The sequence below is a fragment of the Electrona antarctica genome (assembly GCF_951216825.1).
Source record: "Electrona antarctica genome assembly, chromosome: 13".
Taxonomy (NCBI): Eukaryota; Metazoa; Chordata; class Actinopteri; order Myctophiformes; family Myctophidae; genus Electrona; species Electrona antarctica.
Genome location: NC_136794.1, coordinates 24,057,526 through 24,129,614, shown reverse-complemented (window position 1 = coordinate 24,129,614; position 72,089 = coordinate 24,057,526). Strand labels below are relative to the sequence as shown.

Here is a 72,089-nt window from a genome sequence, read left to right as displayed (position 1 = left end):
TTTTCATTTAAGTACAGTCTTTTCCCCACAGCCCGCACATATTTGACTGTGCCACTGCCTTTAGAAAACCCTCTGCTACAGAAAGGTGCAATGCAGAGGCACAGTTGGCTCTGCGTCTCTCAGTCGCAGCAAAGACCCCTGACGCATCAAAAATAGATCTGACTGACTGGCAATTCCTATATTTGGCTGGTGCCCCACAGAGCAGGTGTTGCCACACACATACACTGTAATACTCCCCAGTGTTAATCTAACTCTCAAGTGCGTACAAATGAAACAAATGGACCCTCAACAGTCAAATGGGTAAATTAACCCAGAATTTCACTGCGTAAAACCTACTTTTGCAGCACTTGGGTTGGGGGTAGAAACTTTTTTTCAGATTGGGCTTGGTTGCGAGCATGAAACCCTAGGGCCTAGGCTGACTTTTGTAGATTTGCAGCTAATCAAATTGATATTTGGGTGTGTTAGAGATTTAGGTCTGCCCAGAGCCAATGTGCAAGCAATAGCAAAGATTTTTAATATATGAAGATGGTCGATCCTGGTTGGAGCTACTAGAGGCGAAAAAATGTTCTCCTGAGTGGGCGTGGTTTGCTTCTCCCCGACAGATTTTTTATTCTTATTACAGCCTACTGTATATTATAATATATAGAATCTCATCTTAAATGTGGGGCCAGAGGCCCAGAGCCCTCTGTGTCATCCATCAGACTGCAGATGGACAGAGAGTCTTCAGATATCTTCCCAAATCTCGCAAGAGTGTGTTGCTGAGATAGAGATAACAAAGTTGATTTTCTCCTGATTTGTCTTACTAAAAAAACATTTTAGTATGAACATCTTGGAGATATTGTTTGCCTTGTGACGATCGGGTCCAATATTTAGTTCAGTGACCATGGAGCCAAAGAATGGTTCAGAAGCTGTGTTCACGTTCATTCTCCCATTGGAAATGAATAGACTCCAACCTGCTTCCCGTCTCAAGGTGTGTGTCGACGTCACGCAGATACGGGAAGTAAACCGGAGATCGCGACTCTTGCTATTTCCCTCTTGGGTCGTTGTCAACAGTTTTGAAAATGCACGCCTAAATCTAACACACCCATTACCATTTGATTGATTACGGTAGCTGAAGTTATGTTGCTTACATCATAGTGTACATGGGGCCTTAGGGCCCATGTTCCAGTGGTGGAAAAAGTACTCAAATGTTTTACTTAAGTAATAGTATCTTCTGCAATATAGAAATACTCTGTTACAAGTAAAAGTCTGGAATTTCAAATTTATTTGAGTCATTGTGCAGAAGGTCCCATTTCAAGTTTTCAAATTTATGAAAATATTGTGAGCATTGTGAGCTTGTTGATAGGCTATTTTCAAATAAATGTGGGTAATGTTTTGTCATAATAACCCAAATGTGCCAAGTAACTAGCAACTAAGTTTTCAAATAAATGTAGTGGAGTAAAAGTACAACATTTGTCTCTGAGATGTAGTGGAGTAGAAGTAAAAGTATTGGAAATACTCAAAGTACAAATACAAATTGTAAAGTACAGTACTTAGTACAGTGTGTTCACACAAAGCATTTTTTGAGCATTTTAGATAGCTCTGGTCCATAGCTCTAATGCGTTGCATTTAGAGCGACTTCCGCCGCTCGCATGAATGCAGACCAGCCTCTCGTCTTTAGTGTAAATAAAAAGAACTTTTTTGCTACTCACCAAAACAAAGTCGGGGTGTGTCATTAGAAAGCCTACTTTCCTTAGTGGAAGCACTCTGAGCCCCCCACCACACGTATAAACGGTACTTTTTGGCCAGATAGGGATTTTTTTTCACCGGAGGAAAAATATTCTCTGAGGCAATTCTCTGGGCAATATTGGGTGCATACGGGCAATATCGGTAGAAGGCGCAGTGGAGTAACAAAGTATTTTTTTTCCGGTGGAAACAAAATCCCCTTTTGGCCAAAAAGTACCGTTTATACGTGTGGTGGGGGGCTCCAAGTGCTCCCACTAAGGAAAGTAGGCTTTCTAATGACACAACCCGCCTTTGTTTTGGTGAGTAGCATAAACGTTTTTTTTATTTACGCTAAAGACGAGAGGCTGGCCGCTGGTCTGCATTCATGCGAGCGGTGGCAGTCGAGAGTAACATAGCTCTAAATGCAACGCATTAGAGGTATGGATCAGAGCTAGACTTTTGAGTACTTTGGGTATCATTTCCAGAGTGTGTACTTACTAAGTGTAAGTACACAGAGCATTCAAGTCAGGTCGTAAATGACCATGTTGTCACAGTCAGGTACAGCCAGGAGGATCAAACGTGACATTGATGAGTGGTGCTCCGCTCCAAAAGTTGGAACTAAGTTCTACTAATTAACCCAAGGTTAAGAGATTTGGTCATGGACCCTCATCTGAAAATGTTTTATGGCAGGGAGTCAGGGACCCACAGAAGACAAGATTTGTTTAAAGAAATGCCAAAATGAAACTATTTAAAAATGAATAAAGACATTTTCTAAAATAGCACATGTACAAGCTCGCATTGTACTTTGTGTTTAATAACTTGTCAGCTCAACAAGGAGGAGTGAAGTGTGCGCTAAAGATGCCTAAAGGAGTTTAGGCGTGTCTCAAGATTGCCGATTATTCTACCGTCAGTTCTGTTTGAGTCAAGAGGAGGCATGCAGGTCTGTAGGGCAGGAATGTAAACTGGTTTTCTGTGTATATTTCAATATATTTTGACTACTCACACCGTTGCACATTGATGCTGGTAGCTAGGCTGGGTAATATATTGATATCAGAATCAAACTTTGTTATCACATAACATGGGTAACTAGAAAAAGTGCCCTTCTGGGCACAGGTCTCCACCAGGAGGATAGGACTGTGTGAGATGTTTGGCAAAATGTTTAGGAGTAATATAAGTTTTGTTTGCCTTTGATGGCAATTGGATGATTTGAGGCATTTTGTTCCAAAAATGTGTTTTGCAAAAATCAACCTGTTGGTGGCGCTATAACAGGCCAATGTGAAAAGGGTGGGATATATTCCTCAGCCTAGTAAGAAAAATGTGTGAAAGATTTCACGTAAATTGCATGCTGCGTTCATGATTTGAGGCTTTTGTTCAAAACGGGGCAATCTTGCAAACTGTGAAAGCCAATTATAGCCAATTAGGATGGAATATGAAATATCGGACAGATCCGACTTGAGCACATGACCATAGAGATACTGTGTAACGATTTGTGAGATTTTTGGACAGAATCTGGAGGAGTAATATCAAAAAATGTGTTTTACAAAAGTCGGCCTCCTGGTGGCGCTATAAAAGGCAGATGCGGAAAATGCAGGTCAAAGGTTTGTCCTTGGCCTCTAGGGAGTGTGCATGCAACGTTTCACGCAGATCGGTGCAGTTTTAGGTAAAAAATGTGAAAAGCTGCCTCATGGTGGCGCTATAACAGGCCGTTCTGGAAAATGTGGGGCAGAGGTTCATCGTTGGCATCCAGGGAGTGTGTGTGCAAAGTTTGGCATCGACCGGGTTAACGGTGCCGGAGATTAGCTGGTAACAGACGGACGGAAGGACACACACACACACACACACACACACACGGACACACACACACACACGGACGGAGTGCAAAACATACTCTCTCCCCATGCCTTCGGCCTGGTGGAGACAACAAAATGAAAAAATGAAATGAAATTCTTAATTGTGCAGGCCCATGCATTGATGGTAGAGAATGGAAGCAGAATAAAGTACATTAGAAAAAAGTGGCTAAATGTGCATAAGTCATGAATGTATGTAATGGGTCATTAAAACACATATGATTCAGTGGCCACAGGCTTAGCTCTTATTCAGCAGTCTAATAGCAGCAGTGTAATACCTAAAGCAGGGGTGCCCACACTTTTTTGACCTGAGAGCTACTTTCAAAATGACCAGCATAACAAGATTTACCCACCAAAAAAAATATCCCATTGCTGAAAATAGTTTAAAGATGTACCTGAGGGGTTTTTGGAATAGTATTGCATTGGGGGTTTGAGAGCTGACATGCCCTTTTTTATATTTAAATTATATATTTTTTAGGGGTGATCTACCTGAACCAGGTCAGGCACCCCTGACCTAAAGAATAGAGTAAAATGGACCATTACTGCATCAAAGGTAATCAACAAACTGGTCATTGGTCAAATTGTCCAAAAACATAAAGCTATTTTAGCAATGTGTGGAACCGAATCAAACAAAATATATACTTCTACAATTCCAAGACCCTTTCAGGGTGGGGAGGTACCCACTTCCAATATGATTATTTGACCTATAGAGCAGAACCACTGCTCTATAGGTCAGTGAAAAAAAAAAAAAATCAGCACTTGGAAAGTTGTGCACAGGACCTGGGTTTGAATAGCATGATATGAACGTTAACAGGGCGCAGCTTCAATTCCTACCTATTCTAGGCTACATCACTTTCTGAAACATAACTCTTCAGAGGAGATTAAAAGTTTTGTCTGAATGAGGTCATTGAAGGATTAAAAATATTTCACCAGATCCTCAAAAGAATGTTATGTTGCATTGAAATTCAGTCTGATGGAAATGCATCACTCCTGTCTAAGGGCTTGGTCAATTTACATAAAATCAGTGTAGCCTAAACACTTCACTTGTAAACTAGTCCGAGATCAGCTGTCGTAACATTAGGTCAAGTACGTGAGGGAAAAAGGCCAGCCATGATCTCAATTAGAGCCTTTGACCTCATTGTGTTGTATTACAAGACTGCTTGTCAATCATAGTGGTAGAAGGTACTGTAACCTGCGGGTATTAAATGTTATGTCTACTGTATATCGGTTACTTTGTCTGATATATCGGACATTATTTGACATTTGTGAATACAGATTTGTATCAAAAACTGTGCAGTCCATGTGTCCCAATTTTCAACCTGATGTCCCTATTTTGGGCATGACATCATAGACAAAATATTTTTAGGACCTTTTTAAAACATAATTTCAAAAATCGATCTATATAATGAGTTCTGTTATAAGCTTGTTAAGCTATTTTTAATTTTAAAAAATCACTATTTAATCAAATGAAAGTCTGTCAAAACGATTGACGAAATATCGGTCAAAACATCGATAATCTTTGGACTGCATCGGCCATCGAGTGCAGTATCCCACTAGATTATTATCCAGTAAGAGATGCATGCAGCCGGACTGTAATCTCAAGTCAGTGTGGTTGCAGTCTGGAGACACACCCTTCCTCCTTTTCCCTTTGCTTAACAGACACACCCTAACTGTTTTTAGCACTCACTGTTTACTATGTCATCCAGTTGAGTCAGGATGACATCAACACTATAACCTGTGGGGTTATAGTGTTGATGAGTCAGTCAGTGCTGCAAATTGTTTTCAGAACTTATGCAGCAGAAATGACTCCATAAGCTTTTCTAAATAAGGGAGTTATACTGTAGTCACATCATTATGTAGGATTTTTAGGGCACGGCCCATGATATTTTGATATCATATTCTCGTCATGAGACTAGTTATCGTCTGGTATTTTGATTTGTAAATTATATTGTGATGTGGAATTAGCTTTGTCTTTTCCTGGTTTAAAATCACTTAAGCTCTAATTTATACTTTATTTTCTTATTTAACTTTTTCATGAATTGATATTGTTAGAATTTGTCACTATCAACATTGAGGTATTTGGTCAAAAATAAAGTGATTTTGTCCATTTCACCCAGTCCTAGGATTGTAAATCTTCATTCATCTGAATGCACTCTGGATACATTTTCTATTACACAATACAATTGACACTGTACAGTGTGCATACAGTAAATTAAACATTAACCTGCCAAGGACTACTCTTGCCTTTTGTAGAATGCCAGTCACTCTTTACCGCCACATCTCTGGGTGTCAGGTTAGCATGGACTTTCCCACAAATAGTTAGTAGCCGAAAACTCAACCATTTTCTTGAATGGCACTTTCCTTAACCACATTAAGGCGTCCCTATTTTGGGCATGTCATACTCATTCCGACATCCTTATTTTTCTTTTTTTTCCTCCATAGCAAAAATAGTCAATCTGCAAGCTCAGAATTGTGATTTGTGATCATATGACAAAGTCTATAGGGCTTAAGTGGTTTACAGTGGATTTCAGGGGGTTAATCCCCCCCCCCACCAAAGCTAAGGCCTAAAAGAAAAACAAATCATGGAGCCTCACCAGAGTCCGGGCCATAACGTTACTTTGGCTTCTGACCCCCACAATGTAGGAAATGTATGGGCTAGGACTAGAAGACCCCCACAATGTAGGAAATGTATGGGCGAGGACTAGAAGACCCCCACAATGTAGGAAATGTATGGGCTAGGACTAGGGGCGGCGGTGGTTCAGGGGTAGAGTGCCTGGATGGTAACCGCAAGGTTGCCAGTTCAAACCCAGGCTCCCCAGAGTTACTGTCAAAGTGTCCTTGAGCAAGACACTGAACCCCTAATTGCTCCCGATGTGCTAGTTGGTGCCTTGCATGGTTTCCGCTGCCATCGGTGTATGAATGTGTGTGTGAATGTAATGCACACTCTCTGTAAAGCGCCTTGGATAAAGGCGCTATATAAATGCACCATTTACCATTTAGAAGATTGCCTCCTTTACTAAACATACCCTGCAACCAGAGTCTACTGACACATTGTCAGACAGCTTGAACATCCTCCTGATGACATCAACTGAGGGAAGCTATATCAAGGGTTCTCAACGTTTTTGGCCGGGGACCCCCGGAAATGCTTTGGCAATGTCTCGGGACCCCCGCCCCGCCCCCTCCGGACCCCCAATATAAATTGACTGCTACAATAACCTTAATAATAGAGACAATACACCATAAATAAATACTGAAACCAGATATAATCATTAGGGAAGGTGTATGCATGTACTATGTGTACTATTATGTAAACTCTTCATTTCCATTTTCCAGCCATTCAGTTGCAAAAAAAAGATTTTTTGTCTTTCTTTTTTTTTCTATATTTGGGGACCCCCCAAAATAATCTGGTGACCCCCCGAGGGGTCGCGACCCACGGGTTGAGAACCCCTGAGCTATATAATACCCCCCGTGCAAGAATATCCATTCTGTCATGTACGGTATGAAAACGTTTACAGTTGAATGCAGCACCGAATAGGCTGTGTGAAACCTTAAAGACTTGTCCTACTCTTTTCTACTACCATGAATCTCCCAGCATAATGGGTCAGGAAAAACCACGCCATATGCCTCCCTGCAGCGTAATACCGTAAAAAGGTGTTGATGGCTTAAAAACAATTTGAGCTGCAACAGCTGAAGTTAGGAGGCCTGAATGAGCTGGTAGCTGTCCTAGATAGCTGTCCTCCAGGACAAGCATACACAGAAATATACTTCCAGAACTGTGTGCACGCGCACACACACACACACATGCACATAAAGGAGTGTCAAGGAGTGCAGAACTAGGCTACATCAGAAATGACCTTGTCTCAGTGGTATGCAGAGAATGAGGCAGTCTTCAGGTTGCCCCAGTGTCTTGTGACTGCACAAAAATAACAGCTTGTTAACCATGTAATTTTTCTAATATATATCCTATAAGCCAAAGTCTTAAGATGCAAGTATAATTCTGTCCACAACAACACTGATGCAAAGCTTTGTATAGCCTTTATTTATATAGTACGTAAATATATTATAATAATAATTTTAGCCCAATCAAAAGTTTGGCTGATACTGTATATCAGCCATAATTGACCTTATGGTCATTGTATCAGCCGATGTGTCGGGGGAGGGGGGGGGGGGGGTGGAGGCAGATCAACAAGCTCACTGCTGACTTTTTAAATCTTTGACTAGGGATTAGGTGGTTTAAATTAAACAAACTTCAGATTGTGTATTTGTTTATGCAGTTTGCATGTTATTTTCATATATTGATGTTAGATAATAAGAAACTTTAACGTTTCTTGTAAAGCAATAGTAAGTTGGGAGACACTGGGTTACTTTTTGGGTCAAAGAGAGTGTAAAAGCAAGCAAATTCTAAATGTTGTATGTATACACAGGTTTCTCCAAACCTGTTTGCTCGCATACTGTATCAGTCAAGTCACGTCAGACAAATATATCTGCTTGTGTAGAGGGAGAGGTTAAAACCAACATTAATAGGAATCTCATACTGTAGGCAAGGCACGTTTATTTTTATAGCTCACTTTAACAACAAGGCAAAGTGCTTTAAACAAAACATTAAGCATTAAGATGGAGCATTAATAGGCATTTTAAAGGACATTTGAATAAAATAATGGAACAACTTACAGTAAAAGGCAGCTGCATGTAGAAAGGTCTTTAGCTTTGACCTTACAACTTAAACCCTATACTTAATTGACCAGCATATAAATATGCATATAGACATTTTATCAGAATGGAGTTAATTATTTCATTGTATCTTTTACCAGTCCATAGTAGCAGCCATGTGTACTTTTTGTCATAGTGTTCTTCTATGGTGCAACACTATTGTCTATGGTGTAACTAGCTATAGTTAGTAGTACATACTGTTCATTCATTCATTTAAAGCGCCTCTGTTTTACATTTTGAAGTTGAATTAAATGCATACAAGATAATTGTTTTTGTGCAGGGGGAGCTATAATTTAAAAGCTTTATCACGAAAAGTCTGTTATGCATGCCACCTTTTCCATTATGCTCTATCTATGCGTTTGAATTTCTAAGAGAAGCTGCCGCAGCTCTTTCAACATATTTGACCATGTTGTGAATGCACAACATGACTTTCTGACCTCTCCATCCAGCCCTCATAGCACACTTGTCAAATAAGAACAATGCAGTAAAGCTGCAGCCTTTGACTTCTCTCACACTGGAGATATCTCTTCTAAACTCTCTGCCTCCGCCCAGTGGTAGACTTCGGTGTTAACACTTAACTGTTGCACCTAGGCCTGTCACAATTATTAATCGTCTAATTGCAATAATTTGAGATAATCGCAATTATTTTGTCATCGTAATGTTGATGTTGAAAGATCAAGATCAAAAGTCACAAAGTGATTCGTAAGCTTGTAGATCTGCTATTTCCCCTAAAATAATGAATGTCAGTAATTTCTTTGTATATTTCAGTTATTTGTCATATCTGCCCTTACCATTTTCTGATTAACATGCAGGCAAACAGAAATGTATTCTTTATTCATATGTTCCAATGTTCAACACCAAAAACACCCATTCAACACACATTGTGAATCGCAATTATTTGTGAGACAATTAATCGTCAACTTAAATGTGTAATCGTGACAGCCCTAGTTGCACCCATAAAAGCAGAAGTCAGCAGCAATGGCAGCCAACATGTCTTTCCCCCCCCGCTCCGCTCACTGAACTAAACCTCCCTCCCCCCGTCACTCACTCCCTTCTCTCTCCTCCTCTTGGACAGCGTGAGTGCATCTCTGTACACGTGGGCCAGGCTGGCGTGCAGATGGGCAACACCTGCTGGGAACTGTACTGTCTGGAGCACGGCATCCTACCCGACGGCACGATGCCCAACAAACAGGCCCCCGGAGGTCACGACGACTCCTTCACCACCTTCTTCAGTGCGACCGGAACCGGGAAATACGTCCCCAGGGCCATCTTTGTGGACCTTGAACCCACCGTCATTGGTCAGTTACTTTTCCCCCGATTGTCCATACTGTGTTGTATTCTGTACATTGTTGTGATTGTTTGTAATGAGCTCAAACGTTTGAGGAAATTGCACATTATTAGACTGCAAAAGGAAGAATAAGTCTGCACACCGTTTTGAAAGCTCCCCAAAAACTTTATTTACCAAGGCTGGGTAGACAACGTTTCGGCCTCTGTGGCTTTCGTCACATTATTAGCCTAACTCATCTTATCTTATTCATGATGTACGCATAATGAACTTATCGTTATTAGGCATGTCGTTATATAGACGGATCACACCTGTGATGCGTTGCAAGCTTATAGATCGGCTATTTCATATTTTCACAGGTATGAAATCGGGCATCGCTGTATGAAGAAACGTATAAAGATGAAATCTTCCAGACAGCAACGATATACACAAGTATAAATATTAGGCCACAACCTACCTTCCTTGAGCAGTTCTAACCGTACATCTATATGGTGTGGCGATCAGTGTTTGAATATCACTGTGTAATAGAGAGCTCCGGGAATTAACCCATTGATTGCAGATGAGTTTTTCTCAACATTTACCGTCCTTTATTTATTTTATTTTCATTTTTCCAGATGAGGTGCGTACCGGAATATACCGCCAGCTGTTCCACCCTGAGCAGCTGATCTCGGGAAAGGAAGATGCGGCCAACAACTACGCCCGCGGACACTACACCATTGGCAAGGAGATCATCGACTCTGTCCTGGACAGAATCCGCAAACTGGTGAGCATTGGATAGTGGAATGCGCCACCCTGACCCAATTCTATCATGATTCATGGGGCATGACCTCATGACCCATGAATTGGGGCATGTATATTAGTTTTGTAGTGACCAATGGACCACAGACAAAAATTAAGAAAGATATCAATCTATTTATTGATCTTTCCTCATGTGTCCTAAGGCGGATCAGTGCACCGGTCTCCAAGGCTTTCTGGTTTTCCATTCTTTTGGCGGCGGCACTGGCTCAGGTTTCACTTCCCTGCTGATGGAACGCCTGTCGGTTGACTTTGGCAAGAAGTCCAAGCTGGAGTTTGCCATCTACCCAGCTCCCCAGGTGTCCACGGCTGTAGTGGAGCCATACAACTCCATCCTGACCACCCACACCACCCTGGAGCACTCAGACTGTGCCTTCATGGTGGACAACGAGGCCATCTACGACATCTGCCGCAGGAACCTGGACATTGAGCGTCCGTCTTACACTAATCTTAATCGCCTCATCAGCCAAATAGTCTCATCGATCACTGCCTCCCTTCGCTTTGACGGAGCCCTGAATGTCGACCTGACAGAGTTCCAGACCAACTTGGTGCCATACCCTCGTATCCACTTTCCCCTGGCCACCTACGCCCCAGTCATCTCTGCAGAGAAGGCCTATCATGAGCAGCTGTCAGTTGCTGAGATCACCAACGCCTGCTTTGAGCCAGCTAATCAGATGGTAAAGTGTGATCCTCGTCATGGTAAATACATGGCCTGTTGTCTGCTGTATCGTGGAGATGTGGTGCCCAAAGATGTCAATGTGGCCATTGGCGCGATCAAGACCAAACGCAGCATCCAGTTTGTAGACTGGTGCCCCACAGGCTTCAAGGTGGGCATCAACTACCAGCCTCCCACCGCGGTTCCCGGAGGAGACCTGGCCAAAGTCCAGAGGGCTGTGTGCATGCTGAGCAACACCACAGCCATCGCTGAGGCCTGGGCTCGTCTTGACCACAAGTTTGACCTCATGTATGCCAAGAGAGCCTTCGTCCACTGGTATGTTGGAGAGGGCATGGAGGAGGGAGAGTTCTCTGAGGCCAGAGAAGACATGGCTGCCCTGGAGAAGGATTATGAAGAGGTGGGCATTGACTCTTTCGAGGAGGACGAAGAAGGAGAGGAGTATTAGAATATTAGACTCACATTTGTTTGAGTTATTGTTTGGTTTGATGTTGCATTAAGTTTTTATGTTTCTTTTAATAACAAAACCAAACTCGATAAGGTTTGAAACTGTACCAATGAGACTGATCCATTGCATAAGCCTTTTGACATTTATTTTATTCACCTTGTTTCATCCAAAGGCTTAACTGTTGTACAGTAATCATTTTTTATGACTTTGAGCTCTGTGTTGTTGCTCAATAAATTTTCCTTTAAAATGTTTTTCATTCTATAGTCTTTTTTTTTTCTCTCTCTACCACCTGAAAATGCATCTTTCACTTTTCATTATTTTTAAAAGAAACGCAACTACCAGATCATATAACAACTTTCCCAAACTCAGATCTACTTTTTTCAACCAAATACTGTGTTAAGCCAGTGATTTTCAACCCTTTTCATATCCAGGTCAATTTTTTTATTCAGCATTTGAGCCATGGACCACCATTTGATGAGATTTAGCCTCTCAAACCCAAAACAAAATATTGTGTTAAATAAGTCCACAATTCCATGCTGTATTGATGTTGGTACCATAGGAGAGATAACAGTCAAACGTTGATCAAAATAACAAAATTCTTCTACATTCTCTCATTGTGTAGACTTTAACTCTTGACAACATACAATGAAACCAAATGGACCTGTAATGGACCACCTGGAACCTCAATGACCACTGGTTGAGATTGAGAACCACTGTGTTAAAGGAGCATTCAGTGATTTGGGTGATTTGGAAAACCACCCAGTCCGCCCCGGTAACAAAATGTGCACATGCACGCTCTACAGTGGGGGGAAGTGCAACAGGCCAACAGCATGTGCACCAAGGCCCGCCCCCACTCGATCATGATTGGAGGAAGGCCCCACTCATCCTGATTGGATGAAGGTTTTGCCACCCGCCACCAAAACTGAAACTAGGGTTTTTTGACCCCAGGGGCTCACTGGGGACAGGGAGGAACTCCTTATATGGCCAGCACACTCTATAGTAGGGAGGATTATCCAGAAAAAAAGAAAAAATAAGTGATATTTGAATTAAGTCAAATCACTGAATATACCTTTAAGCTATTCCTTTATCATGGCCTAGCTCAGTGGTTCCCAAACCTTTTAGCTGGAGACCCAAAAGAGACATTAGACATTTGACTGGGACCCAAACTAGTGAAAATAGCAGATCTACAAACAACACGTCGCTTTGCGAGCTTGTAGATCGGCTATTTTCACTATACTTATTAAACATTTGTTTAAGAACAAAATAAAGGGACCCATAAAAATGTGTCCGTGACCCAAATTGATCCTGATCCAGTGTTTGGGAACCACTGGCCTAGCTAGTCCAACATTAAAGTACACTCACTGACTGCTAGTCTGTTTTAGAAGTGCTTGTGGGCTCTACGGTTGGCAATGTTGTACTGTCTATGCATCTGTTAACACTTTGGCCCCAGAGCGCACTTCAGGCAGGTTTGCCATGGAATTTCTGTGCACTTTACTGCTCCCCGGAGGATAAACCCTGCTGATTCTGTTGACCCCATGGCCTTTCCTCTAGCACCACCCTTAGGCCAGAATTTCCACCTATACACGGATATCTCAAAATCTAATGGGTGTGGATCGCCATAAAACTGGCAGAGTACATTCATGCTCCCTGGAGGATGATCTCGTAACCGCTTGAGTGGCCCCATGACCTAACGCGTCTGTTGGAAGGGCTCTCCAACCACTCCACCTTCATTGGCAAAAGTCCTAATGGTACCTTTGTTTCTTACTTTCAAGTGTTTGTTTACAATGTATGTTATGCCTTCAGTGATTATACATTATATAACCCTTCCCCAAATCTGACACAATACGTTTTTGTTTGTACAATCTTGGGACCCCATTTGGTAAAAGGAAAAAGAAAAACAATCATTTGAATCTGTCTTGAGAGATTAGTTCCAATTTAAGTAATCCATTGCAACCTATCGAGTGTCTGTAGTTAAATGGCACAGCCACCAGAGGACAGTCAAAGCAAGCTTACCGTATGCATGGGGTCAATCAATGCTAATTTAGTGTTTGGCTACATGGGCCTTTCACTTGATAAAAATTACATACTTTCAAGTGTTGTAGACACTTTCTACTTTCTTTGGATTGTTGCTCTGTTCCAAATAAAGACATTGTGACTGTCTCTCCCTGTCACCTGTTTCTCTGTAAATATTATTCAATTGTTTGCTTTAATATGATTACTGTATCATGCTCAGTGAGTGACCTTTAGTACTCATGGAAATGAGTCACAATTAAATGTGTCATGTCTGCTGTTCATTTTTGTTTTATTAACATAACATGCGTTCCCCATGGAAACTTCCTCTGTGTCTACTACACGCTATGTAAAGAAATATTAGTTCCTTGACATTCAAACAATCCACTGTGGACATTTTTATTCCTTATCCAAGGAAATGATGGACACACAATGTCATCTAGCACTTTGTGAAAAGGCAATTAGCCATACAGATATATTAACAGTATGGTAGGTGATATTCCTTTGTTCAAGTGTTTAATAACTACAGTATCCTGAGAGTATACTCATTGCGTTCATAGTGTTTGTTCAGTAACAGGGGTCTCTCCACTCGTTGATAAACAGGTTGGGATATCAATTTTATCCAACCAGGAGAGATATCTCACACAGGCTACAGGATAAACAAGTAAGATTGGAAGTGATGACATGGAAATTATGAATGATCAGACAAAATGGCAACTGTAACACTATAAAATTGAAGCTGATAAATGGGTTTCCAGTCCTGATTGGTTGAAAATTTGCAACCCACCTGAAAATGTACTTTCTCTTTAGAAGACCGGGAGACCCCGAACAAACACTATATATCTAGGCCTACCTATATCAGAATATAGAGCTTTAACATTTCTTCTTTTTTTTCTTTTGCCAAAAACAGTTTTGTTTTGACCAAAGCTATCACTTGCCCTACCTTTAATACAAATTTAATAAAATATTAAATGCCAGCCTGTTGGAGAAAACCAACCAAAACTCCATCAGCCAGGATGTGAAGAAGAGAAAGTGGGGGTGGATTGGACATACCCATAACCTACTGACAACATCACTAGGCAAGCACTGGACTGGAATCCACACGGTAAAAGAAAATTGGGGAGGCCAAAACGGACCTGGAGAAGATCAGTGGCGAGTGAGACAAAGACGACCGGACTATCGTAGGCCCAGTTGAAGAAAACTGCTCAAAACAGAGTCCGATGGCGGGGTGTGATTGCGGCCCTATGCTCCACCTAGGAGCCTACAGGAATACCTTTAATACACCCATCTCTATTTTTGTACAAAAGCTGTATTGTTATAACCAGGTCTACAATGATGACTATGTATGACACTGGCATTTAACGCTGCTGATTGATTAAAACCTCTAGTGTTTGTTTTAGGAGCAACTTCTGTCATTGACCACCATTCATTATTGTAAACTGCAATAGGGTTTTAACATCAAAGAGTGAAAAGGGTGAAAAGGCCACAAAAATGAGCTTTTCACAAAGTAGTAGGTAATAAGCTACACAGCAGTACCTGTTTAAATCCAGCTCTTATGCCTGATTTATACTTTGTCGTAAGATGGTGTATAAGTTGAGCATTAGTTGATTGTATTGGCTGTATTGAGCCGTCACAGCATTAAGGCTGATTTTGTTATTGAGGTGAGGGGTTCAGGATGTGCATGTGTGTGTGTCAACACATTGGCCACCGTTGTAATGATTTACTTCTGCATAAATCTATGTAGTGATTTAAATAAAAGCACACCTTCAGACCGTGATATGCACATCTATCATTTAAGGGAAACTAATTTATTTTGTTCAACTTATAGGATTCAGTAGAGGTGAATGTTTCATTTTGGAGGTCATTCTGCCCTCAGACTATACTGCCTGCACAATCTGCAAGGGGTGGGGTGGGGGCGTTAGGCTATATTTCTTTACCTTTGTGAAATGATCCTTTATTTTGGTGAAAAATATACATACATTTTGCCTGTCATTAACTCTTAACTAAACAATGTCACTTGATATAATGTTTATAGTTGTACGTTAATTAGTTGGATAATTGTCTTATTTATTTATTGAGGGGCGCTATAGCCCCTCCAACGTCTGGCTTCCACTTCCACACATGACGTCATGTGGCAGCCAAGTCTATGGACTTTTAATGTTTGTTTTATTCATTCTCCCCCAAACATCAGCAATCCCCCGTTATTTCAGACAAGTGTGATTTTTTTAAATTTACTTAGAGATGAGTGCTTCATTTTAGATGAATCCTTCCACAGACACTGAGTATATTTCTAAATGCCCAGAAAGAGATATGCATAATATTATGCATAGGCTAAGCATATTTATTCTTAGGGTTGTCTGGAAAAATACATCAGAATCACCTTTTGCCTGCATTCTCAGTTGCTGAATGCCCATGTAACTTAGTTTTGACTAAGACTTATCCAACCCTGGATAAGTCCATTTCTTCTCTTACTTAACCACATTCACGCTGGTATCCCTATTTTGCACATGTCATCAGAAGCACCAATTGCCAACAATGATCAAAAATAGTGGAAATAAGAAATCTAGAAGCTTGTAGAATGTCGTACGACAAAGAATAGGGCTTAAGTAATAAAAGTAATTACTTGGCAAGTGTATTGTGAACAGGGACAATGCATGGGTGTGGCGGTCACAACCCTAGAGACAGAGACAGAGAGGCTCATGGGCAGAGAGAAATAGAGCTGCAGAAGTCCAGACAGGGAGAGAGGAGAGTACGGTATGAAGTTATCTCCCCTGGCAGCGTTTCAGGCAGTCTATAGGGAATGATAGGGACATGCACGCCTCTGATTAATGACCGTTTCTGGGTGGCGGGGAGTTTGTGTCCCCTCTCACCCTCATGTCACCAGCACACTCAATGGCTTCATCACTTTGTAGCTATTATCACGTCAATAGGCAAGAATGGAGGGGAGTGGAGTGGAGAGAGAGAGGGAGAGAGAGAGAGAGAGAGAGAGAGAGAGAGAGAGAGAGAAACGTCTGCTGCACCATCTGTGGATAGCTGTGACCACATAACACAAGGTTACTTATACATCCCATACACATAAATATAAAAGTATTTTAATTGACAGGTTATTCATTTTCCTTTCATTCATGTAACAACTTGTCCATGTATCAACTTCTCTCTTGTTGTGCCAGTGTTATTTATTATTTTAGTTTGTGCACACTGCATAGTACAGTCATGCAGGACTGGTATGCATTGATCTGTCTGTATTTGTGCATGTGTGAATAGATGCAGCTGTGAGGCTAGATATGGATAAGCAAATAGCTGCACACACATCATTTGGTACTCATTTACTGGCTTTATAGTGTAGCTGTACAAGCAACTTAACCGGAACCCCAGTGTCCCTATGCTGGGACAAACATTCAGGGAAAATAGCAGATCTACAAGCTCATAACATGTTGTGATGCGTGGTGAGCATGGTCACAGTCTATATCAGTGAAGAGATTTGGTGTAGAGGATTAAAAAAAAAGACAAAAATAATTAATTGTACCTACAGTTGGAGGCCATCGATATTGTCCTTTTCTTTTTGCTGAGGTTTGCGTGATCTGCGCAAAAGGACAGTTAACCCATTTTGGGCGGGAACCCCTTTTGGTGTTTTAAACATTATGTTATAATTAAGCTATTGAAAAATAGCAGATCTACAAGCTCATAGCGCGCCACCGAGTGGCGTGCTACGAGCTTGTAGGTCTGCTATTTTTGAAAAATCGTGAAAATATTTATTTCAGAAAACTGGAGGATTTAGAAGGATTTTTTTAAATTTTGAGGTCAGGCCTAAATGGGTCAAATGATAAGGGACAATATCGGTGGCACCCAACTGTACCATATATAGAATCCTGGGGGACACCAGCCACGATTCATGTGGTTAATACTGTAAATGAATAGACGTGTTAGATGTGTTTTTATGTGCACACTTGTGTGTGTTCACATTTCATCTATACTTCTATCCAACGACCTATTTTACAATAGCTCTACTCCCTGTTCCTCCCCTTCCTAAAACAGTTATCTGGGGCCAGCCAAATGTGTAAAATGTCCTTTTTTGTACCGAAAGTACCAAGACATTCCCATTATGAGATGGATTCAAGTATTTTATACTGATGTAACCAATTAATTTGATATCACTGCCACTAAATAAATGACATGTGAAGGGTTCATACCCAGTAAAATCTATACAGTGTTAATTTAATTGAGAGTGTACAAATGGACCCACAGGTCCATTTGCTTCCATTTGTGCACTCTCAGAATTAAATTACCACTATGGATTTTAGGAGAAGGAGAGGGAGGCAGGCTGAACAGAGATGATGGCAGAAGGTGAAGTAAAAGATGGAGGAGAAAGAGAAGTAGAGGAGGAGGGAGATTCTAATTAGGGAAATGAAACCTTGTGCTTGGCACGGCACCACAAATAAATCAACCAATGACAGACCCTCCTCTCAGCCTGTCAGCCCCTCTCCTGTCAAAACGACCAATTAAACCAAAGCTAATTTCCCTGTTAACCCCGAGAAAGACACTCTAAACTAAAGCTTTATCTCTCCTGTATGTGCAAGCACAGACACACACGAATGCACATGCACACACTCACACTGACACATTGGGCATAAAACGTTTTTTTCTTTTTTCTTTTACATATCAGCATAACCACTTCAACCCGATATACTTCGTTCATCCCAGGGGCCTATACTTTTCCCCCTCTACACCAAAAATATATCCGATCAGAGCTCACAAGGCATTAGGTTGAGGCGTGTTGTGAGATTGTAGATTGCCCGTTTTAGCCAAATGTTCACATATTACAAGAAGCCCAGAATAGTGATAGTGGTTCAAATAAAAAATGCTCTTACGACAATGACATCCAAAATGCATCACAGTTAACTTCACATATAATTGTACCGCTCTCTTTCCAGCCTGTTCCTCCTGATTATACCTACAAAAATTAAAGTAAAAAGTGAAAACAAAAATCAAGCAAGTTGCCCATGTTGTCCATACTGTTTATGTAACCTCTGTTACATCATTGATGTAAAACATTCAGATTGTCTTGAGCCTCCTGGCTTGGTCAGAAAATGTGAAAGAAAGTGGAATGTTTTATTTCAGTGGCCCCCAACCAAGAGCTAGATATAAAACAAAATGAAACAAACAAATAAATATGTTTAAACGCAGCCTTGTTAGACACCGGAGTGATACAAGGGCATGCACGAGGTGGAGAGGTAGAGAAGGGTCAGGTGAGGTGCATAATATAGAATTATGCATCTCCCTTCACCCTCCCCATACACATGCATACACGCACACACACATGCGTGTGCACGCGCACGCATACTTCTGATTAAACACAGCAAACAAGAATGGTGGGAGTGTCAGCGAACCACGAGGCTAATTGAACTGTCACATTTTATGTGTTTTTCTCTACCTCCACTGTGGAGGGATACAGACAGAATGATGAGGCCCAGATGAAAAAATGCAGGCCTGATGGTCAGAGAAAGATGGGATGAAGAGGAGAGGAGAGAGGAGGCGAGGCAGACGAGTTGATTAGGAAGAGGTGTTGTTATCACTCAAGTGTCTGTCTGTCCTCAATCATAGCTTTATGTTTCATGGCTGCTTAAAAACACAGAGGGGGGGGGAAACGGAAACAAAATAAATCAGATTATATTCAGGTAGTTATACCTGTCCATGCTGCATACAAATACATCTCATTTGTTTTAAGAGCCCTGTGGAGCCCTGTATAGCTGCAATATTTCAATATTGTTTTTAAGATTTCAATGTATCGCTGCTGACAGGTGGAGAATGTGTAACTCCTCTATACTTATACTTATTAAGCTTTACCTTAATGGATTGAGACTTGATAGCTTAATGAAGCCCATTACAAGTATACGAATGTCTGGGGTGTGGGGATAAGGCTATTTTAGTAACTTTCATCCCTGACAATATTGAAATCTATAAAGATTGTCTTAATATGGGTTACTTACTGGACAAATGCTGGTTTCAGATTCTTGAAGCTTTAACCCAGCTGAAACTGTTTGCCTGATACCTTTCCTGATCTGGTAATCCTTTTCACTTTTGCCTTACAGTAAAATTATCTGTATAAATGTGTGTACAAACATAAATTGGACCTATTCAGGTCCACTTGGTTACATTTTTAAGAGTTAAAGGGTTTTAAATTGATACATTATCATTGAGAAGAATAACTGACTAGACTTCACCTGGCTGCCCCCGCCCCCATCACAGGCTGTCTTGTCTTGTTTTGTACTGTAAAATGGTAATATTTCACAGTATGCAGAATGGGTACATTACAGACGAAAGCACAAGTCAATACAAAAACTGTTACCGTGGACGACACCATGATTAAACAAATATTCACTTCTATAATAAACACAAAACAAGCCTGGGTCTCAATGCATGCAATCTCAAACGTTCATCCCTCCCCCAATAAATTACTACTACTCTACACAAAATCTTAGAGAGTTATGATTTTCAAACACCACATTCATAACAATGCATTTCAAGTAAAAAGTATTACTCATTTTAGCTCCACTTGCAGCAGGTCTGTCCATATGTCCACCACATTGGTCCCAAAAAACATATCTAAAAAACTATTGGCTGGATTAACATGGAATTTGCTGTGCACTTTTATGCTCCCCGAAGGATGAACTTTAACAGATTGTGGTGATCCTGTGCACTTTATCCCAATAGATCTTAGCCAAACATCTCTAGTAGCACACAATATATTGCAAAATCTAATGGCTGGATTGCCATTTAACTTGGACACATTTATGCTCCCTGAAGGATGTACACTAACATTTTGCCCTTCCTTCCTTGTGCCACGCTCTGGCCAAACTTTCCAGGAGGGTTTAAGGAGTAGCATGGCCTCCAGGGACTGCTAATAGGGCTTTTAAGCGTAGTCTTGTTAAGGGGAACGCCACAAGAGCACAGACTAGATCTCCCACGGAGCAACAGATGTGTGACTCTCCTCTCCCACCACCATTATCCACTCTGTCCCCCGTCACTGCCCACATCTTTGTGTCCCCACCAGCCATACGTGTGTCTGTACCCTCCTCTCATTCACAGAACAGTGCTCAGGACTAATTACTGAGGTGCTCCTTCCCCTTTGCCTCATCGCTCCTTTTCTCCCCTCCTGTCCTCCACTCCCCCCCTATCTCATTGTGCTGTCATCTATCTGTTTTACTGTGCTAAGTAGTAATCACCCAATCTCCAGAACCCTCCTCCCACCTCCCCACCTCTCCCAACCGCCTCTCCTCTCTTCCTCTCCTCCACATTATGTTGATGTCTCACTTGGGACAGCCATCATTAATCACATCATTTTGAACGAGTTTGAACTTTGCAACCCTGAATGGCCACCCCTGCTCAACCAGGAAGTATTCTATTCCCCTGCGGTCCATCAGGCCAATCAAGGGAAGACTGAGGCATGACAATAAATAGTATGGCTAATGACCGATGACAGATACGAGAGTAGAGAACAGACAGGAGAACAACAGGCTTTGTTATTCATATTATCTGTTGGGGCTTTGGGGGAGGTTGTTTTTCCATGAAAGTTATGCTTCATCAAATATTCAAACATTGTTATTCTCCTTGTCAGTTTATCTCAGCCTGGGAAGGGCAAATAATATTCCCCTTGGCAAAATATTAACAACATCATTTATAAATAATTGCTTTTGTAAAAAATCCATTTGCCTATCCAAAATCATTGTCTCTTGCAATCACTCCTACTGTAAGAGTGATCATGTCTTTTAATAATATTGTACTGGCATGCATGCTTGTCACTGAGTGAATGACTGCACGACTCTGCAACAGACAAAACCAATTGGATTACCTTACAGTGAACACACACACCAAGATTCTAGGAACTGTGAGAGGATAGTTCACAAGTGATGTGTACACAAGTGATGCCTCTACAAATCGCAAGTTACAACTTAGCACGGTACTTATTCAATTACACTCCCAATATTGTGTGGGGACTGCTGGTATGGTGTAACCCCTGTGTCTGTTTACAAAAGGTCAGCCAGATTCACCCACAGGGTTAACCTTTGTACCACATTTGTGTATGAATAGAAGCAGGGTTGAATGGTGACTTTACGGCTGAGGAGAGGAGAGACGTCATTTCTGTGATATAGCCTGTGTGTGTGTGTGTGTGTGTGTGTGTGTGTGTGTGTGTGTGTGTGTGTGTGTGTGTGTGTGTGTGTGTGTGTGTGCGTGTGTGCGTGCGTGCGTGCGTGCGTGCGTGCGTGCGTGCGTGCATGCAAGGCAAGAGCATCTGTGTCTCTCCTCTATAGCTGCTCCCCAGAAGAAGCACTTCTCCTGGCTCCTTCACAGGAGATCATCTCGTTGTGTGGAGAAGAGTACTCTGGAAGAGGGCCTATTTTATTTGCACAATGACAAAACAAACAACTAAGGGGAAAGGGGAAGCTATAGCCTACTAATTGAAGTGTGTGCCAATAGAGGGTATGCGCATGCTTAAAGTGAATGGCACATCGAGTGGCAAATCGAGTGGCAAAGCAACAGGCAAAGTGAGTTTAACATGGTTTAATGTTGTTTAATGCAATCAGATATGACTTTTCTGTGTGGATGTATGGGCTGTCAAGGCCAGAAAGTAGTTTTTTGCCACTCAGTAGGCGTTCCTGCATGACTTCCTGGTTTGATGATGATGTCACACGCATACTCTCTAATAAAGAGTATGCGTGTCAAGTATTGCACTGCATTCTGCGTCTGCAGAAGAGCTTCTTGAGAGAGAGACAAAAAGAGCTTTGAGGCCAGCGAGAATAAAAGGTGGTGAATGGTATCTACAATTCTACATACTACGGTTGATCTTAATTAACTGGAGAAAAATGTTAATGTGTCAATTTGAAACTCTGAGAGCAAAGGATTTGAATGTACAAATGTACATTTGTACACTCTCATAATTAAACCAGTGACCTTGCATGCACACATCCGCCTGGGTGATGGCAGACTGCTGGGCGAGCGTTGGCACTTTGGCATGGGGGTCAGATCAACATATGGAATGAATTCTGTACTGGCCATATATGGAGCGTGTCTTGAGTGTACAGGGTTTGATGAGGTCAGATCAACATATGGAATGTTAGAACAGGAAGGATGGGTGGGAGAGGATCAACATATGGCATGTCAGAACAGGTCAGCTCCATATATGGAGATCTAAGGGTTTGAGGTTTGAGGTCAGATGTAGAGTTGCTGGCCGGTCCATATTTGCATATCTAGGTGATGATCCAGAGATCTTCACCTTTTTGTCTCCACCAGGCCGAAGGCATGGGGAGAGAGTATGTTTTGCACTCCGTCCGTCCGTGTGTGTGTCCGTCCGTCCGTCCGTCCGTCCTTCCGTCTGTGAACAGCTAATCTCCGGCACCGTTAACCCGGTCGATGCCACATTTTGCACACACACTCCCTGCCAACGATGAACCTCTGCCCCAAATTTCCAGAACGGCCTGTTATAGCGCCACCAGGAGGCTGCTTTGTGCAATACAAGTTTTTAGACAGTACACCTACAGATTTTGTCCAAACATCACGCAAATTGGTACACAGTCTCTCTAGACTGAGCCATTCAACGAAACGGGTCTTTCAGATTTCTCAGACTCCATCCTGATTGGCTAAGATTGGCTTCCAAAGTTCGCAGGAGTGCTCAGTTTCAAACAAAATGCTGCAAATCATGAACACATCGTGTGATTTCCGTGAAATTGTGCACGCACATTCCCACTAGGCCGAGGAAGAAATGCCACATGAACATTTTCAACTCAGCCTCATGGTGGCGCTATAACTGGCCAAAAAGTGTTTTTACCTCTAACTGCACGGATCTGTGGATAACTTTGTATGCCAACTCCCTAAAGGCCAAGGAAAAACCTTTGCCTGGAATTTTTCACATCTGCTCTTTATAGCGCCACCAGGAGGCCGACATATGTAAAACACATTTTCTAATATTACTCCTTCAGATTTTATCCAAATTTCACGCAAATCAGTACACATGCTCTTCATAGTCACGTGATCAAGACGGGTTTGTTTGATTTCTCATAATCCACCCTCATTGGCTACGATTGGCTTCTAAACTTTTCAGGAGTAGCCCGCTTTGTACCCGTTTTGTACAAATCGCCACAACTACTCAACGCAGCGTCCGATTGTGGTGAAACTGTGCATGCATATTCCCACTAGGCTTTGGAAGAAATGCCACTTGACAGTTTTCAAATCAGCCTCATGGTGGCGCTACAACAGGCCAAGCCGCGTCACTCACACACACACACACACACACACACACACACACACACACACACACACACACACACACACACACACACACACACACACACACACACGTTTATATTGCTCCTAAACATTTTGCCAAACATCACACACACACTCCTATCCTCCTGGTGGAGAGTGGAGACCTGTGCCCAGAAGGGCACTTTTTCTAGTTTCCATTGGTGTGCTTCTGTGCTGGACCTGAACGTATTAATTTGGCTTTTGCAATTAAGCCCATTGCGCGGAAGGGAGACAATGTTTCCACCTGTATAGATGTGATTCTCCCTGTGCTCTCTTCAAGGTATATAATTAACTGTACAAAGTGTCGAGATATGAATCCTATCTTTTTATGGGTAGATAACCTGTCTGCAAGCTGCCACTTCATACGTGCCAATAATGTTATAGCAGTGCAATTAAACACAAAGCCTTCTTTGTAAAGGATTATTAAGGTGGCGGCCAAGTCACCATAAAACACAATATATGACTATGTTACCAAACGTCCTATCACTTTAGTCACGCTAAATTTGTTCATTAATAATCTCTACAACATAAACTGCTGATAAATGAGTTCTTAATCTCTACGGTGACTTTCATGTAATAATCTTCTTTGATGTAATGATCTGTTGTACCTTTATTAAATTGTGTGATGTCCGCCCGGGCCCCTCCCATGCATCAGATCAGAGAGTGTTAATCATTTTACAGCCAGCCATCAACCCAAAGCCATTATAACAGTTCTATTGTAATACTTTACACATCAGAGGCCTGGCTAAAGTGGCTATGCATCAATGACAAGGGAATGGAGCTTGAGACCTAATTACAGCGAGGGAAAAAACAGGAAGGACATAAACTACTATGTTTAAACAATGGAAATTGTTTTATTTTGTGATTGTGTTGAGCTAGAGTTTACCTTGCAGTTTAATTGCTGCCTGCTGTCGAGAAAGTACTGAAGGAACAGAACAATAGGCTGCAGAACAGTGATTCTCAACTTGTGGGCCATGCAGGGATCAAGTAAAGTGTGCCCACACTGCCCACTAATAATTGGCAAAACACTAAAGATTTTAATGATAATATAGAATTAATATAAAACATAATTATATGTAAAACAAAACTAGTTTTCATTGTGATACCAAAAAAATAGGAATACTCCACTTATGAATAGAATGGAATAGTATACATCAGTTGCATCACTGTTGGGGATCGGTGCCCCAACACCAACCAGTTAAGTTGCCAGTAATAGAGGGTACAGTATATGCGCATGTATAAAGTGAGTGGCATATGGCGTGGCAAAGTGAGTTTAACGTTGTTTAATGCAATCAGATAGGACTTTTCTGTTTGGATGTATGGGCTGTCAAGGTTCCTGGTATGATGATGACATCACGCGCATAATTCTCAGAAAACAGAAAGGGCTAGAATTAAGCTTAAAAAACAAATTGTATATTATATTCAAAATATTCAAAGAGAGGGTTTTTGTGTCACTCAAGTATATGTGCAGTGAATTGTTGGTATGGCATTCTCTGCAGAAAAACATATAACAACCAGATTTAACTACAGGGTATAATACGTATGATTTCAAATTATTAGAAATAAATGTACCTTTTATATCAAACAAACAAATTCAAATTAATGAAAACTAATGAAATAGCAGATAAACTAAATAGGGTTTAAGTGGTTAAGTCTTCTAATTTAGTATGTTTGTTATACTCATTTTGTATCTCTGCTCTTTTTTTGTACCAGGGCCAACTGTGGTGCTGCTATGACACCTGAATTACCCTCAGGATCAATAAACATGCACATGCACACACACACACACACACACACACACACACACACACACACACACACACACACACACACACACACACACACACGTCTACACGCATGCACACATGCACAATTGCACACACACACACACACACACACACACACACACACACACACACACACACACACACACACACACACACACACACACACACACACACACACACAGGTGCGTGTAGACGGGACAGTTTATGTGTTGGGTAGCTCAGCAGGTGTTGATGTTTGTCTTTGAGGTGAGAGCAGATCTTTCCCAGGCCTCCTGGTCTCTTATCAGCCCTGCTGCAGCACATTTCCAGGTAATCAACACTTGTTAGACCACAGCCAGACACAGAAAGAGTTTAGTTTGGCCACTGAAAGTGTCTACCTTCAAGAATGAATACCGTAGTTATACTATATGAACTATATGATTGCATGCCAACACGGTTTGGGGCTGCCTCTGTATTTGTGTGTATTTTTGCTTATTTGCATGGTTGCAGGTACTGAGTCTTTGATATTGCTGTTTTGTTACTTGACAATTTCCTTTTCTTATGATTGTCTTTTGAAACTGCAATTGGTTTGTACTTTGTATGGAAATGAATTTCAGCAACTCTTTCTCACCTGCACACTTGTGATGTGACAATAAACTAAAGTTGAAGAAGAGGAATCTGAAATTGAGTCACTAACCACACAGTCACTAACCACACAGTTCTAAGCAAACTACCTGTTGCTCATTTTGAAGCAAAACAACAATAACTACAATATAAAACCCACAGCTTCAAGTTAACAGGGCATTGACATGCCAGCCAGACATTGTAATGATAACCTGGTAACATCATCGCGACATCACCAGAAGCAACTAATAGGTAACTAATAGGTAGGCAACATAATGGTGCTCAATATAGACCCTCCTCAGTGTTCATTTAAACCAAATAATCAAATGTATAACCAAATCTTACATTTGTCCACTTTCAGTTAAATTAGCATTGCCTTTGCCTATAACTGTGTCGCTTCCCGTTTTTGGGTGGCTTTGGTTTGCATTGGCTCGGTTTTACTGCCTGCTTATCTGCTCCATGGTGTGGTGATGACCTGTAATGATGTCAGTAATTGATGATAAAGACAGGTGAGTTACTGTCAACCTCAACGGGCAATAAAGTTTAATGAATATTTAGTTATAAAATGATGGTGACGATCATCAGTCATAAATTATATATTTTTTAGTCAGTTCTCTAAAGTGAGATTAATTAACAATAGGCCTAATTGCTTGAACATGTACTGTGTGTTTTGGAGAGAGAGGGAGAGAGAGAGAGAGAGTGAGAGAGAGAGTGGGAGAGGGGTTGCTATATTAAATAATAGATAAACAAACAGGCAGAGAAGCGTTGCAAGTGTGATAGATATATAGATAGATAGATAGATAGATAGATAGATAGATAGATAGATAGATAGATAGATAGATAGATAGATAGATAGATAGATAGATAGATAGATAGATAGATAGATAGATAGATAGATAGATAGATTCTTTCTTTCTTTCTTTCTTTCTTTCTTTCTTTCTTTCTTTCTTTCTTTCTTTCGATAGAAGTGACGCTGGCGGCTGGCGAGGGGTGGATCATGAAGTGGTTATTTTAGGTCTAATTAGCTAATTAGAAAGCTGTCCGTGTGTAAACTGACCTTGCGCTGCCGAGTTTCAGCCAATCAGGGTCCTTCTTGAGGAGAGTGGGGCGCAGTTCACTCTCAGGGAAGCTGCATTTGGCGACGCAGTTTTTACGCACATGTACCTACGGCAGAGGAGACGAAATTACAGTAGCCTACACAAGACCGAGCCCCGAGGTAAAATAGTCAGTGGTTAAGAAAGTTTTAGCATAATGTTTTATAATATGTTTTGATTAGATAGGCTAAATTACTTTCCAGGAGTTTTTTTGACAACCCTGCTTGCTGAGATTTTTCGTTTTATCCGGCATATAGGAGGACAAACATTGCCATTTTTAACAAGACACATCGAATCTGCTTAACCTTCTCGAGGTGGAAAACGGCCTTATTTATTGAAGAATTTCGTGGCAATGTCCACCACCACCATGGAGAAATCTAAGAACTTTCGCATCGATGCGCTCTTGGCACACGGCGTCACTCACCGGACCGACAGAGATGACAACACGTCGCCGGGATCGCACAACATCAGCCCGGCTGCCAGTCCCGCGTCGTGCCCCGGCTCAGACACCCCGTCCCCTCGGCGGACTCCGAACAGCACGACTCAGTTCCAGACAGGACCATTCTTCCCCAAATCTTCGTTCCTCAATTTCTCCCCGCCAGGTTTGACCACGCTGCCTCAAGCAGGAGCTTTCCCGGGAATGTATGCGAGCCCCATGTACCCTCTGGCAGCCTTGGGAGGCCAACATCCCGCGTTCCTATACCCCGGCTATGCGCAGCTGGCCCAGACGTACCCAGAGCACCTGAAGGCGGCTGCATTATCGGGTTCCTTCCATCTGGAGCCCTGGATCAGAGCCGGCATGGGCATGATGATGCCCAGACTCGGGGACTATGGTGGTGAGCGGTCTTTAAAATATATATATATATTATTATTATTATACTGTCAAAACTAAGTGTCCTCAGAGTATAGCTCTCTGCTTATCAGCACACATTTAATCTGTCAAACGGATAGGCTATTAAACGAACCGATGAAAGTTATAGCGCAAACAATAGCCTATATTTCTCAAAACGCATATTTTAGCCTAATTAATGGGCTTTCTAATTCAACTTTGGTAATTGGTTTCCACTCAGAACTTTAACCCCGTTCCATATTGAATCTATCGGGCTTAGGCCTATAGGCCAGGAAAAAAAATGCCTTATTTTGGGTGACGTTCGTCGTTGCCTGTTCGATTTGGACAAAATGTATAAGCCTATACATTTTGATTAGGCAACAGACATTTTATTTCCATTTCGATTACTAAATAAATAATTTAACATAGGCTAAATGCAAATATTAATTTCGTAGCCTACATCTATCATTATAAAATGCATCGTCAATTTAGTAGGCATATTAACGTATTAACTTAGACGCATATTTTTGTAAAGGTATTTTTGATAGAACTAGGCTGTATTTAACCTAGGATATTCTAAGGCCATTTGATTAGTGCAAAACAGATTTCACTAGGCCTTTATGTTTTTATAATATAAATTAGGTTATTATTGAGATTAGTTTATGCAGTAAAGTAATTCATGTCTTTATTTTATTAACTTAGCTTTTGACAGTTTCCTATAAATCGTATAAAACTGCTAATAACGCAAGATGACAGATATATCCAATAAAGTTAAATGCCAACATGGAAAAGGCAACACCTGGAATAGATGGGCCACTTCTTCATCGATAAAATCAATGGCCAGCATTCATAGCGTTTTCATTAAGGTAATGGATTGTAAGGGTTTTATAGCCCCATTGAAAGCAATATCATAGCACCATGTCCCCACATAAACCATTCACTTGCAATAAACCTGATGTCGGTCAGTCAGACAGAACGAGATGTGGGGGCAAAAGTTGGCATAGGGGAGTCCGTCAATGCAGCTGGCAGATGTATGGTGCCCAGTTGTTCCAGTTTTATGGCATCTAAACAAAACATCAATCTTAATGTTGATAGAGGCAAGGTTGTGTCAAGCACACTGGTGTTAAATTGAAAGGCACTACAACAAATTTGCACTTTAACAAAAAATAAACAGACATTCTCAACAGACATAGATACACTGTAACAATCCTCATGTAGGCTAAAATGTATCCATTTGGTGTGCAAATGTAGATGGATCCTCAAGGGTCGGTTGGTTGTCCTCCTCTCAGAGTCAAATGAAAGGAAACCTCGGATTTTCAGCCTAAATTGTGTGGGTAGAAAAAAAATGGTGTGACGTGTATAGCTATTTTTCACATCCTTTATATTCCCTTATCCCTTCTATATAATTGCTCTTTGCTATTGATTTTTTTATACATTTTAGCCTACATGAGGATTGTTACAGTGTATCTATGTCTGTTGAGATGTCTGTTTATTTTGTGTTAAAGTGCAATTTGTTGTAGTGCCTTTCAATTACAGTCGCTCTGGATTAAGAGCGTCTGCTAAATGCCTAAATTGTAAATTGTATTGTTGTTTCTATGCTCTTTGCTATTGTTTTTTATTGTCTTAATGTTGAGTGTTTTGCTTGCTTTATTGCTACATTACATTTGTGTTTTTATCTCCTTTTGCCCTGGAAAGCACTTTGCGCTGCATTTTATGACATGAAAGGTGCTATATAAATCATGTTTATTATTATTATTATTATTCGATATTTCTATACGAAATGTTGGCAAAATGTTAATGTGGCAAAATGATGACATCAGATGTGCCATTTATCAGGTGTATAGGATGTTAGTGTGTATCCTCATATAATCCTTCTATCTCTCCATGCATCCCTTCCTCAGTGGCTCAGCAAGGTCTGTTGGGAAAGTGTCGAAGGCCCAGGACAGCCTTCACCAGCCAGCAGCTGATGGAGTTAGAAAACCACTTCAAAGTCAACAAGTACCTGTCCAGACCCAAACGCTTCGAGGTGTCCACCTCCCTCATGCTGACGGAAACTCAGGTAAGAGATGTTTTTTTTATGCTATTTGCTTTCATAATTATTGCCAGGATCTATCTGCTATATATAGATTCTAGAATTATATACGATCAAATGTCTATTATTGAGGCATCATATATAATACGCTATGATACTGGACCAGTATGTATAGGTTATAAATACACTTAATTTTATAATTTGCATACAGATGTGTACATTTTGATGTCCTCTTATATCCTCAGTTGACTTATGCTTTGTTTTCCCTAAAACACACGCACACGCACGCACACATGCGCGCTCACACACACACGCACACAGGTCAAGATCTGGTTTCAGAACAGACGGATGAAGTGGAAGAGAAGCCGCAAAGTCAAGGAGCAGGCTGCGTCCACCTCCCCAAAGGCCAACACAGAGAGCCCGGGAGCGGGGGCGCATGCGGGTGGCAAGTCTGGGGCGGACGACGCTCACAGCTCCAGCGCTGACGAGGAGGAGGAGGAGGAGGAGGAGGAAGAGCTTGAAGGAGAGGACATGGAGGAAGAGGAGGGGGTAGAGGTGTTGCGGGTGGCAGGGTCTTTAGGCTCTGTAGGGTTTCTGAGGCACATGGCAGGAAGAGCAGGGAACTACGGCTCCTGACTCTGAAAAGGAATGGGCTCTATGGACACACGACATTTTGGACAGAACTTGGGCCCCTTCCCTACTTCCTTCACAGGTGTTACCACTGATACTAATGACGGCTCTGTTCCATTCTGGTCAAACAGAGTCAGGGTGCTACTATTGTGCATGTTGGCTCACTGGGAAACAGTGAACAGTCCTTGAGGGAGTTTCCAAATGGCCTGTACGGGTTAACTCTGAGAGTGTACAAATATAATCATTTGGTGGTTCCATTTGTACATTCTCAGAGTTATGGGGGTCCTTGAAATTAACTCACTCTGCACCGAGATTGCCTTTTGACACCTCCCGGTCCAAACGCCCTCTGCGCCGAGTTTGCCTTTTGACGCCTTTTTTAATATAAATTGATTATTGTTCACAACTATGTTCTGTATGCGCTCATAACACTCCGGTTGCGGACGCACTTTTTAGATTCTTCTTTTTGGCTCAAAACAAGCTTGATTTGCTCATTTCTCAAAACAATATGATCCCCGGTTACAAATGTGTTTTGGGTGAATTAAATAACAATTTCAAACAAATAACAACCCATTACATAATAATTACAAATAATTCACTTCCTGGGTCTCGGTTTCCGAGTGAAATGGCTTTCAAACTAAGTCTCGCCCGTATAAATTAATGGGCTGCGGTCCATTAATTAGTGGTACCACTACCATTTTCAGCTACCAGATGGGGTGTCGGTGGTAAATTAGTTAAAAAGTTTGAGAACCATGGTAAATGGAACAGAGCCTTAATTAGTATCATCGGTAACACAGGTAAGTATAGGGAAGCACCCCGGAAGTGTTATTCTGTGTGTATATAGCCCATTGGGAAAGGGAGCTCCAGGAAAGAGGATGTGTTTGTAAAGCCTGATTTAACAGCCTATCTACAAGCACACACAACGCCGATGGCATGTCTGGGGGGGTGGTATAACACGTGCCACCCCTGGAATCATTGGCCACCCAAAGTGCCACCCATTATCCTATAAGTTTGTTCAGTCAGAGACAAGTAAGCCGAACTTTCATTTATAGGCACAATTAAACCAGAGAGTAATATTGAGGCTTTATAGTATAAAGCATCATGCATCATACAAGCATCATACAAATGTATAGTAAGTTTATACATTTGTATGATGCCACTCTGTTGTGTTGTGATAGGTTTATTTACCTTTTAAATTAAACTTTAAACAGGGTACAGGCTTTAGTTCACACAGTCAAAGACGTCCGGAAACGCCACTGCCACGTTGTGTGCTTGCAGATTGCCTATTGACGTTGGGGCGCACACCAGCACGTCATGAAATAGACTTGTGTGACTTCAGAACAGACTTCAGAACATGGAAAATAGTAAATATAGAAAATAGTAAATACATCTTAGTTCAGTGACCATACCAATTGTGTAAAGAAATGAGACTGTCTCTCTTGCTAAGAATGGAATGTTCCTGTAAAAGATATTTGCTCTGTCCTTTTCATCTGGATTGAACACATTTGCAATTTACAATTTAGGCATTTAGCAGACGCTCTTAATCCAGAGCGATTTACAGTAAGCAAGAACAACACATGTTAATACATCAAATACATAGAAATAGTCATCAATGGTAAGCTAAGAACCTTACATCTGTCTAACAGTAGAATATCCGTACAATATTCTATTTATTTGATCATAGGTTGTAGCCTACTACACTGCATGGGCAAGACCACTTCTTAGGCACTGTTTTGCTGTTAACAGGATCATATGGGCTGCTTTCCTGACATAATTAATAATAACATTATTTAATTATTTCAAGAACCTTTCCAAAATGTTTCACTTTATCTCAGGTGTGGGTGTGTGTGGCAAGACTGTGTCTTTGTTGCATTGTTACTAGTGCTTGCAAATCTTGTTACAATATACTTGAAACAATTTCCCACCTCTGATGTGGGTCTTTGGCATTATTTCCTTCCATGTAAAATAATAATAACAACAACAACAACAAACGTGTCTCCTAATATAGCAGGATTCAAAATAATTTATATACCACCAAGTGTTGTGAAATTACAATGTCATCATTATTTAGAAAATATACCGGTATATGACTTTCATAACATTTATTAGGCCTATTCATGTTGACCGAGGGACAAAACAGAGAATATTTAATTGTAGGGTATTTGAGTAGTTGGATATTTTTTTGTATTGTTCATTACATATTGGATGACATGAGCCAGAAATCTATTTATAGATTATTATTATTTTCCTCCTTTCCTTTTTTTTACTGCCAGTTATTGGGAACACAATATTGTTTTAGTTATAGGAATGGCTGCACTTATATTGTAATAGTATTTAAAACTTACTTTGATCATGATGTTTTCCCTGTATTGTGTACATTGCCTCCATCACGTGTATTGTTGTCAAATGTCAATGTTATTTAATTGAAAGAGTTTTAGATTAATATATTTCACACAACAGGCAATGGTTCTTTAGTGTTTCTCATGGGCTTGTTTGTGGAGAGAAAAGGGGTGAAAACAACAAATAAATGCATTCACAATTTGCTGACTTTTTAAGAATGTTCATTGCATGTTGGGGGTACTTTTTTAAAGCATTTCCTCGTCTAAGCCTTTTGTTCTTCTACGGCCACCGTCATTGCTATAGCAATACATTACAAACAACCGTGTCGCCCATTCTCACCATGGAAACCAGCAAGCGCGACATCCTCGATTCCTCATGCCTGAGCAAAGGCTGTACAACTGTTTCGACAAGTTAAATAATAAATAATGTTGATGATATTTGCACAACTTAAGCAGGTAAAGATTCATTTTAGAGCCTTTATTACAATAAGCGGAGAGAAGAACGGTCTGTTAAATCAGGTAGCCTACGTTTAATACGTTAAACCCTGTTAAAGTTGCACGTCAATGTGACATCACATAACATCGGTTAGGCCTACTTGAAAGAAAAAAGATGTTTGCGAATGCTAGCGCCCGGGGTGCTTAATTTGCACATGTCATGTGACTAAATTAGCTTGCCTTTCAGCGTTATTAGTGTACTACAAACTCATGTGTTCATACTCTTTTTAATTAACCTAAAGTCACTGCAGCTGAGTTAGCATTTCACACAGGTGGTGGGGGGGTGCAACTTGCAAGTTTGCCTATGTGGACTGTGGACTAACTGTACAGTGCAGCGACGACTGAACCTGTCCCCATGCAGTATGTCGGCTGCAGTTCAGGCTCCACACCTGGCCGCACAATGGACATCCAACAACTCTGGTAAAGATGCCAAAGTAAGTAAATCTGCAACTTTGTAGTTGAGTTTGTATTGAGGTAGTTTATACTGTTTTTACTTTATATGGCAATTTTTAAACTGAAGTTATTAAAATATATTTAAAAAAAAATCCTGTGATAAGGAAAGGAAGTAGCCTAGTAGCCTACACATTTCATGTTGAGTTGTATAGGTGCCAAATTGGAGAAATCTCACATTGGAGAAATCATGAAGGCTATCATTGGCGTGCACAGACATTTTGAGGGGCAGGTCCAGCAAGGGCACCTTGTGTGGCGTTGGAACCACCAGCTGCCTTAATAGTGTGTGAGATTTATAGATTTTCGGGCATGCCATATACATAATACTCTATGTTACCATGGGCCTCATACTGTACACCACAAAACAAAAATAAAACGAACAAACACTGTACAAAAACGAACTTTCAAAAGGTCACGTCCAGAGGTGCAAAAGGGCAGGTGCTCTAGCACCACCTAGTGTCTAGCTGTAAATCTGCAAACATAATGATTCATTATGTTTAACAGTAATATAATAGGCCTTCTCGCATGGTTTGAGAAAATTAAAGATGCATGGCTATTCTAAAACTAGAAATAGCTAGTTTTGCCATTTCCTCTGCAGTGGACTAGTAGACACCTTGCTATCTGTTACACTTAGGTTACTTACTGATGGGCCTGGGTGGCCAACATGGCAGATATAATGACCCATGTGTGGAGTTTGCATGTTCTCCCCATGTCCCCTAGGGTAGGTAGGTAGGTACCCTCACAAAAACATGCAGTAATCCTGGTCTCTATACTGCCCGATGGAGGCAAAAGGAACTGGTTGAAATAACATGTTCCTTCCACGCACTACGTCCTACCGGGGAAACTCTCCCCTGTCAGGTGATAAGAAGCGGCCTGCTCACTCCTCATTCATTGAAGGAAGCATGAGCTCAGTTTGGGGCTCTCCCCAGGTTGGCAGAGGGAGAGTAGCGCACAGGATTACAGTTTAGGAAATTGGCACCGGGTGAAAAATCATGGGATACAAAAATAAAAATGACCCGTGTGTGAAAAGCATAAAGCTTGTGATGCTTTCACTATCTTCTCTATCATTTGTCACGTCATTAATAGCTTCAAGAGTTGTTTGTGATTCGCACACCACTTGTTTTGTTTTTTCTGGCTCTTGCAGCATCTAGGTGAGCTCAGGGAACGAGGGCTGCTCCAGCGGCGAGAATCCAGCCAGAGGAGGTGCTTCTCAGGGGTAGAGACATGGCCAGAGCTGGTCTGGGAGGACTGGGAGCTAGGGAAGGACTTCACCAAGACATTAGTGTTAAAGAACGTTGACAGCAAGCTGCAGAAGCTACGATTCAGGTCCTATAAATGCACACATGAACGGTTGCATGCAAATAATTTATATTGTACAATAGCACACGTGCAAGCAGACATGCATAAAAAAACACTCCGAATGTCCAGAATGGAAGTACAAAATAATACTCAAAATGTATATTACCGGTAATAAATAATAATCCAATATTTCAAACTATCCTACATCAGATGAGCATGGACCAATCATCCTCTTCCTTCTCACCAGGCCTCCAGTATCCAAGTTCTTCACCACCTTCTTCCCCCAGATCATCGTTCTCAGTCCTGGGATCTCCTTTTCTATGCCTGTGACCTTCAGACCCCTAGAAAGGGTAATATCTATTCTACAACTGCTAAAAAAAATGGCTGGAAAATGGAAATTGAGAGTTTACATAGTACACATAGTGCATGCATAAACTTTCCTTAATGATTATATCTGGTTTTATTAGTATATATTTTCTCTATTAAGGTTATTGTAGCAGTCAATTTGTATTGGGGGTGGGGAGGGGGGGCGGGAGGGGGTCGCGAGACATGGCCAAAGCATTGCCGGGGGTCCCCAGCCAAAAACGTTGAGAACCCTCACAAAAAAACATGCAGTGATCCAGGTCTAGACAAATTCAGAAACGGGTCTCATGGTCGCAGCAAACGTATTTCCTGTAGGCGGAGAAGACATATCTGCAGTGTAAACTCGCATGTCTTCTACTACATTGAATGGTAGAGTGACTGATGTTAGTCTGCTCAAATGTTACTCTTTTACCTGCACAAGGCTGCTGTACTTTATACCTCATACTTTAAATACTTAGTATGAGGTATAAAGTACAGCAGCCGTTGTGTTCATACAACAGAATGATTGGGTATTGGGTAAGACTGTTGTTATGTATCTTTCAGGACCTTTCACTGCTTCGTCTCAACCATTACTCTATGGCTCTGGTCTCAGCCACTGCAGTGTATTTTTTGACATTCCGTTTTTCGTCAAAGTTGAATGTTGCCACTACTGTTGGAGCAGCCATAAACTACACAGGTTCATCCCGATGTTCTGGGCATCTTTGTAAAGTTAGTGTTAGTAAAAAGCAGGTAAAAGAGTAAAATGGGTGGTTTAAGTGCATCGTTGAAAAACAAAACATAAAGGCAGACATTTCATCCATTCTGTGCCTTCCTGACTTGGTTCCTCTCTTGTATGTATGCTTCTGTCCCCCTGCCCGCAGTGTGAGTATGAGGACAATGTTGAGTTCTGGGGTAAAGATAGCACCTTCCGGGTGACCCTTCGTGCCGCCACTCCGCGCCACTCAGTGGAGATCCCCGAATCGGTGCTGTTGCCGCTCTGTGCCGTGCAGCACTCCTCACGCACCACTTTCCTGTTCAGAAATGCCAGGTATATCTAGTGTGTGTTCAGAAATGCCAGGTATATCTAGTGTGTGTGTGTGTGTGTGTGTGTGTGTGTGTGTGTGTGTGTGTGTGTGATCCTGAGTTGGGATAATACTAGATGATTGATTACCAATGTTTTGACTGATATTTGGTCAAAAAGTGCTACATTGATTCTAATACATTTGAAATACTTTGATGAAAGCTTTTCAAAAACCAACGTGTCGCATTATTTTCCGATCTCCTGCATATTGGGTGAAGAAGTGTGAAGAAAGCAAGGCATGGGGAATGAGTCTTTCAACCACCCTCCCTCCCTCTACCTTCATCCCCATTTATGTCTCTTCTCTCTGGCCTGCCCTCACCCACTCGCCCCTCTCTCAGTAAGCTGCAGACATGTTTTCAGTGGGAGAGTGTTGCGCCATTCCATCTCAGCCCAGAGCGAGGCCTGCTGAAGCCTGGTGAGCAGTGTCAAGTCGCGGTGGTCTTCCGACCACAAGAGGCGCTGCTGCATCAGCAAGAGGCCCGCTGCAAGTTTGGAGAGGAAGGGCAGGAGCTTGAGAACCTCTGCACTGTTCTCCTTGAAGGACTTGGTTAGTAACGCATGACACTGATAACTGCAAGGCGAGAGTTGTGACCTTTTTAGGGAATTGCTGCAATCTGAGACAATTCAAATAAAACAAAAGGTAATGTTGCCCTGAGAGGCAATACAGTAGTTTCCCAACCAAATATGGCATGGTGATGTAGTCCAGGTGATGTTTCAGGCTGTTGCGCTTTCCTCAGACTGATGATCCAGGTTTTCGTGGAGTAGACCACCTTTTTCCTTAAATCTGACTAAAGATGAGACCCAGTTTGTGCTTGAAATGTACTGTAATTCTGCAAACTGTTAATAAATATTTCAATCAATCAATCAATCAATCCCACACATCGGTGCACGGCACGCACCCACTTGACTTGAGCCCTATATATATCTTGTGCGACAAATAGCGTGTTGACATGTGATGTAAGGTTGTATATCTCCACTTTATGCTGGTTTGGAAATTGTCAAATTGTCATATTGATTCACATACACATACATACAGGCAGACAGGTGGTAAATGCAAGTTATGATTTTGTGCAACACGTTTCAAGTTTTGGATTACCTTACCTAAACATACAAGGCCTCCCGCCCTCCCGGGATCTTTGGCAGGCCTGAACACCAGTTTTGGAAACACTGGAGTAGAACAACAGCGTCTAAAGCTGAAACAAGGGTGATCGTGTGTGGATAAGTTCACCTGAATCTGCCTCCATGTTTCCTCTATTTTTGCCCTCGGTTTTCCGTCTGCACTCCTTTCTTTTTTTTCTTCCCTGTCTATTTTCTTACTATACCTTTGTAGCAAAGTACCCATATCTGCAGCTGAAGAGCTCAGACAGGAAGCAGGAAGTGGACAGCGCAGCGCTCCACTTGGGCTCTGTACCTGTGGGTGTCAGTGTGCAGAAACACTTTGATGTTACCAATCCTTCCCCTGTGAGTAGAAAATGAGGACATGCACAGTATACGCATCCTCCCTGTACCTCTCTCTCTCTCTCTCTAGTCAGCGAAAGTTACCAATCTGCAAAATATGACCAATAGCTTTCTTCTCAAATATCACCTCTCAATTTGTTCCAACCGAAGCTGCTGAAAGTTGGGGTACCATTAACAACCTATATGCAGGCAAAATATTCACATTTTTAATCTGCTTTAATTTAAGTAGCATGTGACGGGTCAAACTAGGGGTTTTCTCCTTGGGCTAAAACGTCCATAACTGAAAAGGTGCTATGTTTTTAGCCCAAGGAGTGTTTTTGTGCAAAACAGAATCATGAAAAACCCCTACTAGTTTGACACGTCACATGCTACTTAAAGCAAAATGGAAATTTGTAAAATGTACCTGCATATAGGTTCAAGTTGTTAATGGTACTTGGAACTGGAACTTTCAGCAGCTGTCGCAAAGTTCCCAAGGGAGTTGGGTTGGAATAGGTGATAGTAGACACCTTTTATGAACACATTTTGTGAAGAAAGCTATTGGTATAAGCATTTATTTTCCCGGTTGGTCACACATTTGGCTAACTTTCCCTAACTACTCGTTCTCTCTCTCCACTCTCCTTCCCTCCCTCCCTCTCCTCCAGATGATGACCTCCTTCTCCCTCTCTCGGCTGCCTGGTGCTTCACCCCTGCTCGGGTCAGAGTTCAGCTGTGACCTCACCAACGGGGAGGTGGCTCCCGGTGCGTCGCTGCGGGTGACGGTCACTTACGCCCCGCTGGCCGCAGACGCGGTCTCTGTCGACTACCTGTCCCTGAACTATCCCGGAGCGCTCAGCAAAGCCCTGCTCAAACTCACAGGGAAATGTGTAGGTAGGTATACAGGTGCACTATGAATCGTTTTGGGGCGAGAAGAAGCGAACAGGCAGTGGGTGAGGGCACATTTTCATAATTGTTCAAACTTCTTATACTTCTTAGACTTTCAGAAATGCCGAAAATATCAGATTTATAAGCTCACAACATGTTGTGATGTGATGTCTTGTGAGCTTGTGTTAGCAAGACACCATTATATGTCCAAGTATAAAGTAGGGATTTAGTGGTTAACCATTTTGCTTTTGGAAAGCTCTCGTTAATGGCAGTGGTGGAAAGTAACTACGTACATTTACTTAAGTTCTGTACTTAAGTATAATTTTGAGGTATTTGTACTTTACGTGAGCGTTTCCATTTTCCAGTACTTTTACTTCTCCACTACATTAATTTGAAAACTTTAGTTACTACTTACTTTGTACATTTTCATAATTATAACAAAACATACACTAACCACTTCAGCCCCATATACATTTGGCTGATCTACAAGCTCACATTGCGTTGTGATGCGACACATTGTGAGCTTGTAGATCTGCTATTTTCAAAATATTTGTATACATGAAAACTTGAAATGAGACATTCTGCATAACGAGTAATTTTACTTTTGGTACTTTAAGTACACTGTGTCAATACTGTACTGTACTGTACTTTTACTCAATTATACATTTTCAATTCCGGACTTTTACTTGTAACAGAGCATTTCTAAAAGACAGTATTTATACTTTAACTTAAGTAAAACATTTGAGTACTTTTTCCACCACTGGTTAATGGAACTGTGGTGTTTTCGTATTAAATGGCTGAATGTCTCTCTGTCTGTCCAGGGCCTGTGGTGACCCTGTCCTCTCCTGCAGTGGACTTTGGCTGCGTTGAGCAGGGAGAGGAAGTCGTGCGGAGCGTGGAGCTACTTAACGCTTCCCCCGCCGAGGCCGTCTACCAATGGGACTTGGACTGCAGTGGTCACAGCGTGTTCACAATTGAACCAGCTGGGGGTGCCCTACGACCACACAGCCGTGCCACACTGAAGGTGGTCTACAGGCCCACACACCCTATAGCACACTACAGGAGAGTGGCATGTCTCATACTGCATAAGGTAAGACCATTGTTAAGTTTGACAGCAAACTTTGATTTATTTTAGTCATAGTCTTTTGAATAAAATGTAATTCAGTTTTAGTCATAATTTAGTCATTAGTTATTTGATTTTGTCGACAAAATGTATTTTGGCAGGTCTTGATGGCGTCACTTGTAATGACAGATTTTATACTTTGTTGCATGCTGAAAATCGCTGATCTACAAGCTCACAACGTGTCGTGTTGCGACACATCCAAACATAAAATGACTAGCAGGTGTGCTTCCTCTGGATACTGCCCTTGTTTAAGGCAGTGGGTGCACAGCTATGAATACAACTTAACTCAAAATGTCTTGTCTTTTAGTTCTACTGGATCTCTTCCCCACTCGTCCATCCCTAACATTAGTCTAGTCTAGTCTAGTCTTTTTATTTGTTCGAAATTGTCAATATATTTAGTTTTATAGTTTTAGTCGAAACTTAACACTGGGTAAGAGTTCACACAATTATTTTTAGCGTATTTTTCTCTGCAATTTTAACCATTATGGAAATTAATTCTGATCCACACATTTCTGAGTTGCCACTGCTTTTGTACTGGCTCACCTGCCAGTGAGTTGAAGTATAAAATAAGTGGTAAAAATCCCTTCGTTGGTCTGCAGGACCCAGTATTCCTGGACCTGATTGGTACCTGCCATTTGGAGCTCCAACAACCAGCCCTACTACGACCCAGACACCTGGCATTGTATCGCCGACACCGGCACCGCGGACTGGCACAGTACCCACCAGACCTCCTTGGCGCCATGCTGCTAGACTGCAAGCTACAGCTGGACCAACAGGGGGCTCTCTGCTTACCTGAAGAGGTCAGGAGGGGCAGGGGTTCTATGAGTGTGTTGTGTTTTTGATATGTTGCACAGGTGGTGACTGTTTTGAAGACCTCATCATAATAAAATAAGATTAGTTGTTATGGTGTTGTTGTTTTATTTCATACATTTTATTTATAAGTATACCATTCATGGGCTTAGGGGTAGAGTGGCCGGTAGTCAGCCGGATGGGAAGTTCGATCCTGGGGTCCACCAGATCCTAGTCCTAGACCCTAGACCTAGAGTTAGTGTCGAAGTGTCCTTGAGCAAGACTCTGAACCACTAGCTTTGTTTCATTTTAGGTTACTGCCTTTTTAATGTTTACTCTTATATGCACCTTGAACCTTTTCTAGAACCCAGACCAGGAAGTCGACAGTGTTTCTGTCATGGACAACTCTCCAATGGAGGAATACCACCAGGCCTGCTCTGGTGGCATGGCTCCTCTCTCTGCCGCCTCCTTCTCCTCCTCTCCTCACGTCACAGTCCAACCTGCTGAACTGCTCTTCAATCACGGGCCCTCTCCATCGTCATCCTCATCATCCTCTGCCTCTCGGTCTGTGTCCATCACCAACCATACCAAAGGAAAACTCAGGTACTTCCCCAATCGAGGGTCGAATGGGGAATTACAACAAAACTGTTAATCCTAAATTAATATGGTAATCAATTAATACAAGGAATTCTCTTCTATTCAGCATGGTTGCACTGTTGACTATGATTGATTTTCTGTGGAACTGGGGTCCACCACGGGTCCTTGAGTAGTGGGTTCCAGGTGGTCCCCAGACCCCCAGCAAAATGACACAACAAATTACAATTTTGTACCCGAATCTGCTATTTTCAAAACATGTTGACAAATCTTTTTTTTATGGTTGTCCCTGGCACATCTTTTTAAATGGGATCTGCAGCCAAATACATATCGATCTGGGGGGTTTTAGCTACAAAAAAGCTTTGAGAACTCACTGCTTGAATCAGATGCGTTTCTATTCCACGTGGCAGCCTGCTGTGGACCGTAGCGCAGGACTCCCCGTTCTCCGTCTCTCCCGTGTCATGTGACCTGGGCCCCCTGAAGTGCACCTCGTTCAGAGTGACCTATGACCCCCAGCAGCTCAACACCCTGCATGGAGCACAGCTGGAGTGCTTCGCTGTCTATAAGGTAATCATAATCGTTATATATGTTAATGTATAGAGCGCCAAAGTCCTGACGTCACTCGCTCATCTCCTGGTTCCAAGGGTTTCGCAGAAGTTTCTCTATGGAGAATAACATTGGGTCATCTTAAAATCGTCTCATATAAGAATCGTGGTCCAAAAAACAAACTGTCTCTGCGATATTGTGATTACTTTACCTGGGTTACATCTTCTGCCGCCATTATGCTATAGCATTATGCTCGAAGCTGCTTATAAAGATACCAAGGATTTGTCAGTGATGTGACGGACTTAACTTGTCTCCGCTGTTTAGTGTTTACAATCCACTTTCCCAGCCTGCTTTTCGCGTAACGGTGGTACATGTCCCGCAGACCCTGCTATATACTACGAAACCGACCTGGGTTGACTTGACTTTAAACTTGGTCTGCTTTAGTTTTCTGCCGGAAATAGTAGATCGACAAGCTGTGTTGTGAGCTTGTAGATCTGGTATTTCCCCCAGAATTGTGGGAGCGGTGATTCAAGTGGTTAAAATCCAAACCTCTCCGCCCTCCCCTTGCAGATACTGCGGGACCATCGGCAGGTGGATGAGCGGCTGCTGTGCCCCCCCTGGTGTGTGACGGTCAGGGTCATAGGTCATTCCTTCCAGCCTGGCAAAGAGCACTTCATTCCACGCTGCTCCCTGCTGCACCCCTTAGTGGTAAGATGTTATCATCGCAAACAACGTTCAAGTATATGTCTATCTCTCTATTCAATGTATATCTGTCTGTCTGCCCCTCTTTCTCTCTCTCTCTCACATCAGAGTTTACTGCAGAAAGTAGTTCACCCAAAAAATTAGACGAAGAACCATTTTGAAGTCCATAATTTATTCTGACCCCTCCCTGAAAAGTCATATCTGTCCTTATACCTTAGCCATAATGTATACATTATGGATAATTGCGAACGCAGTGAGCATTTACTATGAGACCCAGCAGATCACGTCTGTGTGTCTGTGTGTGTGTCTGTGTGTCACGCTGTAACACCACCCGCCCACCACCAGAGGGCGCAGCTGTATCACACACAAAAACACACACACACACATGCACGCACACACACACACGCACGCACGCACACACACACACACACACACACAAAAAACTTAACTTAAAAAAAAACTTAACTTAAAAAAAAACTTAACTTAAAAAAAAAAGGAAAAAGGAAAAACGCACACACACAAAAAACTTAACTTAAAAAAAAACTTAAAAAGGAAAAACGCACACACACAAAAAACTTAACTTAAAAAAAAACTTAACTTAAAAAAAAACTTAACTTAAAAAAACTTAACTTAAAAAAAAACGTAAAAAGGAAAAACGCACACACAAAACTTAACTTAAAAAAAAACTTAACTTAAAAAAAAACTTAACTTAAAAAAAAAACTTTAAAAGGAAAAACGCACACACACAAAACACTTAACTTAAAAAAAACTTAACCTAAAAAAAAACTTAACTTAAAAAAAAAACTTAAAAAGGAAAAACGCACACACAAAAAACTTAACTTAAAAAAAAACTTAACTTAAAAAAAAACTTCAACAAAAAACTTTAAAAAAAAAACCTAAAAAAGAAACACGCACGCACGCACACATACACACTAAAAAAAACTTGAAAAAACATTTAATTTAAAAAAACGTAACTTAAAAAAACCTTAAAAAGTACGTAATTTATTCTAATTGTTGTTATTGCAATTTACGAGCTGCGTTCGCTTCCCGCGTTTGCGCGTCTTACTTGTTATTATGGACTTAAATGGTTCTTCGTTTCAACTCTTCACACACACCCTCTTCACGCACATTCCTATAAGCCAATAATTTGATGACTGGGGGAGACTCAAAGATCACTTCATTGATGTGGTTGACACATGCTGTACTACTGTAGGTTTTCCCTGCGCTGAGTGTTCCCGCCTACCGGACAGTGCTGCTCCACAACTCTGGAGACCTGCCACTCACCTTTTACCTGGACCCGGACCAGGTCCCGGACCACGGCCCAGACCCCACCCAGGCAGCCTCTGTGCTCATGGTGCCTGGCTGTGGGTCGATCCATCCTGGTGAACACCAGATCCTTACCCTCGCATCCACCCCGACAGAGGACAGCCCCAAAGAGGGGTTCAGCATGTCTCTGCAGCTCAACGCAGCCAAACACACACAGGTATACCCGGCACGCACGCACGCACGCACGCACGCACGCACGCACGCACGCACGCACGCACACACACACACACACAGCGTATACCCAGGAGACTAACACACAGGTATACATGGTTGCAAGATAAGTTTGCATGTATTTTTGTTTGCAATTATCCGTGTGTGTGTGTGTGTGTGTGTGTGTGTGTGTGTGTGTGTGTGTGTGTGTGTCCTCTAGGAGTTAATAGTGGTCAGTGTGGCAGAGCAGCCGTGTGTGTCTATGGAAGGAGAGAGTGGTCTTTACTTCCAGCCCACAGCGGTGGGCTCCCAGTCGCAGCGCTCCCATTCCATCAGGAACCTCAGCCGCCTGCCTCTGAGGTCTGTGGTTGGACTTTATACCTCAGGGAAACAGCTAGCAGTATCAGTAAAGAATCTAAAGATGTATAGAGCACCATTGGTGGGGGGAAAAAATCACACCTGTGTGAACCGAGTGGTGCAACTGTTCACACACTACGTCACACACTAACCATAGCAACCATGCTCATCTGTACGTGGCCCCACGGACAGGTACACGGGTACAGGTACAGGTACACGGGTACAGACAAAGCTGGTTGTTGGAGTGGTTTGCACCACTCAAAAAGTACTCACATTTTGTACATTTTGTACTGTACTTAAAGTAGGCTACCAATATAGAAATACAAGTAAAAGTCTGGAATTCAAAATGTACTTAAGAAAAAGTACTAAAGTATTGGTATAAAATGTACCAAAAGTAGAAAGTACTCTTTATGCAAAATGTCTCATTTCAAGTTTTCAAATGTATGTAGACATCTTTTGAAAATAGCAGATCTAAAGCTGTCAAATAAATGTGGTGGAGTAAAAATTCAATATTTGTATCTGAGATGTAATATGTATAGAGTAGAAGTAAATGTATTGGAGATTGGAAATACTCACATAAAGTAAAAAATACCTCAAAATTGTGTGCAGTACTACAAATGTTACTTACTTACCACCACTGTAGAGCGCCAGTGCTTATTCTGCTTAATGGCCTTTATTGCCATTTGCTATAGGTTCCAATGGAGGATTTGTGAAGAGGACCAGAAGATCATCGCTGTACACCCAGACTCAGGGGAACTGCTGCCCAATGAGAGTGCGGTCAGGGACTGAAATATTATATATACATACTCAAGCTTCATTTTTGAATATGAAAATGAACATGAATTTTTAACATTCTATAACTTCCTTATTGTGGGGGGCGAACATTCAGTGAAAATAGCTGATCTTGCAGAAAAGGGAAAAGGACCCTGGTCAAAGACCTTCATAAGGTATGTGGTTGAATGTCTTTTTGTTTGTTCATCGTCGGTAACCCAGGTTCAGACGTGGTCCTTCAGCCCGTTGGAGGAAACGACGCACACGCGTACATGTGACCTCACTTTCTGGCCGACCCAGAACCCTGGGTGTAAGGAGTCCAGTCTGTCCCTTAAAGTAACGGGAATGGGGGCCAAAGGTGTCATACAGGTGGGATCTGTGTGTGTGTGTGTGTGTGTGTGTGTGTGTGTGTGTGTGTGTGTGTGTGTGTGTGTGTGTGTGTGTGTGTGTGTGTGTGTGTGTGTGTGTGTGTGTGTGTGTGTGTGTGTGTGTGTGTGTGTGTGTGTGTGTGTGTGTGTGTGTGTGTGTGTGTGTGTGTGTGTGTGTGTGTGTGTGTGTGTGTGTGTGGGAAAGTTTATTTCAAAAATCAGAAAGGGAAATCCTAGTAACACTACTACCAAATATTGGTATGCTGGCACCAGTACCACTCACTTCAAATTTGCATAGTCCAGGAAGATCTCTTCTGAACAGGCTGCATATTTTAGAAAATGTGTTTTATAATATTTTAATAAAATATTGTTGCACTGTGAATTCGCTATTGAGAAAATGTATTATTTACTTTTCGATTCAATATAACTGGAACTAAATTGTCTATGCCTTTTGTTTGTGTTTAAATGGGCCGTGCCTTTTGACCAGGCGGAGAATGCAGTCCAGGATTTGGGGGAGATGCTGGTTGGAGGCTGTCAGTCATTTGAGGTTCCTCTGGTCAACAGAAGCCTCTGTGCTGTGAGCTTTTGTCTCACTGCACAACAGACACTGCAGGATGAAGAGCTTATATATGATCCCAACACTGAACCCAATGGTACAGTATGCTCTGAAAGAGCTTATATATGACCCCAACACTGAACCCAATGGTACAGTATGCTCTGAAACAGCTTATATATGACCCCAACACTGAACCCAATGGTACAGTATGCTCTGAAAGAGCTTATATATGACCCCAACACTGAACCCAATGGTACAGTATGCTCTGAAAGAGCTTATATATGACCCCAACACTGAACCCAATGGTACAGTATGCTCTGAAAGAGCTTATATATGACCCCAACACTGAACCCAATGGTACAGTATGAGTATATGACCCCAACACTGAACCCAATGGTACAGTATGCTCTGAAAGTGTGTGCGTGAGCCCGACAGATTAGGTGTTAGGGTATCGTTATGGGCAACTCATTCAACTTATTTTCATCTACGATTTTCATTTGTGTTATAAAATTAATATTCTTGCATTTAAAGTTTAATTAGGAGTAGCATTATTATTCTAAGGCAGAGGAGCAAACCTTATTTATATATTACATTATCATCATATTATGTATTGTTGAACAACAATAAAAATCTATCCATTTTTATCTAAGGTTTGTGCAAGGAGCTATGGAAGCAATACAGTATGTCCCCAAATTTTGCAAAAGTGTGGACATGTGTAAGACTCTAGTGACTGCAATGATAAAAGAAAGTTAGACTGATACATAGCATCAGTATCAGATGGTGATTTTTATTACTACTAGAGGTGCGTGTCACTACGTGGCCCTCAGACCTATGTACATCGCACTGCCGATGCTTTGCCAGAATACCTGTCTTTTTATTTGCATTATAATCCCCATAGGGGGATCTTAGATCACCTCATATAAGAACTGTGTTTGAAAAATAAACAAATCATCCCGGCGGTTTCACTCATATGGATATGAAGAATCAACTGATAGCGAAAAAACGCTAATGTTACTGCTGCCGAATTAGTTACATTTTAGCTAGGAAAAACTGTATCAAATATGAGTGACTGACTGTCGTAAATGACATCTCCCAGACAATATCGCAGAGACGTTTTATTTTTATTTTTGGACCCCAATTCTTATATGAGACGATTTTAAGATGACCCAATGTTATTCTCCATAGAGAAATTACTTCCGCAAACCAGGGGATGAGCGAGTGATGTCAGGACTTCGGCACTCTATATGGGCATAGCGGTCGGATCTGGCAACGACAGTCATGGAACACAGGCCTCCCAGTCGATGTAGAACATGGACATTATTGTGGTCAACGCACTATGCTGCTGTAAACCTTGTGTTGTGTGATTTATTTCAGCCTTCCAGCTAGATGCTGCCAGAGGAACCATCGCCTCCTGCTCCAGAATGCTGGTCCGATCCACAGTCACGCCACACAGACGGGGCCGCTACCAGTGGACCATCAGCTATCAAACACTGAGTTCTACAGGTATGTGCACGGCACTGCACGCACGTCGCATTCACACTCCCCCCGCCAAAGAAATCTCTATTCAGCTCTCACAATGAGATCATATGCACATAAGTACAGTGTCGTGAGTGACTAGTCTGTCTCTGTCTCTCTCTCTCTGTCCCTGTCGCGCTCTCTCTCTCTCTCTCTCTCTCTCTCTCTCTCTCGCTCTCTCTCTCTCTCCAGGGTGTGTGTTGTCAACTATGCAGATGCTGTGTGAGGTGCGTGCTGAGGGAGTGTTCCCCACCCTGCAAGTGACGGATGCCCGCGGCGGGGGCAGTGTAGACGGGCTCAGCAAGGTACGACTGTGGAACCTCTTCTCATTGGACGGGCTCAACGAGCACCTGCTCTCTAGCCCCGCCCCTTCAGAGCTCACCTATGGAACTCCCACAAGGCACAGGTTAGGTTGCTGCGCACAACGCCACGACGCATCAAATGATGTTGCGCTGTTTTGTAATAATAATCAAAATATACAAAGTAACTAGTAACTAAATTGTTATAATAAATGTGGTGGAGTAAAAGTACAATATTTGGATCCGTGATGTAGTGCAGTAGAAGTAAAAGTATTGGAAATTGGAAATACTCAAGTAAAGTACAAATACCTCAAAATTGTACTTAAGTACAGTACTTAAGTAAATGTACATGGAAATGTACGTGGAAAGTTACTTTCCACCACTGTCAACTTAGCTTACATTGTGTGTGTGGGTGTGTTTGTATGTCTTTCTCTCCAGTGTGCGTCGCTGTCCCTCCACCTTCACAACAGCTGTGGTGGATGTGAACTTCAGTGCTGCGCCACTGGGCTCGGAGCCCGCCACTGTTCTCCTGCTGTTTGACAACCCTGGATCTATCCCTGTAGACTGGTAAGGCTGGAGGGAAACCATCGTTATAGTAGAGCAAACTGGAGTGTAGATTTGAGTTTGTTAAAGGTCTGAAAAAGTTTGTAAATGCTGCTGTAAAACAGACATGATCTATCAAGGAAGAAATATCTAGGAAAAATATCTCAAAATAGAATATTTTCCCTCTACCAATTAAATGTCATATTGTCTGTGAATATAAACCTGAGTTATTATGTTCAAAGGTATTCAGGATTGGGCCTATACAACCGAATAGAAACCTTTTCTGCTCTTTTGTGTGATAATGGTTACCCCTGACAAGATTGTCATACAGACAGACCAGTGGTTCTAGGTACCCCTGGGGTCTTCGAGGGGGATCTAAGGGATCCCCAGCTAAATTATTGATAGTTAGAAACAAAAATGGACCCTAGCTAATCACTACGTGGGTTAGAGATTCGAAAGACAACATTACGTCACTCGCCGCGGTGATAAGCTATCACTGCTCACCCCGACACATCTCTCTGTTTTTACTGACCGACAAGTCATTTCACTCTGGGGCTATCGCCTCGTTCATTCAGCGTTAAATGACCACTGGTGATAATACAGTGTAGATCGGGGTCCTGGAGATAAACTATCGTATGAAACGGTGTCCATGGCCTAATGCAAATCAAATTGGGGGTCCTTGAAATTTAAAAAGGATGTAGAATCACTGATGTCCTGTTGATGACTGTCTGGCTTCTCCTCTCCTCTCCTCCCAGGGCATTCTTGTTTCCAAAGGACCAGCAGATAGAGTTGGAGTACTGGACGGAGACCGGAGAGTTCAGCAGCACTGAGCTGTCTCAGATGAAGGTTGAACATGATAATCTAGTCTAGTCTTTGTCAGACAGAGTTTATAAATCAAATGTTAACAACAAAATAAAACAAAATAAAATAAATCTAAACAGTCTACTAGAACTATCAAAAACATTAAGAATAGATTATGGGTTATTACATTTGTTGCTAGATCCAGGACAACCATCTGTTCAGCATCTCCCCCAGCTCTGGAACTCTGCAACCTGGCCAGCAGAGGGCAGTGCACTTCAGCTACAGGTCAATGGCAGCGTACTATAGAATACAGAATAGAGATATTATAATTGTAACTTGTACAACTTATTTAGATAGGATGACAGTAATGTTGTTATAAGTGTTTATCTTATCTCACTTCTCAGGCATGAGTTTGTAGGAACAGACCGACTGCCCATCCTGTTTAAACTCTCCCACGGACGAGAGATTCAGGTGAGGCTGAACTCTGTATTCCGTCTAGAAATAAAGCTCAGAAGGTCATACAACGATGTGGTGTACAAAGAATTGGCGATCCACAAGCTCACAACGCGATGTGAGCTTGTGAGTTGTATGATGCAATGAGTTGTTGTAAGCTTGTGGATCTGCTATTTCCGACACATGATGACACCATGAAGTGAACATAAATTAGGACGATTCTACAAAAGGGACAAAGAAAGTTATCTTGACTGCAGTAAGTACATTAGTGGGCCTAGCATTGTGTGTAGAATCAATTTATATAATTCCTCCTTTTTTACCGTTGTGAAGTTCTTAACCCTGTATTGGTTAGTATTGTGAATTGGGGGGCATTCAAGCCTTTAGAGTAGACTGACGAGAAATGGGGAGTGACACGCAGCAAAGGTGGTCGGGATCGGGATTCGAACCTGCAACACACTGTCAGGCTGGCATTTCAGTCTAGTGTGCCCTTACCACCACGCCTGTGGCCCGAGCCCTTGTAGGATGTTTTTAACTGTAATCTGGAACTTAATGGAATGAATACAACTTTTTTAACCCCTCTGCATGGTAGAGTAAGTGTGCAGTGGTCGGCGGTGATCTCACTGGTGGAAAAGTGTTATTGGCTGAAGCTCAAAGTGCAATATCATACCCTGGGCAAGTGGGCAGTATAAATGTCGTCCCTCGCGCATGAGGTTTGAATCCTGGGTAGGACTATCGATTATGGATTGCAGTTTAATTATATCTCGAGTTGTGTACATACAGGTAGTATGTCCATGTACTGTAAGTACATACTGTGCATTTGTGTGTGCAGTTGAACTTCCAGGGGGTGACCGTGGAGAGAGACAGACCCTACCTCCACTACACCTCCAGTCGACATGTTTTCACTCCCATAGCCATCGGAGGGTTCAGTCCACCCAGACAGGTGTGTGTGTGTGTGTGCGTGCGTGCGTGCGTGCGTGCGAGCGTGCGTGCGTGCGTGCGTGCGTGCGTGCGTGCGTGCGATCTCGGTGGCACCCGCCCCTCTAGACCAGAAATCACGCTGGCTGGGCCAGGCTGATGTGTGTGTGACTGTAGCATCATCATGTGGCCTGCTGTCCGCAGGTGTACGAGCTGTATAACGGAGGCGGGGTACCCCTCCATTACCACTTGGACACAGCCCCCTTGAAGCAGCTCCAGGTGGACAACTTCAACCAGCCAGTGCTGTGTTGCCTCAACCCAGAGGGAGAGGTCCTCCCCGGGAAGACAGCCCAGCTGGAGTGGCTCCTTGCTCCTCTGGAGGCCAAAATGTACCGTGTAAGTGTAACCACTGACCAGTGGTGGAATTAACTAAGTACATGTACTCAAGTACTGTACTTAAGTACAATTTTGAGGTATTTGTACTTAAGTATGTACTTAATTATAGTAAGTACTTACTATAATTTTACTTGAAATGGGACATTCTGTATAATGAGTACCATACTTTCTACTTTTGGTACTTAAAGTACATTATGATAACAAAAAATAGTACATTTTTAATTCCAGTCTTTTACTTGTAGTAGTTCTACATTGCAGTATAAGTAAAACATGTGAGTAGTACTTCCACTGTGTAAGTGTAACGGAGTAGCTCTGCCTGAGCTCAAAAGGTTGTTTTCCCTTTGACTGAGCGAGCAGTAACATGTTTGAATTCCCATGTGGTGGTGGGAGAGATCTCTGGGTTTGAAACTTGGCCGTTGCACAAGACTCTTTTGAATTTGTTGTATTGTTACACCCGCACCCAGCGAAGCGGTCGTATTGTAAAAGCTAAGCTACACATCAATTACTCTTGACAGTTTAAAACTAATTATTAAATTTGTATTGTACCACTTTAATCCTGCTGTCCCGATTTGTGAAAGATAAAAAAAAAAAAGCTGATCACATCGTGATTCGTGACACGTGAGATTATAGAAAAAAGGGTTAAAGTGTTCAAAATCAAAGTCACAGTGCAAGATCAAAGTTATGCAATATGTTGTGCATTTGTAATACTGTACTGTATAAGCACACACCAGCATGTCTGCTATAATCTGCATCCTTCTCTATTCTATCTGACATCAAGTACTGTCTTTGTTTTTATGTCTCCAGGTGAATGTCCCTATTCACATCCAGGATGGGGAATCCATGGTGGTGAGCTTTGAGGGTTGTGGGTTCGATGCTCGGGTATCGGGTTCGCCGGGTCCTCATCATTTGCACGGTGCCCAGCCTTCTGTGCCCTGTGTCCAGAGAGTACCCTTACCTGGACAGGTAACTTGACTATAGAATTGTGTGCGTGTGCATGTGCGTGTGTGTGTGTACACACACACCTCATGCATGGGACGGTTGCTTGCATAAGTGTATCTTTGTGGATGTGTGTTTGCAGGAGCTTTTCCTGTCAGAGGAGAGAATTGTGCTTGGTGATATCCCAGTGTGTTCCCGTCCCACTAGAATCCTCTTCCTCAACAATGTGTCAAACACCGACACGGTGCATTATGCATGGGACAACCAGCAGGTAGGGGTGTGTGCTTCGCAGAATCCAGCTGGGTCAGCCTCCGAAAATGCAAATACAATTTTAAAAGTGAAGTCCCTTGAATTGCAGGGGGGACCCCCTGCAATTCAAGGGACTTATCCCCTAGTGAAATTTCAAAATAAATACACATGCAGCACACAATCAAAAAGGAAAGGTCGCACACAATGTATGTTTTTTCATAATTCATATCACCACCCCTGATAGATGTTACATTTTCAATGCCAATGGAACGTAGAGATGGGGGTGGTGGGTCAAGTTTGACTTCTGTGTAATCATAGGTCATTGCATAGTCAAGATTTCCTGTTCTTAGTTTTATATTCACCTGAGATCTGTAATTAAAGTGGCATTTTGGTTTGTGCAACTGTACTGTATGTAGGACTTTTCCACAGGGACAGGTAGACATGACCCCGATCATAATTTTACCATCGATTACCAATGATTTGACCAATACATTGTCCAACGTGCAAAACTTTCAAAACAATTATAATGTGTGTCTGTGCTTTGGCATTTATGCTAATACATGTGAATGATATTAGGTGCGCAGGAAATTAAGTATTTCCCACAGCGTTGTCTCTCCGACTCCCTCAGTCTTCCTTTACCTATTTAAATCTGTGTCATTCTATGACTATTAGACCAGTCTGTGTGTGTGATTGTGTGTATGTCAGGTAGTGCAGATCCATCCAGAGCGAGGCACTCTGTGTCCAGGGGAGGGCGCTCTGTTTGTCCTCACACTGACTGCCTCTGGTAGCCCAGCCATCTACCAGCAAGATCTCACCTGCCAGGTAAGTTGAGGTAACACACACACACGCGCACGCACGCACGCACGCACGCACGCACGCACACACACAATAAATTCACATTCTCCCCTCCCCTCTACTCCAGATTACCCAGAAGGAAGCTCTAACTCGGTACCAGGATGCTCTGCAGCGCTGGGAGGAAGAGCAGGAGAGACAGCGGAATGAGTTTACTATCACAGAGAAAGACCTGAACGATGCTTCAGGGACTACAGTAAACAAGGTTGCTGTACAGATTGGTAGATCCTGTAACTGCCAAATGGCCCCTAATGATTCCTTGCTCACTCATTTCTCATCTTCTTTCAGGAACATCCAGTAGTAGTGAGGAGTGAGCTGCCAGTCAGGAAATACAAGGTGACTCATTTTCATGCATTCATTTTGTTAGTATCAAAATGCATATATATGCAGACAAATTACTTGAATACGTGTAGGAGGGGAAGCTGCATATTGAAGACATGTGGCTCATCGCTAGATGACCTCAGTGTCCTAAATTAATGATGGCATACAGTAGGTAATGTTCATCTGGTAGTGTGTTTCAAACTTAGTCATCAAATGAAATACTTATGCAATGTAGGAAACCTAATGCAGGGATGATGAGGGATGTGAAATGGCTTGAGTTTCATCCATTGACAATGAATAGAGCAAAGTATGAGAAAATATAACTCAGCTCCTTGACCACCAAATAGCAGAGTTAGAGATCCAATAAATTAAGCCACATCATGACCTTATGTTGTGATTTGACAATGATACTATTGAATCATTGTGGACAGAGTGACATACACATAGATAGCCTCATTACAATACTTTCACATTTGCTTCGTCACTCGACCAATAACACTGTGTAGACGTAGTGTGTATGGTGTATGGCATATAGCACTGTTTCCCAACACTTCTGAACACATTTTTGTTTTTGTTTTTAAGTATTATTTCAAAAATATTTTCAACAAACGTTCATCAAAATCATGAATTAAAAACAGATTTATTTTTTGGAAGAAATTCCCTAAATCAGAAAACAAATGTTTAAGAAGTAGTGGAAATCTTCAAGCTCACAATCTTGTTTCTCGTTTGGGTCTCCCAAAACATTGGGAAGCACTGTTCCTGCCGCAGCCTCTGTCTCTGTCTCTCTCTCTCTCTCTCTCTCTCTCTCTCTCTCTCTCTCTCTCTCTCTCTCTCTCTCTCACTCTCTCAATCCCAATCCCAATCTTTCTCTCTCACCCCTCAGACTCTTCCCCCTATCCGTTCCAGCAGCAGCATTGGCATATTGACGGGTATGTGTGCCAGGCCAACGCGGGCAGAGCGGCGGGCACAGAGAGAAGCGGCAGCAGTGTGGCGGCGTCCTGAACCCCCTCGTCCTGCTCGGCTGCATCTGGGGGTGACGGCACGCTCCCATAGTCTACTGGAGTACCAGAAACTCTTTCCTGACCAGCTCAATAAGCACTATGTCTATAGGTCAGTGGTTCCCAAACATTTTCATGTAAAGGACCCCCACACTAATTAGCCCGCGGATCCCCATTTGAAGAGATATGTCAGGGACCCCCATGAGAGAAGATATGTACGGTTCTAGCAGTGATTCTCAACATGTTCAAGTTCAAGGACCCCCAGTTTGACATGCATTATTGGTCTACGGACCCCCATTTAATGGCATTTCTATCTCTGGGACCCAAATGTATATTTAACTTTTGAGAGTGTACAACCGGGTCCATTGTACAACGGGTCCATTTGGTTCAATTTGTACACTCTCAGAGTTACAGACCCATAAGGGTCCATTTGGTTCCAAAGTATCATTTAGCTGGGGACCCCCTGGAACTCCCTCAAGGACCCCTGTGGGTCCACGGACCCCACTTTGGGAACCACTGCTATAGGTAACGCATAGGGGTGTAACGATATAGTAACTTCATCGAAGACTCGATTGTAATTTCAAGAATCGAAGAATATCGAAATGTAAACAGCAACTTTGTATCGTATCGTTTTGCAATGCAAATAATCGATTGTACAGGTTTGTCTATATGTGTTAAAAAATAACGTCTATGTATTTGTTTACTTTATTATCCATATTCATACATTTTCCCTTTTAAAAACACACAGATTTAATGTATTTTCTAAATAGTTACTAATTGAATCGTATCGCTATAGTGAACCAATATCGTCCATGTATCGTATCGTCAACCATGTATTTACACCCCAATAACACACACGTCCTCTACCCGTACACATCCACACATAGAGATGTGGGCAAATGGGCATAATATATATTAAATCAGAATTAAAGGCTTTTCACAAGCTCTCGCACTCTGACCAGCCACATCACACCAGTGACACCACCACACAGACCTTTATTTTGTTAGGGGCTTGGGCGCACTGCAGGCCCCGCCTCTTGGCATGTCGTGCGACAGGTAGCGGGTTCATTTAAAGCAATATCATCTCAACTGTAGGCCTCCATTGTCTCCAAATGTGTTTTGGGTCAAATCGTTTGAAATTAAATTTGTGCTTGAGCTGTTGAATTTACAGTTGCTGCCCATTCATTGAAGTGGGTGCAGGGTGCTGAACTCTCAAATGTTCTGAATTTGTGTGAGAGAAAACAAGCAATAGCCTACCTAGGCGTGTAAGACCTGCAGTTGAAAAGTGATGTAACGTCGAGCTTTAATGGGTTATTATTATATTGCACCATGCAGCAGTATAGTGCTCATCCCCGGCATTTTAGTTTTAACTAAAAGGTTGGGCTCTAATAGAGATCGTATTAACTAGTTGGATTAATGTTTCTTCATCAGACCGCCCCAGGATACGTCTCCCAGCCCACAAGCGTCTTCCTCTAGCACACCTCTCCACGCTGCTGGACTGCCCCCACTCATACACGGCCCTCAGAGACAAATCGTCACACAGATACTTGGCTCTCTGCTCAGGTAAACACTAATGCAGACACAGGTAAGTGCGTTGGTGGCCAAGGTTCAGGTTTGACATTTCTGAGGCCTGGGATTAGGTATGGCATCTAACTAAAATTGTAGTCATTTGAATCGAAATTGCCATTGTGATTGGCTGGAAGGTGTGCCATTCTGCGCTGTGATTGACTGAGCATCGCAAAAAGGGTGTGCCACATAGGATAGCCGTTATATATAAGTGACAGATATTCCGAGCTCAAAATTTGAGGACGGAATTGGCGCCGAAATGTGTAAGTATAGGTTAATGTATCTATGGTAATAACCTACTCAAGTAGGTTTTACTGACAGCTAAGACGTTAGAGGACAGAGCCCGGACCCTCCTTCACATTGGTGAAATGTACCGCATTCAGCAAAATAAAGTAAAAGAATATCATATCCCCAAACGGGTATGGACTAGTTTATATAAACTGAATATCACACTCGATTTGCGTGTCCGTCTCTCCTCCAGGAGCGTTCTGGACGACCCGTCCTTCGGTCAGGCTCTGGTGGACGGAGCGTCGGAACCCATCCCCTACTTCAGCCAGCTCAGAGAAACTTCTCCGCCCCGCGCCTCCCCATCAATCTCCTCGCCCCCCTCCCACAGAGAAACTCCTCCTCCCCCGGCCTCCCTGTCAATCTCTTCACCCCCCTCCCTCAGAGAAAGTCCTCTTCCCCCTGCCTCCCCGTCAATGTCCTCGCCCCCCTCCCTCAGAGAAACTCCTCCTCCCCCTGCCTCCCCGTCAATCTCCTCGCCGCCCTCCCTCAGAGAAACTCCTCCTCCCCCTGCCTCCCCATCAATCTCCTCGCCCCCCTCCCTCGCCTCCCCCTGTCCCCCATCCGCCTACATTCATCCAACTCCCCCACCTCACTGTGCACCAGACGGAACAGGGTTTGGGCGGAGGGAGCGGCGCCACCCGGTGGCCGGTGGTGTGGGCGTTGAAGGAGGACCGTCGAGGAAGAGGCAGCAGACAAAGAGCATGCCACACATGCAACGTGCACAGAATACACATCACGTGCACAGTCAGCAGAACATAGTACACGTGGAGAATATGCAACACTCACAGTGTACAGAACAGCCGTCACAGTCGATGCAGGAAGACCCTGTGCAGGACAGCATGCACAGGTAAGCAGGCTCTTTACATTGTTATAATAATCACTATATTTCGTTTGAACAATATGAATCATCCTATCCATAGTCACACAATTTGTTGCAAACGCAGTGAGCACTAACTATGAGACCTAGCAGAACATGTCTGTCTGTGTGTGTGTGTGTGTGTGTGTGTGTGTGTCACGCTGTAACACCACCCGCCCGCCACCAGAGGGCGCAGCTGTATCACACACACAAAACACACACACACGAAAAACTTAACTTAAAACAAACTTAACTTAAAAAAAAGCTTTAAAAAAAAAGAAAACTTAAAAAGAGAACTTAAAAAAAACCTTAAAAAAGTACGTAATTTATTCTAATTGTTGTTATTGCAATTTACGAGCTGCGTTCGCTTCCCGCATTCGCGCGTCTTACTTGTATAGTATGTTGTCACACTGACTGTGTGTGTGTGTGTGCGTGTGCGCCCAGGTCTCGTGAATTCTCTGACCTGTGTGAGGACATCCTCTTGAACACTGTACAGAACATAATGATGGAAGCTTTCCATGGAGAGCTGATCCTTACAGCACGACCCCGCATCATCACCCTGCCGCCTGTTTCTACCAGGTATGCACGCACACACACCTACTGTACTTACCTGGAGAGTCAACAACGAATACAGTAGAAACTCGGGAAGAACGGGAGAGTTGCTATGTGTCCATGCAGGTACAAGGTTACACATGAATTACGCTGACGTCTAAGCTAGGCTGCTGATACATTCATGGATTCAAGTTCTCAGTCACTATGACTGTTTTCATTCATTTGGAAATCCATAGAAGCCAGCATGTCTTAAATGAAAGCAGTGTTGCACGGTGAAAATATCCGATCTACAAGCAGCAGAGCGACGCATTGAGAGTGTGTTGGGCTATTCTTGGTTATTATTTTAAGATTAGAGCATTTGAAGTGGTCAAACTAGCAATATGTTTAGATGCATATTCCATAAAACTCTGGTCTCAAAGCAAGGCTCAATCTGTGATTTCTTCACTTGGTTGGCAATATTTAATACAGCAGGAACAATATTACTATAACATAATTGTAATAGTGTTAATTGTTTACGAAGCAGCACTAGTGTCGGGGGGTCCTTTTCACACCATTTCACAAATCGCACATTAGGACTTGGGCATTCAAGGTGTTTCAGTTGTGCGATTCTTTAGCTTTAATCCATGTACATTTGATGTTGTTTACTGCTATGTTGGTTCAGGAGACCTGGGTCTTCCACCAGGAGGATTTCCAGAGGAGTGGCTGAGTCAGAGAAGCACCTAGACCCAGCTAGAGTGAACAGTAGGAACCAGCAGGGACTGGACCTCCAGTCTCACCACACATCCAGCCTTCCATAGAGATCTTAAAGGGCCACTTCACCCCCTTTGCAACCAGATTGTATTGATGTTTAGGACACAAGAAACACTTTCCTGGGTTTTTTTATGTGTTTTTGGATATGTTCATGACGAAAACATGTAGTCCTTCCTGGACTACATCAAGGACTGTCTAAGAAGGACGAGACGCGAAGACAACATGGCGTCGTACGGGCGACGCCATGTTGCTCCATGGAAGGAAAGAAACATGCGCAATGGGCTATATGCAGCCAACACTTCCGCGTTCAGCTTCCTTGGTCTCAACTGCGCATGTTTCTTTCCTTCCATGGAGCACCATGGAGCAACATGGCGTCGTCCGTACGGTCTTCGCGTCCCGTCCTCTTTAGACAGTCCTTGGACTACATGTTGTCTCAGTAAGACAGCCCACATGGGGTGTCTCCCCTCCACAAGTGAACCAAAGCATTATGGTCATTGTAGGAATTAAAAAATCCAGTCAAACCCACAGACTTTTTCTGGCCATAGGGTGCACATTTCAAATTGTGCTACTGTTATCTACTACAAAATGTACAAATACTATTAACATTGAGTGATTGCAGTTTCTTCCAGCGGTGAAATGGCCCTAGCTAGAGCCCAACCGATGCCAGATCAGAATGTTTTAACTGATATTTTGTCAAAAAGTGCAACATCTTTTGATCGGATCGGATGTTCTAATAGTTTCCATTTGAGAACATTTAACTTTAACTCCCAGCTAGATCACATTATAGGCCACTCCTTCCATTTGTTTATGGTGTGTTTGCCATTGTATTGCAACACAGGGAGCTGCTTGTCTTCTGTGAGGACTGGGGAGAATCTCTGGTCAATAAAAGCTGTTCACTGTCCAGCAAATAAAAATACATTACACAGACGACAATGGTCTATTTCTAGTTCATCCAGTGTACCATTTACCTCACATTCTCTTTTACTTGCAGATACCTGACATACCTGATACGGTAATTGTGTGAATATAAATCTTTCTGTGTACTGTATGTAGTACAGTACCATATATTTTGTATGTGTACAATCAAAGGGTCAGATGCTATACAGTAGGTGTGTGGGATGTGTTTAAATAATATTGTCACACCCCTGTCTTGGGTGAGGGTAGTATGTGACCTTTTGTACCCTTAAGCCCAAACCACACCAATGGGTCGCCATGCAACTGCTTGCAACCAACGGTTGCGAACTTGCGAGGAGTTGCACGGCGACCCATTGGTGTGGTTTGGGCCGTTGAATCACTTGGGTCGATGTGGGTTGACGTGCAACAGGCAAGGTACACAGTTGAGCAGTGTTTTAATTTCCCAAGTTTAAAAAACAAGAGGGTTGCGCACACCCAGTTCCTGGCTGGTGCTGGACAAAGGTAGATACAGTGTAAAAGACAAAGAAGTCCGCACAAACAGCTCTGCTCCACAGTGTTTTTAGTTTACAAGTTACAACTAAAACTTCTTTGCTTTTAATTTCCCAAGTGACAACGTGAAAGTGCAAAAACAGAGGGGACCAAAATATCTCCTTAGAGATTAACAGTTGCACCTCAACAGACCAACAGCAGACTGTCAGAAATACAACCTTTCACAATATATCTCATGGCTCCTGAGTCCTCCCACCAGACAAAACACTTGTCACTTGTCCACTATCATTCTGTGCATTCAATTCTTATTTTAAACTTAGTGTCAGTAAAAAGGAACATCACAGGTACAGCATGGTGACTGGGCATATCATGTTTGTTTTTTTTCCAAAAATTATGTTTTAGCAAATTCAACATAAACGACAGAACAAGGCAGGGACCAAGCAGAAGGCTGACAAATGGTGTGGTTCCCATATTTAAAGTCCTGAACTCCATTTTGATTGTTCTAGATCCATGAGCAGAGCCATGGTGAGAGCTGAATATATTTTGTTGGTTAGCATTTTCTTAATAAAGAACCTATAGTCTATAGTTTGTTGTGCACCATTGATAGGCAAATTAGGCATGTAGAGAACAAAACATGGACAGTGACCGTGTGGTCACTGGTCATTACTGTCACAAATATAGTTAGTCTGTGTAAGTGTGTAAAGTGTTGTACGTGTGTGTGTGTGTGTGTGTTGTGTGTAGTAGTAGGTAGACAGACAACTGTAGCAGCTGGCTAGGGTGATTGGGGTCCTTGATAAATAATTGAATACTTATTGTAACATACATGAAAACACAATGTTTACTGTTTGTGTTGCCACTATGTGTCACACTATGTACTGCATGGAAAAATGAGACTTCTTGGTTTATTGAATATTATTCAAGACAGTATTTCCTTAATCCTTTTCACAGACCCTTACTGGTTGAAAAGGCAGTGTATTACAACATGGACGACCAATCCAACCGTATGAAGATCTACACAGCAAATGACAAAGAATGAAAACAATAGGTAAGTGGACCTAAGTGATGCTTATTGTGGTCATGTATGGCTTCTTATCTCACATTCAGTACCAGTAAGTACATCAGGGCTCCATGTTATGGTGAAAAAAACATGTTTATTATGTAATTTGCTTCTATTTCATTCTCCTCTTCCATCTGTATATAGACCATAAGATTGGAACGGTTTGTACTTATAATAATTTGCTATGTAACATGGTGTCTATATCCAGTACAAACACAAACAACACAATAATGACTAATGAAGTGCTGCTTAGTTTACAAAATAATACTTTGGCTTTAATCAATTCAAATTTTAAAAGGAATCTTTAAAAAGAAAGGGGGAAAAAAACACAAAACCAGCATTGGGTATGAAGTGCACAGGGACCAAAACATGCCTGCTGTCCTTGAAAATGTTAGAATGATAGAACTAGCTGGACACATAGTGTTCCACAAGATGGTGCTATATACTAACAAACTCCCCTGCATGCCCAGCAGAACCTTATAGAAACAAGAGTTACATATTATTACAGTACAAATCATTTATATTTTTCTGTTGCATCCCTGAATGGGAAAGAAGCACGTACATACATTGAAGTCTTTCATTTTCTTCATAAGAAAACCTTCAATTTTCTTAAATCATAAATTTACTGGTGGTACAGTAAGTGATATTTTATGGTTAAAACAAGAAGATTTTTGTAAAAAGGTTAAATCAGGTTTGTTCAGTAACAGGGGTCTCCCTAGCTCTGGTCCATAGCCTTACTGCTCTTGCTGCTGTGCGATGCCATTAGAGCTATGGACCAGAGGACCCTGACTTGTGTATCCCGACCTGAAATTTTCTCTGTTTAATAAACGCTGGAGAGACATGGACTCCTGTTACTGAACAAACATTCTATAGTAATGAGTACTATCACAATATAGAGCTTTTTAACACTTATTTTAACCAAGAAAATCACTTACCCTACCTTTAACTCCACCAGTCAAAGCATTTACACTGCTCGCGTTAACTACAATCCAATTCAGAACGTTTATACATGATTTGGATCAAGTTCCTCAAAACAGAACAAATGTCTAGAGAGAGAGAGAGAGAGAGAGAGAGCAGTAACTCAAGGGTTTTAATGCTGTGTGTGTGTGTGTGTGTGTGTGTGTGTGTGTGTGTGTGTGTGTGTGTGTGTGTGTGTGTGTGTGTGTGTGTGTGTGTGTGTGTGTGTGTGTGTGTGTGTGTGTGTGTGTGTGTGTGTGTGTGTGTGTGTGTGTGTGTGTGTGTGTGTGTGTGTGTGTGTGTGTGTGTGTGTGTGGTGTATATGCTCTCCTAGTCTTGCGTAGCCAGACAACTATTCCACAATCTCCGAATGCAATATAGACTCTGGAACTACACCTCCCGAAATCCGAGTAAGGAAGCTGCAATTTCCGTTTACGAAAATATATTTTAAATCATTTTTACATTTTATTTTTGAGGTGCGCTAGCGCCTCCTATTCCCAGCTTTGTTTGTTTTGTGAACACAAACACGATGATTTGATTGGCTGATCACCCCATAGAGATCATTTGATTGGCTGAGCAGTATTGAGGATAAAAAGTGAGGGCAGAAAAGTGAAGACGGCAAAAGTGATTGGCCGGAATGACATTTGTGAGGATTTGATTGGCTGAGGACGGAATGTGATGTTATAGCTCTCTTGTTAAATAAAATGTCCAGAAAAAACAAACAAAACAGATACACAAATACAATACAAATACAATGACAACAAATAAATAAAAAAACAATCATAACAAACACAACTCAACAATAAAAACAAAAACAAAACAAATAAAACAGATATGGTCCCCATTTTCCTCCCAACATTACTGTGGATTATCTAATAACTGTCCCCATATTTCTTGAAAGTCATCAGATTTCCCTTTAATGGCTAAAGTCAGTTTTTCTAGTGCAAGACAATTTGACAATTCTTTGTACCATTGCTTGATGTCTGGTTTGTCTGGGTTTTTCCAAAAGAGTGCAATTGTATGTTTAGCCTGTAGAAGAGAGTAAGTAATCATACTCTTCTTTTTACTATTAATTTTGAAGTTATTAGGAAATATACCCAAGATACACAGTTGTGGTCAAATAGGAATATCCTCTGAGATTATCTGAGATAATATACCAAGTACTTCTTTCCAAAACTTCATGATCTCTGGGCATTGCCATAAACAGTGAAATAATGTACCCTTCTCCACGTTGCACTTTACACATTGGTCTGGTATATTAGGATCAAAACGATTGAGTAGAGAAGGAGTAATATATGTTCGCATCAACCATTTGTATTGTAGTAACTTGTATCTGGTATTGATCGTCTGTGTTTGGGCTTTGTAGCAAGCCCTCTCCCAATGTTCAACACTTATTTCTACATTTAGATCGTTACACCAGGCCAATCTTCTACCCTCAGAGGATTCCCCAGACAACCTCACAAACATATCATAAACCAGAGATACTTGACCACGACCATCAGAATAACTTACAATAATCTTTTCTAAGACTGATAGAGATGGCAGCTGGATTGAGTTATCTTGGGTACTTGAAATAAAACTTCTTATCTGTAGGTACTTAAAAAAATTATTTGATGGAATATCATATTTCCTGCGAAGTCCTTCAAAAGACATCAGTACATCCTTTTCATACAGATCAGAGATCTTGGCAATCCCCTTGTCTGCCCATGATTTAAACCCCCCATCATGACTCCCAGGTTTAAAATTCTGGTTACCCCACAAAGGAGAAAAACGTGAAAGTTTAGTATCTGAACCAAGGTATTTTTGTGCTTTAAACCAATGATGATGTATGTTAAGAGCGCCCCTCACTTTTATTTATTTCCATTTCTGATAAGCAGCAAGCGATTTCTAATTATATTAGGATAAATGTGCGCGACTATAAAGACGGAATGGAAGTGGGTATAGGAGTCTCCACTTCCGCTTTATCGCTTACTCATGATAGAGCTTCCGTTGCTCCAGACTGTATGATGGAACTGAAGCATTTGAAAATTGCGAGAGGCAACAGTCTGGCAACGTGAGATGCTCACCCAGCGCACGTCGCTCCATCTGGAAGTACACTCCTTCCAGGACTGGCACCATAGAGTTATAAAGCGTATATCTAGTGTGTGGCTGAGCATAGACATGGTAACACCCCGCCTGCCTCTGATTGGCCTACCGACACTGTCCGTCTTGACTGTCCACTGAGGTGGACATAGCTATACTGGATAGTCTGATCTCTGCTGCGAGGTGGTGGAAAATAATACAAATATACGGTATCGGTATGATACAAGAGAACTGCCTGTAACTTGTACATTTTATTTTTGTAGAAGAGGCAAACTAATATTGTTTATGTCGTTTGCTTTGGTGGAATAATTGATTGAACATGCACGCCGTAATGTGATTTGATTTGGGTGTGTTCTAAATAAAGTGTTTGTGTTGATTATTGTGTATTTTATTTGTAGGCTATGTGTAAACGTGAAACATTATTGTACTGTAAAAAGGTCTCTTTATCCCTTCACCTTTATCGTTTTTGGTCTAATAGTATTAGTTTACTATAATTAGATTAATACACGATAATTAGATTAATAAACAATATTTAGAAGTACACACCCAAATCAAATCATAGTACATCGTACACGTGTGTTCAATCAATTATTCAATCAAAGCAAACGGCATACACAATATTAGTTTGGCTCTTCTACAAAAATAAAACGTACAAGTTAGTTACAAGGCTGCATTCTGTCGCACGTGCCAAGCTGTCATTCTTTTGTATCATTTCCAACCACGGAGTAACCTCGCATCTCGGAGGACATTCGAGACGGACAGTGTCGGTAGGCCAATTAGAGGCAGGCGGGGCGTTACCATGTCTATGATCAGCCGCACACTAGATATACGCAGTTATAAATAATAGAGACGGCACCGGAATTCCCCTCCCATCCACTTGCATGGAGTTGCTCACTCAGCGCATGAGGTGTGGAAAAGTGGCGGGCTCCGCCCATTTTGGGCCTATCTACGTCATAGAATTACATTCAGAGGGTATGCGTGTGACATCATCATCAAACCAGGAAGTTATGCAGGAACGCCTACTGAGTGGCAAAAAACTACTTTCTGGCCTTGACAGCCCATACATCCACACAGAAAAGTCTTATCTGATTGCATTAAACAATGTTAAACTCACTTTGCCTGTTGCTTTGCCACTCGATTTGCCACTCGATGTGCCATTCACTTTAAGCATGCGCATACTCTCTATTCAACAGAGTTTTCATGAACGCTCCGGGCCGAAAGCATGAACGAGCACCGCGAGTTGTGCGTGCATGCGTCACGTACGACTACGCACCCATAGTGACATAGATGGGCCCAGGGCCGCTCAAGCTGCAGTACTTACTTTCGGCCACCAATGTCCATTTTGTTTCAATGTTTCCTCTGGGTGGCCGGGGCTAGGTTAGGCCGGGGCATGACTGGCACCAACGTTGGTGCCATGAAGCATGCGCAGTAGTGTCCTCCATGTGCTAAGCATGCAATACCAGATCTGGCCACTAGTCCAGGCTTCAATAATCCACCACGCTACCAGGGGCTTGGTACTATCTGTGTTCTACATACTGTGCCTATTATTATGCTGTAGTTACTGTATGTGCGTGTGCTACTTTACCTTCAGTCTGGTACAGTGGTTTTCAACATTTTTCATATCAAGGCCTATTTCTTTTTGCATTTGAGCCACAGATCACCATTTCATGAGATTTAGCCTCTCAGACCCAAAACACAATTCCATGCTGTATTGATGTGGTACCATAGGAGAGATACCAGGCAAACACTGATCAAAATAATTCTTCTACATTCTCTAATTGTGTAGACTTAAAGTAATGCAGATGTTTAATTCTTTGCCTGCCACCTGGTGGCGGCAGAAGGTAGGTAAACCCTGCCAGGGCGATACAAAATCACAAATCACATCTGAACCTCGGATGGATCATCATAACCACGGACAGTGCTCGTATAGTTTCAGAGATATGAGGCATTGAAGATCCTACTATGACTGGAGGTCTATGGGGGCCGTGTGCAAAAATCCTGGTGCTGGGGGTGAGGCATTGGGCCAATGTTAAAAGTAGATTTTGGTGTAAAGCTTTAGGTACAGACAGAGAGAGAGAGAGAGAGATATGATTTATGGATGTAGTGAAAGAGGACATGAAGTTAGTTGGTGTGAGAGAAGAGGAGGCAGAGGACAGGGTGAGATGGAGGCAGATGATTCACTGTGGCGACCCCTGAAGGGAAAAGATGAAAGGAAAAGAAGAAGTTACTAGTTACTTTTTTAGTAATCTTTTTTAGTAATCGGCTATTTGAAAATAGCCGATCTACAATATCACAATGCGTGGCGACATTCTGCATAATGAGTACTTTTACTTTTGGTACTTTATGTACATTTTAATACGGGGGGGTCATCTTATAATCAGAGTCTTATAATCGGCACAATACGGAAATAATAAATACCATTTGTTACGCACTTTAAATTTGAAGTAAATTTGCCAAATTTGAATTCCGGACTTTTACTTGTAACAGAGTACTTCTACATTGCAGTATTGATACTTGCTTGTACTTAAGTAAAACATGTGGGTACGTTTTCCACCACTGCGTAGTAGTATAATAGGTAAGGCTGCCCTGAGTTCACCATGAGGACCATCTGCAACCACTATCACCAGACCATCTCCCTGTGTGTTCTAGCCATCTGCATGCTTCGCTGCTACACTTTAAAATCCCCAGCGCTCATTCAACTCAGAGAGTGTACAAATGGACCATTTGTACACTCGGGAGTTGCATGACCTCTCAGGTTTGTGACAGTGTACCTCTTTATGTTTATTGATTTTAACACAGAGACATTCAACATACACATCATATAAACATAAAAACAAACAAGAAAACAGCTCAGACACAACATTATAACAATGAAAAAACTGAGTATATACAAAGACATAGTAAGAATAAGAATAAAAGAATTGTCTTCTGGCCATCGATAGTCTCTTAATAAACTGTGTACCTCTTTGCAAATGAGCAGTGACACCACAAGCCCTCTAGACACACATTGGACAAGGAAGAAAGCTGAGAAAGCCAGAGTTTTCAAACAGTGAGCGGGGCTGACCAGATAAGATCAGTTCTAACAAAGTTACTGCTCTGCCGGTAATGATAATGAATCAGACTGCACAGTCAGCGTGCATGTGGTGTGCGTTAAGTTCCATTTATGCTTCGTTGAATGACCTTGTTGTGGGCTATAAAAAGCCGATCTATAAGCTCACAACGCATTGCAAATGTGACGCTTGTGAACTTATAGGTCTTATTTTTGGTCACACACACACACACACACACACACACACACACACACACACACACACACACACAATGTATACCACACCCACACATAAAATATACACCACACCACGATTGGGCCAAATCTAATCTAATAACCCCACGTTCGGCAGCGTTGTTATCATTATGCATTATTGGATGTGATGCATTTGGAAGGTGTGTCTGTCTCTGTCCGCTACGAGCTATTGCTGCTGTCAGATAAGTTAAACAAAAAAACAAGAAATATATCTCCCAGGAGTCAGCTTCTCAGCACGATCAAGAAAGGAGGGAGAAAAAAGAGTTGCCATTCCAATTGATTCACATACTGTATATTTGTGAAACTTAACAATGGGTTCCCTGGCAGCTAGTGCTATGAAACTCATACCCCCACACATAAAGCCACAATCCAAACTTTGAATTTGAATGCAAAAAACTTTTACAAACATCAATATTGGATTTATGAGGTTTTCACACAAGCCATTTCCAATAGCTGTGCCTCTGTTTGAGGAGGGTTATTAGCTGCCGAGGGGCTGATCTCAGAATCATTTAAAACTTTTAACACGTCGTTATGGTCTGAATGCGTAATCTGCACTGGAAACACTGGACTGTGCCACAGAGGACTGCAATCTTGGACAGCAGCGGAGTGTGTGTGCGCGCGTGTGTGTGTGCGTGCGTGTGTGCGCATGTGTGTGTTCACAGAAATGTGCACGTGTGCGCACACATCTCTGTGAACAGGAAGCCTGTCATGGAAGCCAGCCTGAAGCATAACGTGAATTCAGAATGGTAACTAATGAGAGTATTTGGTTGATCTGATGAACTAAAGATATACCACAGGCCTATTTAACCTATTAATAAAGTTGTATGGAAAGTCCACTCTAAATAGAACTTCATCAACAATACCTTCATGAACGAACAGCTTCAAAATATACAACCACAATTCGAACTGGAGATGTCCTATTTGAGGACACGTACAACAGGATCTCTTAAGGTCACCTCCAGGTCAGCCCAGGTCAGAGAGAGAGAGAGAGAGAGCATATGTATAAATTATACCATAATCTATTCTTTCTGGGTTGAACAGCCACAGTTAAATCCGCAGTGTTAATTTGTGTACATTTTGACGCACACAGACTATATGTATTAGCACCGAAGATTTTACTGTGTATAGCTGGCAGTTGTCTGGATGAAGTTTGTCTTCATTGCTTGCTGTAACAAGACCATCACTTTACATAACTTCATTTTCTTCTTCCTTTCCCCACAACAGACTTTCCGTTTCTGGACATGTAAAATCATGTGGCAGCGGGCGGTATCAATATGTTATAATAGAATCTCTCTCTCTCTCTCTCTCTCTCTCTCTCTCTCACTCTCTCTCTCTCTGCCAGTTATGGAGGAATTCCATGAACATGCCTTTCTCCTGGGGATTCCAGACATGACTGTGGTTTGTTTTAAAAAGGTTAGGGTCGTCATGTGTTTTTCATTTAGACCTAATTCAAACTCTGCATATAAAATATTACGTCTGATGGGATTTCTAATCATTTTCGCTGATAATCGCCCGGGAATGCATTTCATGGACTTTTCGCGGCAGACAGGCGGAGGCACTTTTCTCGGATTGAAGGAGCGCTTTTTCACTGAAAGCAAAGTCAGCCCATGTGTGGCACAGAGCATATGTGTGTTATGTGAGAGAGGAGGGGAAAGTTAGAGTGAAAAAGAAAGATAGAGAGTCATTCTGAGAGGTGCATTCTGGCAGACAGTAGGAATTCATTTCACGCCCAGATGAAAGCAGCGTAAAGTGTGTGTCTAGTGCGTGTATATAGGTGTGGTAGCATATTGGGGTCTAATGTATACTTTGTTGAAAAGATTGTATCTTTGCTTGAATATCAGTTATTATAAGTGGCCGTAGCAAATATTCATGTCAAAAGCTTGTCATCTAATTTCCCACGTGCTTTCTTGACCTGAGGTCAAACACGGTCCTCATTCCAGCTGTTTGCTATTTGAGGAAATCCTGATTTGAAGAGCATACCTGCTTACAAGAAGTACACATACTGTAGGTGTGCTAGACAGTGCCCAGGTGTGAATGTGTGTAACTGTACACACAGGTGTCAACCCAGGCACTGGTGGGAAAAAATGACTTGTGGGTACACAGCCAACTTAACTTAGGTAAACAGAGATTAGATAAATGTCTTTGATTCAACATGCCCAAATGTTAACATTGTCTCACTCCAGGGATGCCAGAGGAAACATCGTAACTATTCAAAAGTTCTGTTGTGCTGTTGTGACTAATTTTGTCATGTTTTGAGTTCATGCCCAATTCTTCATCTGTCAGATGTAATTTCCCTATTTCACTACACAATATGCCCTCTCTGTCTACAGTATACTATCATATTGTATAAAGCAGAGGGGGGAAATCCACTGGAATAGGTTTAGACCATCCCAGCCAAGATCCCATCAGAGTACTGGGTTTTGGACCCATTTGGCAGAATGCCTTATGAATCCATACAAGCCAAATGCTGGATCTCGTCAGGGTTGTTTCCATATAGCAATGAACCAAGGCCTCGGCATAGAATGAGATAGAAACCCATTGAAGATGCATGTTTACATATCTCGGGCCTGAGCTGTATGATTGAGGTGCCAAAGTCATCTTTTGAGTCATTTTACTTCTATTACTTCACGGTACTGATCTTAGAGAACTGTTAAGTCGTGGCCATTGAGAGAAGGGACTCGACCCAATACAAACATACGGCATGGTACATTATAAGGTAATACTCTATCAGACAGGAGCTGGCCTGCTGTTTCTGGCACATCACCAGGCACCTCGGGGTAGAAAGTAACTAAGTACATTTACTTAAGTACAGTACTTAGGTAAAAATTTGAGATATTTGTACTTTATTTATATAGTATTTCCATTTTTCAATACTTTTACTTCTACTCCACTACATCTCCAAGGATCCAAGCATTGTACTTTTACTCCAGTACATTCTTTTGAAAACTTTAGTTACTAGTTACTTTGTAGATTTGGATTATTATTACAAAACATACATTAACCACAACATTTCCGCCATTTGAAAATAGCCGATCTACAAGCTCACAATGCATCGCAATGCATTTTTACTTTTGGTACTTTTAAGTACATTTTGATGCCAACACTTTTGTACTTTTACTAAGTAGTAAATGTTGAATAGTGGACTTTTACTTGTAACAAAGTACTTCTACATTACATTATTGATACTTTTACTTAAGTAAAAAAATATTGAGTACTTTTTCTATCTATCTACCCATAAAGGTGAAAAACTTGGCATGGGCTGGGCTTTGAACCCATGACTACACAGCATTGTGCATATCTGTCCTCACAGGGGACAGTCACCTGAAGGGCATCGTTTGTCCCGTCAGTGTCTATTCCCAGCAGACATGTGGCCAGATTATTATAGGCAACACATATTCACTTTTTCTAGGTTGGAAGTCAATTGTAGAACGTTACTGTTCATGAGGGAGGTGTGGAGCTTTCATGGGCTAAGGCCTCACTCAGACCTTTACTGCATTGCTGTATGCTTGTTGGATGAATGTTGTGTAGTGTCATGGCCGCCCCAATGCATTTCCAATGGAAGTCACATGGTTTGTAGTCCACATTTTGGACTACAAGCTGTTGTATGGCTTTCGGCTGTGTTTCGACTGCGCCCCTCCCCCTCATACAACACAAATGTTGTGTCAAACCATGTGACTCCCATTGGAAATGCATTGGGGCGGCCATGACACTACACAACATTCATCCAACAAGCATACAGCAATGCAGTAAAGGTCTGAGTGAGGCCTAAAGACGTGACCCATACACGTTGAGCAGAACAGTGGTTCTCAAAGTGGGGTCTGAGGACCCCCAGGGGTCCTTGAGATGGTCCCAGGGAGTCCCCCAGCTAAATGTGTTAATATTGCATCAAAATCTCTCACTTTAACCCCGGCTATTTCAACTGATCTATAAGCTCTCAATGCATCACCATGTGATCTGTTTAAACAATTTGAAACATTTTTTGAAACATTTTAACAGGGCAAATCTTTTATGGGGGGGGTCCCTAGCAAGAAATATTTCCAAATACGTATCAATTTGGGGGTCCTCCTTGACATGAAAACGTTTGAGAACTGCCGTAGAATATGATGTATCCACTGTGTTCAGGCTGATGGCCATCTGGATAGGGGCTGTGTGTGGAGTATCTCTTCCCAGCAGGCAGCTATAGCTGTGAGCCAAGGCCCCAGGCCCAACACCCTGCCGGACTTTGAAATCAGATCTTTATTGTCCATAAAGCCCCAGCCAAGTATGAAGAAGAATCAGACCTCCCTAACAAAACACACTCACCCCAATGGACAGAACCAGGGATAGAGATGGAGGGGGGAGAGAGAGAGAGACAGGGAGCGAGAGAGAGAGAGAGAGAGAGAGAGAGAGAGAGAGAGAGAGAGAGAGAGAGAGAGAGAGAGAGAGAGAGAGAGAGAGAGAGAGAGAGAGAGAGAGAGAGAGAGAGAGAGAGAGAGAGAGAGAGAGAGAGAGAGAGAGAGGGAGCAAGAGAGAGAGAGAGAGACATGGAGCAAGAGAGAGAGAGAGAGAGAGAGAGAGACATGGAGCGAGAGAGAGAGAGAGAGAGAGAGGGAGCGAGAGAGAGAGAGAGAGAGAGAGACATGGAGCAAGAGAGAGAGAGAGAGAG

The 72,089-nt window shown here is 42.1% G+C and overlaps 3 protein-coding genes across 7 annotated transcripts in view; all 3 read left to right on the top strand.

Moving 5' to 3' along the window:
• The window catches only part of LOC306935475 (tubulin alpha chain-like), a 13,416-nt gene extending 1,703 nt beyond the window's left edge, over positions 1-11,713 (top strand). The window contains exons 2-4 of the mRNA XM_079518553.1: positions 9,337-9,559; positions 10,161-10,309; positions 10,488-11,713. Coding sequence (XP_079374679.1) covers positions 9,337-9,559; positions 10,161-10,309; positions 10,488-11,462 — 1,347 coding nt within the window. The 3' untranslated portion in view covers positions 11,463-11,713. The remainder of the gene's footprint in view (positions 1-9,336; positions 9,560-10,160; positions 10,310-10,487) is intronic.
• Positions 11,714-27,607: 15,894 nt separating this feature from the next.
• On the top strand, positions 27,608-32,061 carry mnx2a (motor neuron and pancreas homeobox 2a; the record flags this gene model as incomplete). Its single annotated transcript, XM_079517708.1, has 4 exons — positions 27,608-28,091; positions 29,986-30,143; positions 30,438-30,565; positions 32,022-32,061. 4 exons carry the CDS (start codon positions 27,608-27,610, stop codon positions 32,059-32,061), a joined length of 810 nt encoding a protein of 269 aa, XP_079373834.1.
• Positions 32,062-33,411: 1,350 nt separating this feature from the next.
• On the top strand, positions 33,412-59,518 carry cfap65 (cilia and flagella associated protein 65). Of its 5 annotated transcripts, XR_013791412.1 has the most exons (37): positions 33,412-33,538; positions 33,939-34,011; positions 35,172-35,353; positions 35,574-35,676; positions 36,550-36,716; positions 37,088-37,296; positions 38,080-38,210; positions 38,849-39,074; positions 39,890-40,158; positions 40,791-40,991; positions 41,345-41,583; positions 41,985-42,141; positions 42,691-42,828; positions 44,036-44,305; positions 44,519-44,658; positions 45,348-45,432; positions 45,649-45,795; positions 46,282-46,447; positions 47,725-47,853; positions 48,058-48,271; positions 48,603-48,731; positions 49,463-49,553; positions 49,708-49,793; positions 49,913-49,979; positions 50,791-50,901; positions 51,081-51,272; positions 52,077-52,235; positions 52,351-52,479; positions 53,163-53,279; positions 53,380-53,514; positions 53,598-53,645; positions 54,514-54,740; positions 56,060-56,191; positions 56,676-57,329; positions 57,783-57,917; positions 58,552-58,807; positions 59,050-59,518. XR_013791412.1 is itself a non-coding variant. In XM_079518810.1 (36 exons), exons 2-36 carry the CDS (start codon positions 33,940-33,942, stop codon positions 58,685-58,687), a joined length of 5,790 nt encoding a protein of 1,929 aa, XP_079374936.1. In that variant the 5' UTR covers positions 33,412-33,538; position 33,939; the 3' UTR covers positions 58,688-59,518. The 5 variants fall into 5 exon arrangements, 4 of the variants coding, with proteins under 4 accessions (XP_079374936.1, XP_079374937.1, XP_079374935.1 ...); XM_079518810.1 differs by having other exon boundaries at positions 42,691-42,825; positions 58,552-59,518; XM_079518811.1 differs by having other exon boundaries at positions 53,380-53,505; positions 58,552-59,518.
• The last annotated feature ends 12,571 nt before the right edge of the window (positions 59,519-72,089 follow it).

Bases quoted from the DNA above. Each gene is read 5' to 3' on its own strand.
- cfap65 (XM_079518809.1), top strand. From the start codon at position 33,940: ATGTCGGCTGCAGTTCAGGCTCCACACCTGGCCGCACAATGGACATCC. The intron at 49,794-49,912 runs GTCAATGGCAGC...CTCACTTCTCAG, and splicing joins GCAGTGCACTTCAGCTACAG to GCATGAGTTTGTAGGAACAG. The intron at 51,273-52,076 runs GTAAGTGTAACC...TTATGTCTCCAG, and splicing joins TGGAGGCCAAAATGTACCGT to GTGAATGTCCCTATTCACAT.